This window comes from Trichomycterus rosablanca, chromosome 10, assembly GCF_030014385.1.
Source record: "Trichomycterus rosablanca isolate fTriRos1 chromosome 10, fTriRos1.hap1, whole genome shotgun sequence".
NCBI lineage: Eukaryota > Metazoa > Chordata > Actinopteri > Siluriformes > Trichomycteridae > Trichomycterus > Trichomycterus rosablanca.
In genome coordinates this window covers 22,602,568-22,674,656 of record NC_085997.1, presented here as the reverse complement: position 1 = coordinate 22,674,656, position 72,089 = coordinate 22,602,568, and the positions used below count along the sequence as shown (strand labels likewise).

The following is a 72,089-nucleotide window of genomic DNA, read 5'->3' as shown; positions in this document are numbered from 1 at the left end:
ACGTACACGATTAGGCATAACATTATGACCACCTTCCTAATATTGTGTTGGTCCCCCTTTTGCTGCCAAAACAGCCCTGACACATCGAGGCATGGACTTCACCAGACCCCTAAAGCTGTGCTGTGGTATCTGGCACCAAGATGTTAGCAGCAGATCCTTTAACTCCTGTAAGTTGTGAGGTGGGGCCTCTGCATGGATCAGACTTGGGGGATGTGGGAAAATTGGAGGCCAAGTCAACACCTCAAACTGGTTGTTGTGCTCCTCAAACCATTCCTGAATCATTTTTACTTTGTGGCAGGGTGCATTATCCTGCTGAAAGAGGCCAGTCATCAGGGAATACCGTTTCCATGAAAGGGTGTACATGGTCTGCAACAATGCTTAGGTAGATGGTACGTGTCAAAGTAACATTGCCCAAAGCATCACACAGTCGTCTAGCCATCACAATTTGGCCCTTGTCAAACTCGCTCAAATCCTTACGCTTGCCCATTTTTTCCTGCTTCTAACACATCAACTTTGAAGATAAAAATGTTCACTTGCTACCTAATATATCCCACCCACTAACAGGTGCTGTGATGAAGAGATAATTAGTGTTATTCACTTGTCAGTGGTCATAATGTTATGCGTGGTCGGTGTATATTCTATGGTACTGTAATGAGAGTGTCAGAGAAAGAGAGAGAGAGAGAAGATTTGCTATGTAGGTGGTCTGGCTGCATCGTGGCACTGAGACTTTATGGGGGGATCTAGTCAACCAGCAGGCAGATGTAGAGCAGTTAGCAGAGTTTCCTTTATACAACCCTGACATTAAAATGGGCATTTAAGAGCCTTGCTGCTCCTTCTCATAATGTAGACCACCCCACATAGCTATAGCTGCACACCTACTGTATATGCTTTATGATCTCAAATGCTTATTCCTAGTTCTAGTGAATGTCTGACCAAAAAGGAGATGTTAAAAGATTGCCAAACAATATACTGTATAACTAAGGTCCTGGGTTCGATCCCCAGGTGGGGCGGTCCGGGTTCTTTCTGTGTGGAGTTTGCATGTTCTCCCCGTGTCTGCGTGGATTTCCTCCGGGAGCTCCACAGAAAGGACCCGGACTGCCCCACCCTGGAGATCGAACCTAGGACCCTATTACTGTGGGGTGACAGTGCTACCCACTGAGTCACCATTCCGCCCTCTCTGCACTGGTTTTGTATTAGAGATGTGCCACCAGACTTCACCATCGTTATGTTATATTTTTATGGACTAGGTTACTGACTGCGTTTTGGACAACATATTTAAGACTTGGCCAAAAATACTTTTTGCTGAGCCCTAATTACAGCATATGACATGATATATGAGACTCAGTATAATAAAGGCTACTGCTATCCCAGTTTGAATCAGGTTCTGTCTCTGCAGCAGCTCTGACATTTAAACAAAATTGAATTTTAAAAATGTTCTCCAATCAATGTGGTGGTTTAAATAGATTTTAAATACATGGTTTGTCCTTGTTTTATTACTAATCAGAAGATGAATGCGAAGTTCAGTCTATTTTTCTTCCTTTTTCCTTTGAAAAGAGGTTTTTTCCTGATGTCCTGATGGAGACTCTTGTTCTTGTTTACTTGTCTTGCTTCACTGAAGGATTCTTTAGGCCACAGACCAATATGATGTTGCACTTGGACTCAAAACCCCCTACCTCATTTCTCTGCCCCTCAGGCACACTCGAAACAATATTCCAATAACCCTGCTTGTCTCAGCAGCACTTACATTATTGTGGTTTAAATAGAATGTTTTCTTTAACTCATGTTTACTTTACATGTTTAAAATGAATTCTTTGCTGCCTAAACCAATAGATTAAAATGCTGCTCAAGAATGTTGTCATCTAGTATGACTTAGTATTGTTATAAATTACAGTAGAGTCTACACACATCTATTAGTATAGCTACTTCTTTAGTAGTGAGCTGGAAGCATTGCTTAAAAACTACCATATAAGTATTAAGTATTTAATTAAAAAATAATCTACTTACATTTTAACACTTTCATTTCCAGTGTAGTTTGTTCATTCGTTTATATATTGTCTGATTCACCAGTGCTCTATCCTATTCAGGGTCACAGAGAGTACAGTTCACAGGCAAACGGTAGGAAACACCCCAGACTGTTGGTCGCCAGTCCATCTCACACATTCACCCACACATTCACACCTAGGGCAATTTTAGTAGCTAATTTATATACAAGAGTTCTTCAGAAGGAAACAAATTACATCACTTTTCTACATAGTCACCTTTCGAAGCATTTTGCCCAGCGTCGTACCAATTGGGAAAGCTGTAGCGTGTAGCCACTGATGCATGGCTGCTTTCACATCATCACATGAAAATTTTCTTTTCCTTAAAGCTTCTTTGAGTGCCCAAAAAGATGGAAATCAGGTGGCGCTAAATCAAGACTATAAGCTCTCTCAGTCTCTCACACGACCAATTACTACTCCTCCCACCCTCACCATTACCAATGAAAATATAAAAGTGTGGAAACTTTTTGAAGATCCCTTGTATATGTATAATAGATATATGTATAATAGATATGTACATACATGTACATATCATATTATAATATTATTTGTATTAGTAATATTTTATACTTATTCATCATACTTGTAATTGTATATTCATTATATTTGTAATAGTTGGATGGGAACATGAGCACCTTATATGTTTTTTTGTTTTGTTTACAAGAACTCAAGTTGATTAACTTGTATTTTTATACAAAAACTATATATAATGCATGTCTTTTAAGACTGCATAAAGATTCATAAGTGGGTATTCTTAAAATGAGCTGGAATTAAAAATATAAACATTTACATTATATTTACATTTTCTGCATTTAGCAGATGCTCTTATCCAGAGCGACTTACAGAAGTGCTTCCATAGTGAACATATCATTTCTCAAGTTTAAGTAAACAACAGTCGAAGAACACAAATCTGCTGAAACCTGTTAGAACCAAAGTGTTTTATTATTATTATTATTTTTATAAAGCAATGTAGATAAATAATTATTAGGCTTAATTTCTTCTTTGTCCCTTGTCCGACCTCCCTTTTACACACCCTGCCAACTGCATCTACTGGACACCTGGCCAGGTCGGTGGCACAGCTGATATTCGATCTCTGCACCACCCGAGCACCCCCAATTACTTCCTTTAAGTCCCTGTTAGTGATTGATTTAGTGTAGCTAGTGACTTTGCTCATGTAAATAAGGCTATTATGACTACACTCATTAAAGGATACATTAAACAGTGGTCTCTTGCCAATGCCAAAACAAAATGAAATCTGTCCAGACTGCCCAGATGTAATCCAAGAACTGCCAAAACAGATCACACACTTAAATCAAGCTTTAAGGGGCTGTCTCTTAGTAAATGGCGATTTAAATCTTGCCTGACTGGGCAGTGTCACTTTTTCCGGCAGCTTCTAATTCATGGCAGATTTGGTTTTTTATGGTACTTGGATTACATTTGATCCTTCAAGCATTTTATGTCCAGCTTAATGTGAAAGTTCTGGTTTTCTTTCCAAGCATGACAAAGTGACCAAGGCAAGCGACCACTGTTCTGTGTTATTTGAATAGGTGCATTCAAGCTATCATTATTTATATACATACAGAGATGTCACCAGCTATTAGCAAGAAATTAGGAGAATGTGCCTCAAAGTTAAGTGATGCCAAATTAGTCATCTAAGGTGCTCAGTTAAAATGTTCTTTTTTTCTTTCTTTTTTCCTTCTTTCTTTCTTTTTTCCTTCTTTCTTTCTCTTTTCTTTCTATTTTCTTTCTTTTTTCCTTCCTTCTTTCTTTTTTCTCTTTCTTTCTTTCTTTCTTCTTTTTTTTTCTTTTTTCTTCTTTCTTTCTTTTTTCTCTTTTTTCCTTCTTTCTTTCTTTCTTTCTTCTTTCTTTCTTTTTTCTTTCTTTTTTCTTTTTTTTCTTTTTTTTTTCTTTCTTTCTTTTTTCTTTTTCTTTCTTTTTTTTCTTTCTTTTTTTTCTTTCTTTTTTCTTTCTTTCCTTCTTTTTTCTTTCTTTCTTTCTTTTTCTTTCTTTCTTTCTTTTTTCTTTCTTTCTTTTTTCCTTTCTTCTATCTTTCTTTCTTTCCATCTTTCCTCTTTTCTTTCTTTCTTGTATGGCTTGTGAGTCTTGTCAATTTAATTCTGTCTCGCAAAGAGTAATATAAGTATGAATATTGCTTTAGGTTCAGAGCTTGTATATGCTGCATTACACGTAGATTTGTCAGAGGAACTGTGTTAATCAGTGCACAGCAGCAGTAAGATTTCAGCAGCTCTGACATTTAAACAAGACAGAATTTTAAAAATGTTCTTCAGTCAATGTGGTAGCTTAAAAAGATTGTAAATACATGCGTTGTCCTGTCTTTATTACTAAATAGAGAATGAATGTTCCTTAGAGTCTATTTTTCTCCCTTTTCCTTCCAAACAAAAGCTGTTTTAGAAATATCTGTTCTTACACAATGAGGGTAAAATGTTCTGATGGAGACTCTTGCTCTTGTTTACTTTGTCTTGCTTCACTGAAGGAGTCTTTAGGCCACAGACCAATACGATGTTGCACTTGGACTCAAAACCTCCTACCTCATTGCTTTGTCCTTAGGCACATTCAAAACAATATTCCAATGACCCTACTTGTTTCAGCAGCAGCTACAGTATTGTGATAAAATATTTACTTTTAATTTTGAACGTTTGTGCCCCTGTGCACGAAGCAAGGTCTATAAAGACATTAAGAAAAGCCTGGTTTAAGGAAAATCCCCTGCACAGAGCCCTGACCTCAGCCACACTGAACAGCTTTGGAAGGAACTGGAAAATCAGTTGAGACTTTCTTGACCAACATTAGTGCCCAGTCACACAAATGCAAATGTTCTATTGACTGGGCACAAATTCCCACATACATACACCAATCAGCCATGACATTAAAACCACCTTCTTTTTTCTACACTCACTATCCATTTTATCAGCTCCACTTACCATATAGAAGCACTTTGTAGTTCTACAATTACTGACTGTAGTCCATCTGTTGCTCTGCATGCTTTGTTAGCCCCCTTTCATGCAGTTCTTCAATGGTCAGGACCACCACAGAGCAGGTATTATTTGGGTGGTGGATCATTCTCAGCACTGCAGTGACACTGACATGGTGGTGGTGTTTTAGTGTGTGTTGTGCTGGTATGAGTGGATAAGACACAGCAGCGCTGATGGAGTTTTTAAACACCTCACTGTCACTGCTGGACTGAAAATAGTCCACCAACCAAAAATATATCCAGCCAACAGCGCCCTGTGGGCAGCGTCCTGTGACCACTGATGAAGGTCTAGAAGATGACCCACCTTAAACAACAGCAATAGATGAGCGATCGTCTCTGACTTTACATCTACAAGGTGGACCAACTAGGTAGGAGTGTCTAATAGAGTGGACAGTGAGTGGACATGGTATTTAAAAACTCCATCAGTGCTGCTGTGTCTGATCCACTCAGACTAGCACAACACACACTAACACACCACCACCATGTCAGTGTCACTGCAGTGCTGAGAATGATCCACCACCTAAATAATACCTTGCTCTGTCATGGTCCTGGGGGAGTCCTGACCATTGAAGAACAGGGTGAAAGCAGGCTAAAAAGGTATGTGGAGAAACAGATGGACTACAGTCAGTAATTGTAGAACTACAAAGTACTTCTATATGGTAAGTGGAGCTGATGAAATGGACAGAAGAAGGTGGTTTTAATGTTATGGCTGATCGGTGTACATCAGTGTCTTATGAGAAGCCTTCTCAGAAGAGTTGCTGTTATAGCTAAAAAGATGACAGAGCGGTCACTCTATTTTAATACCATTTGGGTTTTTTAAAATGAAATGTCCAACAAGCTCATGGACAGATGTTCAAATACTGTTGGCCATATACAGGGGTTGGACAATGAAACTGAAACACCTGTCATTTTAGTGTGGGAGGTTTCATGGCTAAATTGGACCAGTCTGGTGGCCAATCTTCATTAATTGCACATTGCACCAGTAAGAGCAGAGTGTGAAGGTTCAATTAGCAGGGTAAGAGCACAGTTTTGCTCAAAATATTGCAATGCACACAACATTATGGGTGACATACCAGAGTTCAAAAGGGGACAAATTGTTGGTGCACGTCTTGCTGGCGCATCTGTGACCAAGACAGCAAGTCTTTGTGATGTATCAAGAGCCACGGTATCCAGGGTAATGTCAGCATACCACCAAGAAGGACAAACCACATCCAACAGGATTAACTGTGGACGCAAGAGGAAGCTGTCTGAAAGGGATGTTCGGGTGCTAACCCGGATTGTATCCAAAAAACATAAAACCACGGCTGCCCAAATCACGGCAGAATTAAATGTGCACCTCAACTCTCCTGTTTCCACCAGAACTGTCTGTCGGGAGCTCCACAGGGTCAATATACACGGCCGGGCTGCTATAGCCAAACCTTTGGTCACTCGTGCCAATGCCAAACGTCGGTTTCAATCAATCTTGGGCTGTGGACAATGTGAAACATGTATTGTTCTCTGATGAGTCCACCTTTACTGTTTTCCCCACATCCGGGAGAGTTACGGTGTGGAGAAGCCCCAAAGAAGCGTACCACCCAGACTGTTGCATGCCCAGAGTGAAGCATGGGGGTGGATCAGTGATGGTTTGGGCTGCCATATCATGGCATTCCCTTGGCCCAATACTTGTGCTAGATGGGCGCGTCACTGCCAAGGACTACCGAACCATTCTGGAGGACCATGTGCATCCAATGGTTCAAACATTGTATCCTGAAGGCGGTGCCGTGTATCAGGATGACAATGCACCAATACACACAGCAAGACTGGTGAAAGATTGGTTTGATGAACATGAAAGTGAAGTTGAACATCTCCCATGGCCTGCACAGTCACCAGATCTAAATATTATTGAGCCACTTTGGGGTGTTTTGGAGAAGCGAGTCAGGAAACGTTTTCCTCCACCAGCATCACGTAGTGACCTGGCCACTATCCTGCAAGAAGAATGGCTTAAAATCCCTCTGACCACTGTGCAGGACTTGTATATGTCATTTCCAAGACGAATTGACGCTGTATTGGCCGCAAAAGGAGGCCCTACACCATACTAATAAATTATTGTGGTCTAAAACCAGGTGTTTCAGTTATTTTGTCCAACCCCTGTAGTTTATATTACAATCACCAGCAAGAGATTAAGAGAACACGCCTTAGATACACCAATTTAATTTCAAATTATCCAAGCTGCTCAATTATGAAAAGCATTTGTTTTAATTATTTAGTCACAGAGAAAAACACTTGCAGACATCATTATCTCTCAAAATGATACACTGTACTTAGCATTCAAGTGTGAACCTGAGTAGGAATTACACTGGTTACACATGAACAGTAATTTTGTAAAATGAAAACAATACTTGCATCAGAGGAAAAAGAAGAAAGCAGCTTATGCTACATCTACAAAAGAGTGTAAAAACCTGAACATCACATCCATATGTTTTACATCTTATTACAAAACTACATCAATTTATGTGGAGATGGTCCTGCTAAAGACCTCCACTCATTAGCAAATACCTATCACTGAAGAAAAATAAACTAGACTTTTGTCTATTTTATCCTGTCTCATAAAGAGTAATATGAGTATGAATATTGCTCTAGGCTCAGAGCTTGTATCTTCAGTACTTAAAGTAGATTTATCAGAGGTACTGTATGGATCACTGCAAAACAGCTGCAAGAGTAAAACACTATTCCAACATGCACCATCAACCCTCCAGATGTTTAGGAATCTGATCCTGGGCTCAGTACACACAGCTGAGCTCGTGCAAATCTTTCCTAATGTTTCTAACTCATTTGCGAGCATTTCTCTGATACTGACTATTGAATTAAATGTCCTGTGGGTGTGTATTGTGCGTGTGGATGGTTTGAAATTCCAGATGGGGATCATTATTTACCCTGTCTTTCAGAATAACTCTATCCAAACTGTCTCCCCTTTCCTTTCATTATCACTCTACTCCATCCATCAAAGCTAGCACAGCTACGGCGAGAAAGAAATAGAAAAGGAGGTGGCAGTGCCTGGTACTGAAGCTGAGTGAAAGTGTCCTCATATGCGTCCAGTGTAAGTAAGCATTTATGGTTGGTAAATATGTTTGGTTGTATACCTGCATAAATACAATTAAATACCATTCCAGTGATGTTATAGTGATGTTATATAGTGATGTTATATAGTTTGTAGAAATTCTTTTTTAATTTAGATATTCCATCTCTTGCATGCTTTCTACAAAATGTACTTACATCATGCCATGCTGTAAATTTTTGTTTCTCTTTGGCAGTATTGTCCCACAAATTTAATATACATTAAAAAAAAAATCAAAATTTTCTATCTATCTGTCTGTCTGTCTGTCTGTCTGTCAGTCAGTCAGTCAGTCAGTCAGTCAGTCAGTCAGTCAGTCAGTCAGTCAGTCAGTCAGTCAGTCAGTCAGTCAGTCAGTCAGTCAATCAATCAATCAATCAATCAATCAATCAATCAATCAATCATGTGCTGGTATGAGTGGATAAGACACAGCAGTGCTGATGGAGTTTTTAGTCCACCAACCAAAAATATCCAGCCAACAGCGCCCCATGGGCAGCGTCCTGTGACCACTGATGAAGGCCTAGAAGGTGAGCAACTCAAACAGCAGCAACAGATGAGCGATCGTCTCTGACTTTACATCTACAAGGTGGACCAACTAGGTCGGAGTGTCTAATAGAGTGGACAGTAAGTGGACACGGTATTTAAAAACTCTAGCAGCGCTGCTGTGTCTGATCCACTCAGACCAGCACAACACACACTAACACACCACCACCATGTCAGTGTCACTGCAGTGCTGAGAATGATCCACCACGTAAATAATACCTGCTCTGTGGTGGTCTTGTGGGGGTCCTGACCATTGAAGAACAGGGTGAAGGCAGGCTCAAAAAGTATTTAGAGAAACAGATGGACTACAGTCAGTAATTATAGAACTACAAAGTGCTTCTATATGGTAAGTGGAGCTGATAAAATGGACAGTGAGTGTAGAAACAATATAACTTTAACTTTGGGGCATGGCCACCTAATTTCTTTTAGTGATAGACTGACACTGTAACTGGGCACTACTCTGTGGAAATGTAAATAGGACTACTTTGACAAAACAAAGTACATTGCGTGTCTTTGGACTGTGGGAGGAAACCGGAGCACCTGGAGGAAACCCACGCAGACACTGGGAGAACATGCAAACTCTACACAGAAAGGACCCAGACCTTGGAATTGAACCCAGGACCTTCTTGCTGCTTCTTGTGACAGTGCTTCCTTCCGAGTCACAGTGCCCACCACTACAAAGTACTGTTTATAAGGATTTATAAGGACTTAGCATTATGAAAAATATAATACAATAAAGTACAAATAAAATAAAAAACAAGGTAGATGGATGGATGGATAGATTGATTTTTAAATCTGATAACAAACATTAAATTATAACACAGATGTATTTGCATACACTTTCTTTAAGTACTATAGAATATTATTTTAAAAATGAGTGCATCTTTTTTGTAAGTGTTCTTCCCTGGCTCCATGTGTGTGTGTTTTACAGCTCAGTGATAGCTGGTGAAAAGACTGAACTGTAAATTTTTACACTCACATGTCAAAACACACAACAAAGCCTTTTCATACAGTTTCCTAATCTTCCACAGAATTAACAAACCCTCAGAGCTTTTGCAAATGCCACGTCCCTACAAATAGCTGCAAATTTCAACAAATTTTGATGCTAAGCAGTGTGATAATAAGGTACTATATGGCTATATATGGCTCTTGTGGTTTGTACTTGCATTGTATGATGTAATAACACATGCCTGTACATACCAGAGATTTCCATGGCAATGTAGTATTGTATTTTTATAAATAAGGGCAGATATCTGCAAAAACAGTTTTTATACTTGGATAGCAAGAGCCAACTTTCCAGTTGCAGTTCATTTTTAGTGTGGTACAAGCCCCTACCCCATGTGTGATTTAGCGCCACAATATCCTCAGGTTGGCTTCATCTCAAACCACATACCATTGTACTATAAAAAGTTCAGTTAGAGTACTTCACTATTAAAATTGTTAGTCTTTTAAACATACTGTTAAGGATGTACTATGTTGTTTTAGATGCACCTTTCCAGTAACATGTTAGTCTGTCAAGAGTTAATGCTGAAGAATAAAATGCTCCTTTGTGGTGCACTCCTGATTTGAATTGTTGATTCACTTATAGACTGTTTGCACTACATTACTTTTAAATTAAAATCTTAAGACATATACAGTGGACCCTTGACTTACGAATTTAATTGGTTCCGAAAGGCTGTTCTTAAGTCAAAATGTTTGTTAGTTAAACCTGTTTTTCCCATAAGAAATAATGTAAATAGAATTAACCTTTCTAATGTCTTAAGTGTCTTTTTTGTTATAAATACAAGTATATTTCCCCTTAATCTTAAATTATAGAATAGATAATACTGTAATAAACAATAATGAACAACAATACACAGTAGTACTGTACTGTACATAGAAAACACACATCACATTTCAGTACAGTACTTGTGCTGTACATTTCCTTCTTTTTTTATGAAATGTATCTACCAGAAACAACAATAACTCTCGTATTTTCTATTGTTTCTTTCGTTTTATTTTGTAGGTGTAATTGCACGAAAGAATAACTTCCTTCTTCTCTCTCACTAACTGTCCCAGTCTGATACACAGTGACAGCTACTGGCAGGAGTAATTATACAACACAACAAATAATAATAGATTTGTTTATTTTCTCACCACTAAGCTTTCTCTGCACCTTCTCTGGGGACATTTTAGTATAGAATTTTACAAAATGTAAAAAACACTGAAAAAACACTGTTCACTGTCCGAATGTTCGCTCACGGTGTATATATATATATAAAATTTGTTCGTACGTTATGCTGAAAAAGATCGTTCGTAACCCAAAATGTTCGTATGGTAAACCGTTCGTAACTCAAGGGTCTACAGTACTATTTTAGAAGCTACATATACAGGTAAAGACAGCAAGACTCACTCAATTTCCTTTACAAGACCACTGATTGCAAGGCAGTTGTGTAGTCATGTAGATAATAGGGATATTTAATAGACCACAATATTTCTTTAATCTATTATATATTACATTCATTAAGAATTAAATTTTTTCTGTAAATTAGATGTCTGAGACCTGTGAGTTTGACTGATAACTGTATTTATGGGGTAAATGTACTAGCTAGAGATTAACCATGGTGTGGTTGGTAAAGAATTTGCCACTAAGCAACATAGGTCATGGGGACCTGGTTTTAATCCTTGTGTGTTGATATGTGTAAGTGGATGTTAGTGTGTTTGTCAAGTGCAAAGGATTGGTGTCTTTTCTAGCTTGCATTCCTGCATTGCATCCCCCATGCAGATAATGCCAGACCCACAATGACCAGTGTAAAAAGACAAATAAAATGAATAAGGTAGAGCAAAACATTAGCTTTACTGCAAAAAAGCTAGAAACAATTAAAATGTTCTTCTACCTATATACACTATATGGACAAAAGTATTAGGACACCTATATATTACACCTACAGGAGCTTGTATGAAATCCCATTCTAAATCCATAGGCACTGACATAGAGTTGGTCCCTTCTTTGCAGCTATAACAGCTTCCATTTTTTTGTAGAAGCCTTCCTACAAGGGTTTGGAGTGAGTGTAGGAATTTTTGCCCACTCATTCAGCAGAGCGTTTGTGAGGTCAGACACTGATATTGGACAAAACAGCCTGGCTTGCATTCTCTGACAGGGCTTTGTACGTTTCTGTCCTGTTTTCCTACACCAAACTCACCCAGCCATGCCTTTATGGACCTTGCTTTGTACACTGGAGCACAGTCGTGCTGGAACAGAAAAGGGCCTTCCCAAACTGTTTCCATAAAGTATGAAGCACAGAGTTGTCCAGAATGTCTTGGTATGCTAAGGCATTAAGTTTTCCCTTCACTAAGTGCCCAGGTGGCACAGCGGGAAATTCTGCTACCGGTCGTCTGGGTGCCCCCTAAGCAGGCACATTTGGCAGTGCCTGCAGCAGACAAAGTTGGCCACTGCTGGGTGGGGTCTTTGATGCTGTGTAAAGACTCTGGTTAGTAGCCCAAGGAGCCTGTACAGAGGTAAAGGAATGCAGGGGTTGGTGCATGAAACTAGCCTCGCATGCAAATCCACTGAAGTATGGGTAAATAAGAAGGGGTTGGTGGACTGTGCACGCATAGGAGAGAGCCTGTGTCAGGAAAATATACCTTCCTTGGATGCGATTGTCTCCAGAGAAGAAGACAAGTTGGCTATGTGGGGAGAAAAGGGGGAGAAAATGCATACATACGATAAGATTTCCTTTACTTTCACTAGAACTAAGGGACCCAGGACAGCCCCTGAAAAACAATCCCATAGCATTATCCTTTCACCTTCAAATGTTACAGTTGGCACAATGCAGCCAGGCAGGTAAAGCTCACCTGATATTCACCAAACCCAGACTCATCATCAACCTGCCAGACAGAGAACTGTGATTGATCACTCCACAAAACACATTTTCACTGCTCCAGAGTCCAGTTGTGTCATGCTTTACACCACTCCATCTGAAGTTTGGCATCAGGCTTGGTGATGTAAGGCATGCAGCTGCTCAGCCATGGATGCCCTTCCCATGAAGCTCTTGGTGCACATTATTTGTGCTGATGTTGATGACTTATGCACTATGTGCCAGTCTGCTCTGTAACTTTACGTGGTCTGCCACTTCATTGGCTGAGTTGCTGTGGTTCCTACATGCTTACATTTTTAATAATACCCCTCACAGTTGATCATGGAATATCTGGGAGGAAAGAATTTTTTAAACCGACTTGTTGCAACGGTGGCATCCTAGTACAGTACCACGCTCCATCAGTGAGCTTATTAGAGCAACCTATTGCAAATGTTTGTAAAGGCAGACTGTGTGGCTAGGTGCTTGATTTTATACACCATTTGATGCTAAAGAGGTGTGTCCCAATAATTTTGTCCATATAGTGTATGTTTTTTTCCTAAAAGAGTTTCTTAGACTGTTGTATAATTATACTAGAGTTCTGTAAGTTGCTTTGGATAAGAGAAACTGCTAAATGCTGTAAATGTAAAGCCCTCTGTCTCTCTTTTTCTTTCTCTCTCTCTCTCTGTGGATTATGAGGGGAATCTCCTTGCTCAGCTGTCTCTCTGTAGTGGGCTGACATCATGGTTGGCAGTGGACAGGCCTGCTTTAAACATGTTAAATTAGCTGTGCTGTCTGGATGGAGCCTTTCTTTTGTCTCAACCAGCCATCGAGAGGTCAGATGCTATGTGCAGGCACAGCAATACTGTTTTAGTTCCAGAATTATGTTAATAATGTGGATAATTTAATTCCACAGGGGAGCAATTGTTTACTTATGTTACTGCTTAAACAAATAATGAAGTGCCTGAATGGACCTTATTAGACATTATTTGATTATGGGCTTCAGTTTTTTGTTTATTATTGCCTAGTGTACAGTATGCCTGATATTTATATAAGTTTAAACTATTAAAATGGTCTTTATATAATTATAATAAATACATTTTTCAACTTTAATGCTAACAGAAAAATGTTTTTAAAGCATGCATTTAATTCACTAGACTCAATAAATCAATAGAAGTGGATTATTTGGAAACACACCATGTTGTCCAATAATCCCACATGAGATTTTAGTGTCTGAGTCTCCATTAGTTATTTTTTTAAAGCCAAACCGAAATGTTACAAGACATGTATAGTGTGTAGCAGACTTTCTCACCTTTAGTGATAGAAGTATATATTGGACTTCACTGTACAGTGCTGATGGGTGTTTCACATCAAAGCAACTCAGCATGAATCATTGTACCAACATTAGACAGCTGCTTAGGAGTCAGGAGTCAGTTCAAAGGTAAGTGAATCACTACATGATCCTCATATGTTAAGCGCAGCCCTCCTGCCCCATCATCCCTACCCCACAGTGCTTTTTCCTTCTTTACTATGGTCAGATTCCACAGATTTTTTTTACACATGTCCACTCTAGATGCCCTAAACCCTCCCCACCCTTCAGCCATGCTTTTCTTCTCCACCCTACCCACATCTGTTCTGGGTTAGAGTGGTTGCCTGCTCAGACAGACCCAGTTGCTTTAAATTAGTTGTGGTTAAGGTAAAGGGGTGGATCGTATGGGGCCCAGTTTGTACTGCTAATATCCAAATATCCACTTTGCATGTCTACTGTTTGGAGGGGGGAGGGGGAGGGGGGGCTTCTGATATTGATATTAAGGTAAATAATTTATTGTGAACGACTGGCTGAAATAAACCAAACCTGAACATTTTGTGTCTTATTTTAATACAAATATTTAATATACACTGATCAGCCATAACATTATAACCACCTCCTTGTTTCTACACTCACTGTCCATTTGATCAGCTCCACTTACCATATAGAAGCACTTTGTAGTTCTACAATGACTGACTGTAGTCCATCTGTTTCTCTTCATGCTTTTTTAGCCTGCTTTCACTCTGTTCTTTAATGGTCAGGACCACCAAAGAGTAGGTATTATTTGGGTGGTGGATCATTCTCAGCACTGCACTGACATGGTGGTGGTGTGTTAGTGTGTGTTGTGCTGGTATGAGTGGATCAGACACAGCAGCGCTGCTGGAGTTTTTAAATACCATGTCCACGCACCGTCCACTCTATTAGACACTCCTACCTAGTTGGTCCACCTTGTAGATGTAAAGTCAGAGACGATCGCTCATCTATTGCTGCTGTTTGAGTTGGTCATCTTCTAGACCTTCATCAGTGGTCACAGGATGCTGCCCACGGGACGCTGTTGGCTGGATGTTTTTAGTTGGTGGACTATTCTCAGTCCAGTAGTGACAGTGAGGTGTTTAAAAACTCCATCAGCGCTGCTGTCTTATACACTCATATTAACACAACACACACTAACACACCAACACCATGTCAGTGTCACTGCAGTGCTGAGAATGACCCACCACCTAAATAATACCTATTCTGTAGTGGTCATAACTGTAGAACTACATATAGAAGTGCTTCTATATGGTAAGTGGAGCTGATAAAATGGACAGTGAGTGAGAAACAAGGAGGTGGTTTTAATCTTATGGCTGATCTGTGTATAAAATAAAATTAAAATAAAAAAAAATCATCGTTGGCCTTTTACTTCGAACAAAGAAGGATTTCTTTAGAAACACAAACTAGAGTTCCCAACAGTATATGTTTTTTAACATTTATTTTAGAACATGAGTTATTCCAGTAACAATAACATCATTCGAATCGTTGAACTATTACATAGCACCACAAAATCCTAAAAATGTTTCCTCTGGCTGCTTTTGATTTCCAAATGGAGTCCCATGTGTCAGTAGCAATCATCGTAGTGGCCATCAGAGGGTTCCAGCCAGATGGACCAGAGGAATGGGCCGCCTCATAGCACAGTTTGGTGGTGGAGACATTTCCTGTTCTGCTGAGCTGGTGTAGACCCAAGTGACCATGGACCAGTGGAGGTTTTCTGAAATAGCTCTGCTAAATTATATGTTCTGACTGAGGCAGGAGAGACAAAAGCCTGGTTTCAGTGTACAGTTACCCCCTCTCTGTAACCACTGGTAGTTATCTGATTTAGTTTCTGCAGTGTCTTGTTTGTAAGAGGTCTGTTGAGCCCGGAAATGTTTTTCTACATTTTTAACTTTTTCTTAAAACCACAAAAGTTTTTCCTTTTCTATTTATGATCTTATTTTGCTACTTTAACCACCACAGTATTGTGGTTCATTTTGAGAAGGGTATGATATTTTTGTCACGTTCATGCAATGCTTGGTCTGTATATAATCTGTAGCCCCTTTCCACACAAAATCAGAGACATTAATGAGTTAGTGGTCTTATACCGACTTTGCTTTGTTCACACTTCAAACAGTTTACACTTTTGCCATAAAAGACCAATGTTTTAAGGCATAAATTTATCTTCATATGTCTATTAATGACACATCTAGAGAAGGAGTTGCAGTTATATAAAAAAAAATTTAAGTACAGAGTCCTATATTTGTGTGTTTAATTCTCTAGACAAAATGTCAGTGCATGCTTGAAAGTCATTTATCAGCTTTTGTTTACACAAGTCCTTTTAGTAATTACCCTGGAGCTGTTCAAGGTCTTGCCCTGGTAAATTGCTGCATCAGTCTGTTCAGGATTTCCACTCTGCATTCATCCTTTACCCGTAAACGTTCATACATAAAACTGCTTGTGTAAAAGGTGCTCAGGTAGTTAAGCCATCATCATACACTGATCAGCCATAACATTAAAACCACCTCCTTGTTTCTACACTCACTGTCCATTTTATCAGCTCCACTTACCATATAGAAGCACTTTGTAGTTCCACAATTACTGACTGTAGTCCATCTGTTTATCTACATGCTTTTTAACCTGCTTTCACCACAGAGCAGGTATTATTTAGGTGGTGGATGATTCTCAGCACTGCAGTGACACTGACATGGTGGTGGTGTGTTAGTGTGTGTTGTGCTGGTATGAGTGGATCAGACACAGCAGCACTGCTGGAGTTTTTAAATACCGTGTCCACTCACTGTCCACTCTATTAAACACTCCTACCTAGTTGGTCCACATTGTAGATGTAAAGTCAGAGATGATCGCTCATCTATTGCTGCTGTTTGATTTGGTCATCTTCTAGACTTTAATCAGTGGTCACAGGATGGGGAGCTGTTGGCTGGATATTTTTGGTTGGTGACCCACCACCCAGCAGGGACAGTGAGGTGTTTAAAAACTCCAGCAGCACTGCTGTGTCTGATCTGCTCATACCAGCACAACACACACTAACAAACCACCATCATGTAAGTGTCACTGCAGTGCTGAGAATGACCCACCACCTAAATAATACCTGCTCTGTTGTGGTCCTGGGAGAGGCCTGACCATTAAAGAACAACATAAAGGCAGGCTAACAAAGCATGCAGAGAAACAGATGGACTACAGTCAGTAATTGTAGAACTACAAAGTGCTTCTATATGGTAAGTGGAGCTGATAAAATGGACAGTGAGTGTATAAACAAGGAGGTGGTTTTAATGTTATGGCTGATCAGTGTATACTGATTGGCTTTTTTATGACCACTGTGTTTCTTCACATTTCTATACATTTTGGTTAGTCACTAGTGGTGTTATAGAGGCTTTTTCTTTTTGTGAATGAAGGAAATGTACAAACAGACCACAGTACTCTAGATTGCATCATATGACTTGCTGTTTTATAAATCTAACTTCTTCTTGGCTGTGAATCCTGGATGTGAAAACCTGAAGAACTGAACCACCTACTACATTTCTGATCACATTATTATAAAAACAGATCAACAACTTTAAAGAATTTTGTATTCGCCCCAATTCAAGTCAAGGTCTAAAGCTCTGCCCCGAGATGCTGTGGTGAGATCTTAAAGAAGCTGAGCATAAACAAATGCCCTACAACATCAAACAGCTAAAGCAATGATGTAAAGCAGAGTAGTCTGAAATTGCTACAAAATAATGTGAAAGACTGATAAACTCAAAATTTTGGAATGTTAAGTTATTGTAGCTAAAGTCTTTTTTTTATGAATTATGGGTATTGGATTACTGGTTTTTTGATTGTTGGTTTACTTTTGTGAATAAAGTACATACTGAATTGTGTTGGGGTTTTTGGAGGTTGTTTGTTTATAGAGGTTGGTGAGAACCACACAATTGTTTCTGAGGCCCAATTTTAAAAAAGCCCCCTTCTTTATTTCTCTATTAAATAAAGTCATTGTGTTTGAAGTGGATATAGTTTATAACTTACTGTTGTGATTTGCCAGCAGTTCTCCCTTAGTAAACATCTTAAACTTAATTTATTCTGAGATGTTTTTACATTTATTCATATTTAAATACCTTTGCATTATTTATATTTCTGTGCTATTTTTAGTACTTTCACGATCCATAGACACAAACAATAATGTATTATTTAGCACAGATTATTTAATGATTTAAAATGAGCTCATGTTCAGAGTACTCTAAATGTCAGGCATTTAGTTTTAACTGTTGTGTTTGCTCAGCATGTTCTGAAGTAAAAATTAATTAATATGTAATTCATTATAATGGAGTAATAACAAAATTTGTAGTTACCTTAACTTTTTTTTTTTTATGAAATATTATACTGATTGCCTAGGATTATTTCTCCCTGTAAAGGACAGCAGGGGTTTGGCAGTAATCGGATAGAAATAATCAGAATACGTAATGAGGGTACAAAAATGTAGTTTTACTATAAAACACTTAATATTTTAAGTGTACAAAATATTTTAAATAGCTTATGCTGTATGTATATACACATACAGTGGTACTTTGTAACTCAACTTCCCCAAAACTCAAAATCTTTTAAACTTAATGCCCTTTGTTGAGAAATTAGAAATTTCCCTTAAACTCAAAGTGTGTGCGACTGCTGCTTTGTTCAGCACTCACCTTGAGCAGTGCGGTAAAATGTCATCGAAGTGTGAATATGAGACGAATCTGCATTTGTGTGCAATAACCGTCAAATCCACTCTGAAAGCTCCACATGTATCTGTGTTTATCTGGATTTTCCTCATTGTTTCACTTTTAAACTTGTGTTACAGCTCGAGGTTCTGAGAAATTGTGAGAATCAGCTTTTCAGAGAGTCTAAAATGCTTATTGTTAAAAAAAAAGCTTAACGTGGTTTAATGTATTAAAAGAACGACATAGAAACACTAAACCTCTCTTAATGATTACTGCTCATAGGTTCTCTCCACGATTAAGAAACATAAGGAAACAATAAAGAAGTAAAGGTAAAGAGCAATACAGTTTTTTAATTGTATTTCAGTGTTTTTTATATTATATTTGTGGTATTTTCAGTGTATAAGTGTCAAAAACAACCCAATTATTTTACATTAGCCTAAAATATATGCAGTTCAACGGGACCATGGACCACATTAACAGGTTTCCCCATACATCCTTATGGGAAAAAATACCAACTCAACGCCTTTTAAACTCAATGCCACTCCCAGAACCAATTGATGTTGAGTTTCAAGGTACCACTGTACTATTTTATTAACATTAATTAATACCATTGAGTTAAATAAGTTGACAAAGGTCCACGTGCACCGTTATTCAACTCCCAGCCTCATTACTTGGTGGAACATCAGTTTGCTTTAATAACCTCTAATAAGTGATTTTTTTAAATGCTAACAAGCTGACACCTCTTTAGTAAAATCTTTGCCCGTTCTTCTTGTGTAAAAGCTTCCAGCTCGTTGAGGTGTTATGACTTTTGTGCTGCAACTGCTTATTTGATAATTGCTTGAAAGTGTAATTATCACTATAGTTCAGTTTTACCACAGAAGGCATAACATTCCTCTTTTTTGTGCCTTGGTATTTCTGTGAATCTATGATTCCAGTCACTTGGTCAAGATTGCTGGTGCCTGCAGCAGAAAAACAACCCCACACATCTGACCCACTTCCATGCTTGACTGTGGGAATTCTTCTGGTCATAAGTCTCACCTTTCTACATCAGATAAACCATATGCATATGTTAATCCATATAGCCAAACTTTTTTTAGTGTGCTGGCATTAAATTAAAGCTAAAGATTAAAAATTAAAAAAACTAAAATTAACAAATCACAATTTTAAAAGAATATTTTAACCTCTTTCTCTCTCTCTCTCTCTCTCTCTCTCTCTCTCTCTCTCTCTCTCTCTCTCTCTCTCTCTCTGTGTATCTAATTTAATATATAAATATATTTTTGTTTGTGTGTGTGTGTGTGTTTGCTGACATAAAGATCTGTGCTAGTTTCATACAGTTACACACCTACCCCCACACACAATGGAGGCTGCTTCCTCAATGCTGTAAAAACGTATGATTTTTAAAAAAGTTTGTTTATCTTAAGTGCCCACAGGAGATGTGGGGGTGTGAAAACAGTTCTAAACATTGCTTTGATTTACAGGACTCAAATAATCATTTAGTGGGTAATTTAAAGTCAACCGGATTTATCCCAAACAATGAAGAGGCCTGAACCCAATAGTCCGCCCAACAGATGTGCAAATATTGTGGAGTCTCTAAAAACAAATATGGTGAACATCAAAACCAATTCATCATAACCCTGAATTAAGGTCTTTTGTGAGTCTCCCTTTGAATAGTCAGGTGGGCTGTGGATGGAGATTTACTTGCCAGATAAAAAGAACACAGTTTCTGATGAAAAGTCTACACAGATTTAGTGATATGTGCAACATCTGTGTCAATATTATGAAACCAGCTTTTTTTTTTCTTTTTAGAACTCTTCTCCATCTGGGATTAGTAAAAACACTCAGGTATGTAAAGGGATTGTTTTCTGTGGGTATTTGTAGACTAATACAGTTGCAGTCTTAATTATTCAACCCCCATTGTAAATTAGGTTTAGTAGAAAAATGTACAAACTTTCAGCTGTTTGCAATAAACCAACTAAACAAGAACAATTTAAACTAATGTAACAAGTGGTTTCTCCAAATCCTACCCACACTATTTTATTTATGCATTTTCTCCCAATTTAGCATAGTCAATTTGTCTTCCGCTGCTGGGGGATCCCTGGTTGCAGTCGAGGTGGGTATATTGCTGCTCACGCCTCCTCCGACCTGCGTGCAGCCCTTAGCAGAACCTTTTTTCACCTATGCACTCTGCACAGGTGCCTCTCTATTTTCCAATCAGGGTCCTTACACAGCTTTGAAGACCCCACGCACATAAGCTGCGTCCGGAATCGCATACTTCCATACTCAATAGTACGCGAAATGAGTACGCGAGAGCGGTTAGTATGTCCGAATATATAGTATAAATAAAGAGGTACGCGAGAAGTACCCAGATGACCTACTTACTGGGCAGCCATGTATGAGTATGCAAGCGATGCACACTTGCGGTCCACTAATGTATCCCATATTGCAACTGGAGCTGCGTAGGCGTTCAAAGCGGAATAAGAAACAAGAAAGATAGCGGAAAACGGAGTCCTCTGTTCACAAGTGTAAGTAAGATAAATAAAACATTTTAAAGACGAATAAATAACAAAAAGACGATAAATATCCAAAATTTTGGCGAGTGGGGTTTGTAATGAGTCTGTAACTATGGTGATATTACGTCATCACGTCCTTACGTCATCACTTGACGTTGGCAAGATGGCGCATGTAGTACGTAGCGGTGTTGTGTGCATACTGCATACTTCTGTACTGAAAGTATGTACTTTTTTACCGGCCGAGTAGTGCATACTTCCTCCAATCTAGTACGTACTCTGTAAGTATGCGATTCCGGACGCAGCTATAGTCTAGTCAATTAAGCCCGCTAGTTGGCACCCAGTCGAGTTTCGAACCGAGGAGTTCAGAATCTCGGTGCTGGTGTGCTAGCGGAATATCCCGTTGTGCCACCTGGGTGCTCACACCACCACTTTTAATGACTACTACAGTCTCATTATTCAACCCCTTCATGACAAGTGTCCTTAGTACCTAGTAAAGCACCCGTTTGCTATTATGACCCATTGCAAACATAATGCATAACCAGACACTAGCTTCTGGCAGCATTCCTGAGGAATCTTAATCCATTTCTCATGGACATTGACATCAGTTCACTAATAATCTAGGGTTTGAGTGCTGCAGTCGTCTTCCTACATTTAAATTTTTGGCATTTAGCAGACGCTCTCATCCAGAGCGACTTACAGAAGTGTATCCACAGTAGACATTTTTCTACTCTAGTTTAAGTAGACAGTCCATGGATACAAATCATAAGTACATTTTAGTTCTCAGCTTAAGTGCTTAGTAAAGAGGTGATGAAGGTTTTTAATTGTCTTTTGAAGACAGCAAGAGACTCAGATGTTCAGACAGACAGAGGAAGTTTGTTCCACTATTTGGGTGCAAGTACAGAGAAGATGCCTTGATGCATGTCCTCCCCGAGTTCTGAGTGGAGGATCAAGGTTAGCAAAACTAGTGGCTTGAAGGTTGCGTGGTACAGAGCGGGGTGTGACGAGTTTTCTAGGGTAGTTTGGAGCTGGTTCAATGAGAGCATCATTGTTTTAAATTGAAAAATCCCACCAAAGATTTTTTATGGGGTTCAAGTCTTGCGACTGTGACTTGAGGTGTGACTTGAGGTGTGAGGTATGCTTGGGATTATTGTCATGTTGCTTCCTCACAGAAGGCATGACATTTTCCTATAGAATCTCCTGATACTTGATTGAGTCAATCTTGCTCTTTACATGCCATGCTGATGCTTCACTGTAAGCACGATGTTATTTTCACTGTATGCTTCATTCCCCCTCCTCCAGACATACCGCTGATCCACAGACCTGAAAAGTTTTGTTTTTGTTTTATCGCACCACAGAACAGAATGCCAAAACCTCCGTGACTTGTTTATCCCTTTTGGAAAGTCTTTCCACATTATTTCTCAGTACAAAGTCAAAAACAGTTTGTGAATTTAAAAGTGGAATTCTACACCAGAAGTATTTTAAATCAAATAAAGCTTAAATAGTCTAATTTTCCCTCTGTGTGGGGGTGTTGAGTGTAGATAAGGAAATGCTATAGTAGCAGTAGTAGTAGTAGGAGTGTGTTTCCTCTCGGTTGAAGTTTCTCAGCTACTTTGGGAGGAACTGATTTCACCACATTTGGGGCACAGAGGGACAAACTGTCTCCTCTACCCAACCCAACCCAACCCAGCCCAATCTCTCTCTCTCTCTCTCTCTCTCTCTCTCTCTCTCTCTCAGTTAGAGGACAGCAGTGGAGGTGAGCGGTCGGAACTAAACAAGGTCTCCCTACAGATCACATCTCCTCAGGTACGTGCAACATCACATTTCGTCTGTAATCGTTCTGTGCTGTTTTGCCCCTAATACAAGGTTAGTGAGATTTATACGCCGTTATTTAGTACCATGCTGACGTAGCTGAGATATTTTAAAGCGGGACGGGTTAATCACCGAGTCGTGATGTTGCCATTAGTGAAGGAAAGAAGCGCAAGGATACAGGCTTTATAAAACTGCTGAATAACGGACGTGAATTAAAAATCATCCGCGGCTGAGGGTCGGATAGCAAAGCTTTGAGGTAGACCCGATTTGAAACGCGTTTAGAAAGGAACGCTCTGGGACCGTTTATTTACCAGAGCTGGGCTGGACTAAACAACTTTCTCTGACAAGTAATAAAACTGAGGCACAGTTATTTTTATTGTGGAGAGACTGTTCTGAGAAAACAGTTTTAGTTAGTTTTTTTGTTTCTGGTTTCACATACACACAGCATTGGGGCTGTAAGATAAAACTGCTGGTTTCCCCATCACTTTAGCTGAGGTCAAAGCCTTATTTATATTACTATAATACCTCAAATCTGAAGCTGTCCCATGTTTTTTTTTTCCAATTATAAATGTTATATTTTCCTGACTTATTCTAGATTTGAATGTGAGATGCTGATAGCATGCAATTTATTATATAATGTAAATAATAGATTTTTAAAAGCATTTTCAGGTTACAGTTCAGGTTAACACTCCAGCAAAACAATAGTGTTGTGTTGATGCTTGGCAGTTGAAGAACTACTTCAAAAGGAAAAGTGTGTCTGTTGGCAGTAAGGGGAACACCATGTGTGTTGGTGTGAAACTCAGAGAGATGAAGCATCATCCAGCTGTAGCTTTGTAGATCTCAATCTTGGTCAAACCTCAGCTCAGAATTTATACTTTGACCAATTTTCAGCAAACTTAAGTCAATAAATGCTAATGATGGTGAAATTAAAATTCCCAGTGAACTCAACTCAACTCAAAAGAAGCTTTATTGGCATGACAAAATAGTACATTCGTATTGCCAAAGCTCAGTTACAGAGAAATAAAAATAACAATAAGAACAGAAATATACAAAACAGTTACAATAGGTGCAAAAATATAAACTAGAATAAAATATTAATATAAACACTGCAAATAATAACAATTAAAAAGGTGACATTTACAATATTGAGGTAGTAAAAAAACGTTTGTTGTGTGTGTGTGTGTGTGTGTGTGTATGAGACATGGTCACCCACTGTCCCTCATCTGTATGCTATTGGTCCATCTCCGGAGGCAGTATTTTCATCGCTCCAGAATAGCTTTTTGATGGTCCAACAGGCCTTTTCTAATTTGGATCTTGTGTTAAATACCACCAAGACTAAGGTTATGTGGTTTGGCAAAAGAGGTTCGGTTCACCAAGCAGTCCATGACATCATCACTGTCAATGGGGCTACTTTAAGTCAGGTCTCTGAGTATAAATATTTGGGCATATGGCTAGATAGCACACTGACATTTTCATATCACATTAGTAAATTACAGTCTAAGGTTAGATCAAAAATAGGCTCTCTGTATAGAATGCGGGCCTCTCTTAGTCGATCTGCTAAACTGAAACTTGTACAAATGACCATCCTCCCCTTGTTAGATTTTGGTTATGTTATATACAGGTCAGCTCGAAAAAGTGATCTTCTGAAACTTGACGTACTTTATCACTCTGCCATTCGGTTTGCGATAAATGCTCCATATAAAACACATCACTGTACCCTTTATTCTACTTTACCACTTTTACTTTGCCATCTTTACACACTCGTCGTGCTATTCATTGGTTTATGCTCATATACAAAACCCTGCTTGGTTTGTCTCCTCCCTATTTGTGTCATTTATTGCAAACCTCATCTTCAGTTTATTATACTCGCGCTGCTCATCGTATTTCACTGAAGGTTCCTAAAACGAACACCATTTTTGGTCAGTCATCATTTCAAGTGGCTGCAGCCATAGACTGGAACAAACTGCAAGAAACTCTAAGGCTGGATACATTTCTTTCTAAGGCAACTTTAAAAAAAACTAATTACACATATCTTAAGAGATACATGCAGCTGTATGACAAATTGATTTTTCTTTTATACTATTGCTGGATGATTCGACTATGTGTTATTGTATTGTGATCATCGTTGTTTGTTTTCAGTGTCTTATGTAAATTTGTTTGTATGATTGTTCCTCAAGAGGCTTTGCCTTTTGCCAGGCCGCCATTGTAAATAAGAAGCAGTTCTTAATGACTTGCCTGGTTAAATAAAGGTTAAATAAAATAAAAATCTGGTGGCAGGTGTGTGTGTAGAGTGCAGCTAGTGTGCAGCTCTCTTTGTGTTCCCCCAGTAGGTGAGGCAGTTTGTCGGGGTCTGGGAGGGAGGTAAAGTTGGGGATGACGGTGTTACATTTGGGGAAGAATTGGACCCGGATGTGGTGGTACTTGGTACACTGGGTGAGGAAGTGCAGCTCCGTCTCTACTGTACTGAGAGTGCAGTGCTGACACAACCTCTCCTCCCGGGAGGAGGACCGGGTGTGTCGCCCCGTCTCTACGGCCAGGTCATGTGCGCTCAGTCTGTACCTCGTCAGGGTGTTTCTTAATTTAGGGTGGGATACTGTGCTCAGATAATCTGCTGTACTGTAACACTGCATTTTACTTTGAACTTTAGTTTCAGTTTCCCAATAATTTAGATATTTTATTAATATTAATATTTTATTAATTTAGAGTTTTTGTGTAATTTGGTTTATTCTAATAGCGTTTGCAGATTTATCTTGTTCCTGAGTCTTGATTGTGTTAGTGTGTGTTATTAGAGTGTCTGTGTGTGTCAGTGGTGTATCGTTGCAGTGACTCAGGACCAGTTGGATGAGGGGACTGGTATGTTTGCTCAGCTCTTGGTGTTTCAGGGCTTTATAATGATACGATTGGGGGGTCACTCTCGTTTAGATGGTTCCAGAAGTTGATTGCAACCATTGTCTATGTTCACAGTGAGCCCATAGTGTTTTGAAAAGAAGAAGAATAGAGAATAGAATAGAGTAAAGTGTGTAATGTGTCTGACCCGCATGGTCTTGGTTAAAAATAAGAAATCATTTCAATGAGTAAACTGAGAACACTGCTTACAGTTTGTCATGTGACCTAACTTGTATGAATTCCACTGAATTTTGTATGAGATTCGTCCGACCTGACAGTGACAGCATGGAAATGCACAGATGCAGAGGTCATATTGATTCAGGGCATAGAAATGGTTAAGTAAACTTAAAGTTAGTCAAGTGAAATGTATATACACCGATTAGGCATAACATTATGACCACCTCCTTGTTTCTACACTCACTGTCCATTTTATCAGCTCCACTTACCATATACAGGGGTTGGACAAAATAACTGAAACACCTGGTTTTAGACCACAATAATTTATTAGTATGGTGTAGGGCCTCCTTTTGCGGCCAATACAGCGTCAATTCGTCTTGGAAATGACATATACAAGTCCTGCACAGTGGTCAGAGGGATTTTAAGCCATTCTTCTTGCAGGATAGTGGCCAGGTCACTACGTGATGCTGGTGGAGGAAAACGTTTCCTGACTCGCTTCTCCAAAACACCCCAAAGTGGCTCAATAATATTTAGATCTGGTGACTGTGCAGGCCATGGGAGATGTTCAACTTCACTTTCATGTTCATCAAACCAATCTTTCACCAGTCTTGCTGTGTGTATTGGTGCATTGTCATCCTGATACACGGCACCGCCATTGGATGCACATGGTCCTCCAGAATGGTTCGGTAGTCCTTGGCAGTGACGCGCCCATCTAGCACAAGTATTGGGCCAAGGGAATGCCATGATATGGCAGCCCAAACCATCACTGATCCACCCCCATGCTTCACTCTGGGCATGCAACAGTCTGGGTGGTACGCTTCTTTGGGGCTTCTCCACACCGTAACTCTCCCGGATGTGGGGAAAACAGTAAAGGTGGACTCATCAGAGAACAATACATGTTTCACATTGTCCACAGCCCAAGAGTTGCGCTCCTTGCACCATTGAAACCGACGTTTGGCATCGGCACGAGTGACCAAAGGTTTGGCTATAGCAGCCCGGCCGTGTATATTGACACTGTGGAGCTCCCGACGGACAGTTCTGGTGGAAACAGGAGAGTTGAGGTGCACATTTAATTCTGCCGTGATTTGGGCAGCCGTGGTTTTATGTTTTTTGGATACAATCCGGGTTAGCACCCGAACATCCCTTTCAGACAGCTTCCTCTTGCGTCCACAGTTAATCCTGTTGGATGTGGTTTGTCCTTCTTGGTGGTATGCTGACATTACCCTGGATACCGTGGCTCTTGATACATCACAAAGACTTGCTGTCTTGGTCACAGATGCGCCAGCAAGACGTGCACCAACAATTTGTCCTTTTTTTAACTCTGGTATGTCACCCATAATGTTGTGTGCATTGCAATATTTTGAGCAAAACTATGCTCTTACCCTGCTAATTGAACCTTCACACTCTGCTCTTACTGGTGCAATGTGCAATTAATGAAGATTGGCCACCAGACTGGTCCAATTTAGCCATGAAACCTCCCACACTAAAATGACAGGTGTTTCAGTTATTTTGTCCAACCCCTGTAGAAGCACTTTGTAGTTCTACAATTGCTGACAGTAGTCCATCTGTTTCTCTGCATGCTTTGTTAGCCTGCTTTCACCCTGTTCTTCAATAATCAGGACCACCACAGAGCAGGTATTATTTGGGTGGTGGATCATTCTTAGCACAGCAGTGACACTGACATGGTGGTGGTTTGTTAGTGTGTGTTGTGCTGGTATGAATGGATCAGACACAGCAGTGCTGATGGAGTTTTTAAACACCTCACTGTCACTGCTGGACTGAGAATAGTCCACCAACCAAAAATATCCAGCCAACAGCGCCTTGTGGGCAGCGTCCTGTGACCACTGTTGAAGGTCTAGAAGATGACCAACTCAAACAGCAGCAATGAATGAGCGATCGTCTCTGACTTTACATCTACAAGTGGGACCAACTAGGTAGGAGTGTCTAATAGAGTGGACAGTGAGTGGACACGGTATTTAAAAACTTCAGCAGCGCTGCTGTGTCTGATCCACTCATACCAGCACAACACACACTAACACACCACCACCATGTCAGTGTCACTGCAGTGCTGAGAATGATCCGCCACCTAAATAATACCTGCTCTGTGGTGGTCCTGTGGGGGTCCTGACCATTAAAGAACAGGGTGAAAGCAGGCTAAAAATATGTAGAGAAACAGATGGACTACAGTCAGTAATTGAAAATGCACACATATCTGGCTGTCTGAATGATCAGGATTCAGAAGTCAACCTTTCATTGCCTCGATGTCACATTCATCTCATTACCAGTATTAACATTATCTGCAGTTTGAACCACAATAGCTTTAATGTTTCCATGAGACACCATAGCATCCATAGCCTCTGTGTTGTATGAGATCAATGTTTCTTGGCTGTCAGCATTTTATGCCGCGCCCCTTGTCTGACCACTGTTGGTGGGTCTTCACTATGGCTGTCTGTGAACCCCCCATGCTGTATTAGAGATTCTTCAACCTAGTCATTCAGCCATAATGATAAGGATTCATTAAAGTTGCTCAGGTCTTCATTCCTGGCCATATATGCTTACTATGAGTTTGACATGCTTTTAATTACACAGTGTCAGAACTTATGCTTTATTTAACTTTTAAGGCTATTCGGGAAATTAAGAAAGACATTTTCTGACTCCCGAACCTTTGTGCTAACACTGAACAACCATGGGCTTCACTTCACAGCAGGAGGATCTGAAAATAACACTAATTGATGCCTACAAAGCAGAAAAGGACAGTAAAATACGTATATAGTGCAATTTCCACCATCTTAAATGTCATCAAAATGGCAAATAGGAAAGATGTGAAAACCTGTAAGATAAAACTGTTCATAAGCTATCCAGAAAGGCAAAGAAAAATTCCGGTATGGTGGCAAATGTCCCACAAAACCTCCAGTCTAAGCAAAACTTCAACAAGCAAACAAAAGCTAACGTCTGGGTCCAACCTCAGCCTGGATTTCCACTGGTAATCGCCCTAGCGTGGCAGTAAAAAAGGAATAAAAAAAAAAGAATGTGAAAATAAAATAAATCAAAGAAGAAAAACATGAATGTGAAAATAAATGTGTGATTACAGCACATTTCCAGTCTGGAGCTCTAAGCTTTCCCTGCCAGGCTATCGCTCTGTACCTGTACTGCTAACTATTATTCCCAACTATTATGGTTAAGTACAAGGTTAACGAGCCGTTATAGTCATTATATCCTTCTGACATAAATATGAGTTTAGTATGGTTTCAGTTATTGACTGTTGACCTTTTATCACACATCCTTTGTAGACAACTGGATTTAATTGTGTGTGCTACTGCTCTCAAAGGCACTACTGGGAAAAAAGGAAACTAACTTTTTAAATTAGACTTTATTGAAAGTTCCAACAGATGTAAATAAACTAATGGAAAAACTCCAGAACTCCACAATAAGGTGGAACATCATTCAATCAGTCAGTACTTATAGCCCTTAGCATCCAGTGAGATTGTAGCATTGAACACTATATGGCCAAAATTCTCTGGACACCTATTCTAAATATTGAGCTGAGATGTTTGAGCCAGATCTATTGCCAACAGGTAAATACAATAAATTATTTTTCATTTCATTTTCATCTTAATCAACGTTCTTATGCTGTTCAGGGTTGCAGCAGGTCCTGTTTCTATTGGAAAACACAAAGCAGGATTTTCCTGGATACAGCGTCAATCCATCCATCCCAGTCCCTTAGACATAGCCATTGGTGGGCTAGTGTAATAGACAGCTTCATCACCGATTAGTTATGTCAAATAAATTATATGCATTCCAGCATAACCCACACAAAGCGAGACCAGGTTTCATAGTGGCAAATTAGCTAATGTTGTTGCCTTACAGCTTCATAGTCCTGGGTTTGATCCAGCACCACCATTACAGTCAGTGGATTATGTTAAAGGTTTTTTTAAACCTGTATTTACATTCACATCCTGGAGGGTGAATTAGATTTTTTTTATTATTATTATTTCTGTGTGTAATTGACCTAGTGTTTGATTCCATTTGATTGACTGGCACTTTGTCCATGATGGATAAAGCTCCAGACCCACTGTGAACTGATCAGCGTACTGAAACTAAACGCACTAAGCAAGCTGTTACTAAAATGAATGAATAAAATCAGACAGTGAGATGCCAGCTTTTTAAAACTGTTTAAGGTATCTTATTAAATGTGCCATTGGAATGTGCTGTGTCTGTTCTTATGGCACTGCAATTTTACATTTATATTTGTTGGATTTAGCAGATGCTTTTATTCAAAGCAACTTACAATTATGACCAAATACAGTTAGAGTAATGGAGGGGCCTTGTTCAGAGACCCAATGGTGGCTGCAATGGAACTTGAACTGGCAACCTTCTTATTACTAGTCCAGTACCACTGAGCCACCACTGCATATCAGCGTACTTAATTCTCATATTTATAATTTTCCTGGACCTATACTGTGTTCTCTAAAGTTGGTTTTAGAAACTGTAAATACGCTAGTTTATTTACTTCACAAAGGGGGGTAAAACTGGCAGACTGAATCTATATTTGTGCTTTTGTGTTTGGTTTTCTTTTGTATGTGTGTGAGTAAGTGCGTGTGTGTGCATAAGTGTGTGTGTGTGAGATGAAAAGCCAGTAATTGACTTGCAGTGTGTCCATGTTTGCACATATGCCCTAAGCAAACTTCGGTCATTGTTATTCTTGCTCTAAGTGAGAGTGCGCAGTGTTCTTTAGGTGAAAGCATCCCCTTAGTCACACAGACTGAATCGGAAATGTCTGGTCAAACACCATCCAGCTACTGAAGATATCGCATGACTCGTTGTTTTTAAACGTCTTCCTGCTAGCTCACCAGATGTGCTCAGATTTGGAAGTGAAAAATTTATTCACAGCTTGATAAAGAATTTATCATCTTTATGGAGAGTAGAGGAAAGACAGCAAGATATTACAGAACTGATGTTTTCTGAGAAAACAAATGTGTTGTACTATTTTTGACTACAGTGTTGGGATCCATAGAGCAGGGCCACAGTGTCATATGGAAATAATGTTATGTAATACACACTGATCAGCCATAACATTAAAACCACCTTTTTGTTTCTATACTCACTGTCCATTTTATCAGCTCCACTTACTATATAGAAGCACTTTGTAGTTCTACAATTACTGACTGTAGTCCATCTGTTTCTCTGCATGCTTTGTTAGCCTGCTTTCATGCTGTTCTTCAATGGTCAGGACTCTCCCAGGACCACCACAGAGTAGGTATTATTTGGGTGGTGGATCATTCTCAGCACTGCAGTGACAATGACATGGTGGTGGTGTGTAAATGTGTGTTGTGCTGGTATGAGTGGATAAGAGACAGCATCGCTGCTGGAGTTTTTAAACACCTCACTGTCACTGCTGAACTGAGAATGGTCCACCAACCAAAAACATCCAGCCAACAGCGCCCTGTGGGCAGCGTCCTGTGACCACTGATGAAGGTTCAGAAGATTATCAACTCAAACAGCAGCAATAGATGAGTGATCGTCTCTGACTTTATATCTACAAGGTGGACCAACTAGGTAGGAGTGTCTAATAGAGTGGACAGTGAGTGGACACCATGTCATTGTTACTGCAATGCTAAGAATGATCCACCACCCAAATAATACCTGCTCAGTGGTGGTCCTGTGGGGGTCCTGACCATTACAGAACAGTGTGAAAGCAGGCTAAAAAGGTATGTAGAGAGAAAGATGGACTACAGTCAGTAATTGTAGAACTACAAAGTGCTTCTATATGGTAAGTGGAGCTGATAAAATGGACAGTGAGTGTAGAAACAAGGAGGTGGTTTTAATATTATGGCTGACCGGTGTATATATGATAATAACTATGATAATTATGACAAAATTATTGTTTTGTTTAATATGTAAATGTGGGCTTCATATTTTCCTTTATGTTTTTTTTACTTTTAGTCATATTAATTTCCATTCACATTCTGGGTCCCAGAAAAGAGCCAACACATGCTTTCTCTGAAACACATGCAGCCAGTCAACCAATTTTTACAAGCTCTGCCTTATGCAGTGTCAACCAGGTAGATGTTTCTGAAAGACAGCGCTTTTTACCCACATTCAAACGCACAAGCTTACAGATGCCCAGTATTGGCTGGCATTGCAGATAATAGGGCCATTCAGCTCCAGGCCAGGAACAGCCAGGGGCACTGTGAAACTGTAGAGGTTTGGAATATGGGGTGAGCTGTTTTTCTACTGCAGCACTTGGAAACCACAAAAATTCATATTTAGGGAGATAGGATATTAAAGTTATCAACACACACACACACGCACACATCTACATTTGTTATTTATTTTAAATTATGTGGAGGAAGGAAATGTCCATTTAGCTGGTATGTTAATAAAATAACTATGCCCATTTGAAGTCTGTTTGAAGTGATGAAGGATAAAAAGGTATGTTTGCAAATCTTGGTTCAGTTTAAACGTGCACCAAGTAGTAAGGCTGTAAGATGGTCCTAAAAACAGCTATTTTTTATTTTTGAGAAATAAATTGTAGTTGACTTCAAAGCATTTTTGATGATTCTGCAAACAAATTGGTTCAGATCAATTTCACACACAGATGATGTTCCCTTAAAAATGAAAGTCTGTTGTTTCTTACTAGCACATGCTCCTCTCCACACTGTAAACACTGGTAATCTGTTGGTATTCTACTTTGGGGAAAGCAGAGAAAACATAGAGGTGTCCTGTGAACATCAATTTTGCAGCTGATTCTGACCTAAATGCTGTACTGGGTTGGTATAATAATACTAATACTTGGTGAGTTTGGATAATAGGATGGAAGAAAACTAGAGGACTTATTCAAGACTCATAGTTTCAGTGGTCAAACCATTCTGTGTGTGTTTGTTGTGCTAAAAAATCAAAACATGACCAAGTTTAGCTTTGTTAATGTTAGTGAAGGCCAGATTTTCTGTATAAATCCTCTTGTTTGTCATGGAGTCTAATCACTGTACTTGGCATCTGAGATTAGGTTCAAATCTGTTAAACCATCCTTCTTTTTTACACCATAGCCACACACACACACACACACACACACACATATATATATATATATATATATATATATATACACTCCTACCTAGTTGTTCCACCTTGTAGATGTAAAGTCAGAGACGATCGCTCATCTATTGCTGCTGTTTGAGTTGGTCATCTTCTAGATCTTCATCAGTGGTCACAGGACGCTGTTGGCTGGAGCTTCGCAACTGACACACACCCCTCCAACACGTGTGCAGTACCGTCTGCATCTTTTCACCTGCATGAGGCGAATTCATATGCGGATCAGCCTTGTGCACGGAGAGCCACACCCTGATCAGCATTATTCCCCAACCCTGCGCAGGCACCATCAATCAACCAGCAAAGGTCATAATTATGATGAACCCTGGTCCAGCTTTTCCCACCCTCTGAACAACAGCCAGTCGTTGTTCATGTAGCCGCCCAGCCCAACCCAGCCGGATGGAGCCACCATGTGTTTGTCTTTCGGGACTCATTTTCAGTTTAAATTTGGTGGTGTCTGTCAAAACCCCAGCACTTCTTTGTAATGTTAGAAAATGATTTTTAAGAGTTTGTTAGTATTGAGGTGGCAAATAGCTCTAGAGATTTGGAAACTTTGTGTCCTAAAAAGCTACCATCTTCTAGAAATCTTAAGGTAATTAAACTTGATTTTTTTTAACCAAAGGTGGCAATAATTCTACAGCTGACTGTAAACCATGTGTAAAGCAAGATTAAGCTTTTGCGGCATTTAGCGGATTCTTTTACTGTTAGGTTCAAATTCTGATTGAATAGTTTTACATGAAGTCATCGATCATGATTTCCTCTGTCTGGTACCAGGAGATCAGGGACAAACATGAACAAACTCCTGGTACCAGAAAGAGGGAGTCATGACAGATGGCATCATTTAGAACTACTTAATCAGGATTTTAACTAACAATCCGGGGGCTCATTCAGTATGGTCCCTTAATATGGGGTAAAGAAGGTCGTCTCAACCCTGGAAAGAGTCTGTGACGAAGTGGATCAGGTATATATCAGGTTTCTAACAGAACTAAGAGGTTTAAAGGAGTGTGGATAGTGTGAAGCTTCAAAGTATTGTAATTAATTAGGGGTTAAGGATCTTGCTCAGGGGTTTAACGGTGGCTACTTGGTAGTGCGACCAAAACCAGCGACCTTCTGATCACCACTCAGCTACCACTGCCGTAACATAAGCACTTAATCAGCAGCTCATAAAGCATGATTTTTATTTCTCTCTCCCTTCTAGCAAACAATGGGAGCAAAAGTAAATGAGCGTATATATATTTTTAACATGTTTAAAGTAAATGAGGCTGCTGCAGTCCTACTGCAATCTTGCAGGATTAAGTTAAGGACCAGCTTTCTTCACTTAGATGCTATTTTTGGTGTGATAAAAAACCTTTAACTTTTAAAACTTTTAAAAGCCTTCTGGTTGCGATAGGCTGCAAAATGCAACCATATGTAGATTAGTATAAAGTGTATTATTAGTTGTAATTAAAAGCGATGAAAGGTGAATGCCTCTGTTTGTAGCATAATGATTTGGCCCTAAAACCATATGGAACGCACATGGACCATAACACTCCCTCCCAACTGTGTAGTTTTCGCTAGTCAGATGAATTGCCATTACGTGATTGGGCTCAATAGAGGGAGGGATATGCATCGATAAGGATCTGCTATTGTAATTGTGCTGTGCTTTTCCTTCCTTTGTTTAAAACTTAAGTCTGGACCAACTAATCTGGCCAATTTGACGAATAGATAGATTTATCTTCTGAATGATGCATCATATCCATTATCATCTGCATTATATTTCAGAAAGGCAAATTAGATGTCAGGGGGGATATTAATAGGGCATTAATTGCAAGTGATCAAGATGATTTATTAAGATCTTTAAAATGTGAAGGTTTTTAAATTGACATTATGCGAGTACCGGCGATGTTCAGTCAAAGTATTAGTCCTGCACGACTCAGCATATTTACATTGTTGTGTTTATTTAAATGTCACCTGTAATTGTTTTCTCCTCATTTAAGATCGTGTTCAAATGAGTAATTAGCATAACACTTGTGTTCGCACATTCTTTGATCCGAGCTCTTTAAGCTGATAAACTTTGTCACTGACATCTCTCGCTAGTTCAAGCCGCTTGATTCTCGCTAATTATGTGCACACATGCTGAGCAGATCAAAAACAATTTTGTGCTCAGAGGCAGTCTGCAGAAAAGACGACGCTATAAGTCAGGTTCAGTGCTTTGTGTTTTATAGGCACTTGTGCTGCTTACATAAAGATAAACCAATTTGCAAGACTCATTTCACATATTTGCCAAAGCTTTTTTGTGTGCCAAGATACACTATATGTCCAAAAGTATTTGGACACCTGACCATGAGCTCGTTTGACATCCCATTTCAAAAAAGTGTATAAAAATAGAGTGACCTCTGTGTGATCTTCTCAGCTATAACACTCTTCTTGATGTTCCAGTTCATTCCAAAGCTTTTCTGGCTGAGGTCAGGGCTCTGTTCAGGCCACTGGGGTTCCTTTAAACTAGGGATGCATCAATACCATTTTTTCCCAACCGAGTACAAGTACAAGTACATGTATTTTTGGATCTATTGGATCAGATATCTGACATGCTAGAAAACTCGATCCGGTCGCCGAGCGCTCGGTGAGCCGGTCGGATCGAGTTGTTGGATAGTTCACACTTAGCGACCGAGAGCCGAGTTTTGATCGCCGAGCGAACGCCGAGTTGCTCCCGAGCCGGCAAATCTAGCGCCGGCCAGTCGCCGAGCGAAAATCAGGACAAAAATCGTGTAGTGTGAACTAGGCATAACGCAGCAACGTGCACTAGGCATACGGCATCGGATGTTTAGTATCGGAGCCTCGTTTGCGAGTACGAGTACAAGTTAATGAGCGCAGTATCGGGCAAATACCCGATACCAGTATCGGTACTCATGCATCTCTACTTTAAACCAAGCTCTTCTTCATGTCATTATAGACCTTGCTTTGTGCACAGGCACACAGTCATGCTGGGACAGGAAAGGGCTAAAATAATTTTCTTTATATAATTAATTTATTACACATTTTAGCAATTGTCATGTTTGAAATGTGTGAATTTAAAAATTACAAGTGGCGTCCAAATACTTTAGCCCATACATTGTAGTTCTTCTCTGTAAATAGTACCTTATGTTTTTGTTGGATCAGATGTGCTATTTTGTTAACCAAGAGACATATCAACGGAAATCTTAGACTATCCATTACTAATAACTAATTGCACATTCTAATACACATTGAGATAAAAATCTTGAGATTAGATCATTTTTGGCCTGATGCTTCTCCATATCTGCGTACTATCAACTGAAATACGTTTTAAATCAACACACTGCTGCTCTAGGGCTAAACATTACGTCCTGCTTTCAATTCTAAAATGTAATACATCTTAAATTCTTAAAATTGTTGAATATGGAGCAGATTTAAACATCAATGTCAAACTAGGATATGCAGCACATGTGTGTGTCTGTGCAGCAGAAACCTGGCACTGTTCTTCATAACGTGTTATTTCCAGCCGGAAAATACATTATTTCCTGCATTTACAATCCTCTGATAGCAGTGCCAGTGTAGACACAGTGCCCGATTTGTCACCTTACTTGTACTGCATTGTTCACATGCTGGCTTTTCAGAAAAGGAAAACATTAGTAACCATGGATGTTTCCTGAATAAAACAGGGGTAGTGGGTAGCTTTGGTTTTTATACAGAAGGCAGATTACTGTGTCTTTGTGTGTATAGAAAGCTTTGGACAATATAAATTGCATAATATTTACAGTTTGGCTAGACGTCTGGCTCTTTTAAGATCTGACATCAGTTCCAAAGCTAGAGAATTCAGATTGGATGGGGACTTATCAATTACACAAGTCTTCTTTAATCCTAGTATTCAGATTAACTATTAGAAATGACTATAAAAAGAACACAGAGTTTTGTGTGTTGTTTTTCTTGAACTCAAAAACCAAACCACAAGGGTTGGTGGTAGAATGGAGTCACACTGTTGATTTTGTTTGGACATCAAAAGGTTCTTCAAGGCTAAGTGACAGCTTAATGCTGGTTGTCTGTTGCATGTTTAAAAATATATACACCGATCACACATAACATTATGACCACCTTTCTAGTATTGTGTTGGTCCCCCTTTTGCTGTCAAAACAGCCTTGACCCGTCGAGGCATGGAGTCTGACACCTTTCTATCAGAACCAGCATTAACTTCTTCTAGCAATTTGACGGGCCAGCCTTTGCTTCCCATGTTCATCAATAAGCCTTGCTCGCCCATGACCCTGTCGCCGGTTTACTACTGTTTCTTCCTTGGACCACTTTTGATAGATACTGACCACTGCAGACCGGTAACACCCCACAAGAGCTACAGTTTTGGAGACAGCTCAGAGAAACACAGATAGCAGTACAATGACACATACGCTGTTCTTTATTATCATCTCTGAATGATAAAGAGTGCCTTTGACCAGCAAGCAGAGGCTTTAATTGCAGCTATAATGAACAATCTTTTTGACCATTTCTCCCCACAGACATAACCAATCATGTCTGTATAGGTGCCCAACAGGTCGATAGCACAGATTTAATCTCGGATCTCCGTGGTGATGGGCTAGTGCGTTAGACTGCTATGTCACCTGAGGACCCTGACCCTTTGTCTCTGAGACATCATTAACAAGTCAAGTTTTAAGCCATAAAATTTCTCACATGCTAATTTACTTTATAGATCACATAGTCTTAGAAAACTTCTTTATTAATAGAATGTTATTTAATAATAATTAGCTGAAGCTCTAATGGAATTTTCTTTTTTATATGCTTTTGTTTTTATATGCAGCATAATAAAAGTCTTGCTGGAATTCAACCCATCCAATGTTTACATTTTACCACTGGTGTGATATTAAGAAGCACAAATAACAAATTGCCATTAATACTGGCTGATTTTATTACTTTTTTCTGTAACTAAGCAACAATAGTTTAGGTACAGAGCTAAACTGGCTATTCTGATGAACAGCAGAAATACAATTTTATCTTAATAAAAATAATAAACACCCTAATAAAAAGAATTGCACATAGAGCTTCACCAAATAAATACATTTCTATTGCAGCAAGGAAAGGTAAATATTTTTTTTGCATGATTAACCAACATTATTATTGCTTTCTAAATTGTATGATTTTGTAACACTTATATTAGCCATTACCTGAAAACGAATATATTGATGACACATGATGACACTGGCGGTGTGTTAGGGCAAATGTGCTTAAACCTAATCAAGAAAGCATTGCTCAAAGACAGTTACAGTGGGGCCAAAAAGTATTTAGTCAGCCACTGATTGTGCAGGTTCTCCTACTTAGAAAGATGAGAGAGGTCTTTCATCATAGGTACACTTCAACTATGAGAGACAAAATGAGAAAAAAAAATCCAGGAAATCACATTGTAGGATTTTTTAAGAATTTATTTGTAAATTATGGTGGAAAATAAGTATTTGGTCAATAACAAACAAGCAAGATTTCTGGCTCTCACAGACCTGTAACCTCTTCTTTAAGAAGCTCTTCTGTCCTCCACTCGTTACCTGTATTAATGGCACCTGTTTGACATTGTTATCTGTATAAAAGACACCTGTCCACAGCCTCAAACAGTCAGACTCCAAACTCAACCATGGCCAAGACCAAAGAGCTGTCGAAGGACACAAGGAAGAAAATTGTAGACCTGCACCAGGCTGGGAAGAGTAAATCTACAATAGGCAAGCAGGTTGGTGTGAATAAATCAACTGTGGGAAGAAAATGGAAGACATACAAGACCATTGATAATCTCCCTTGGGCTCAAGATCTCATCCCGTGGGGTCAAAATGATCATGAGAACGGTGAGCAAAAATCCCAGAACTACACGGAGGGAACTGATGAATGACCTGCAGAGAGCTGGGACCAAAGTAACAAAGGCTACCATCAGTAACACACTACGCCGAGAGGGACTCAAATCCTGCAGTGCCAGGCGTGTCCCCCTGCTTAAGCCAGTACATGTCCAGGCCCGTCTGAAGTTTGCCAGAGAGCAAATGGATGATCCATTAGTGGAAGTGTACCTATGATGTCTCTCATAGTGGAAGTGTACCTATGATGAAAATTACAGACCTCTCTCATCTTTCTAAGTAGGAGAACCTGCACAATCAGTGGCTGACTAAATACTTTTTGACCCCACTGTAAGCAATAACCATAAATCAGAGTGGAAGTCTGATCTCCAGTGCCATAGCAATCTGTGGTCATTAGTCCAAGCAATCAAACCCAGCCCTGTTATCTGGGTGGGAGCAACGGCATTCCTGTCTCATCTATTGATTGGAGTGACATTAACCAAACTCTGGCATCTGTGAGTTCATGGGTACATAGGCAGTGTCTTGAAGTGCCCAATAACTGCTTGAGCAGTAGTTTAAATAATGTTCATGAAGTTAAGAAGATGTCATGTGTCTCAGTAAAAGCATTTTACTCTTTAATTCTGGTGCTGTGTTATTTAAGACCAAGCGTATGTTCACAAGCAAGATGTTTTGCTGTCAGTTGACATCATGTGTGTTTACATTATATATGACAGTGGTTATATCAGAGAGTTTCTGGTTAATATTTAATGCCTGTTATTTATTTATTTTTTTTCATTTCAATAAGATTAACAGATTCTGCTCCAGATTAGCCCATCAGATTTGTCCTAACTTTACCAAGCTCTAGTCTAGTTTCTTTTTTATTCGTACCACTATTGTCCAGTTTCTCATTTTAAAACCACACTCCACAAAGGCTATGAATAAGGTTTTAACACCAAACTATCAGGGTAACAGTTCTAAGGCGCTCTACATGCCTGATAGAACTGCCGGCTCGAGGATGAGACCAGACGCCCTTCAAACATTCAGTCCTAAAAATGTGGAGTTTATTTATGAGTAAGGGCAGGGCCGTGCACCACAGTCATACCTCATAGTCTATAAAGAAAAGTAGCCCATATCTCATCCTCCCTGTAAGAACGTCTCGTCTCGTGAAGTGAACTGTGCTCAGGGATTGAAAATAACGAAATAAGAGAGCGTGATTGATTGATATTGGTTATGTCTAAAAATTAAGTTTAGCCTCTTAGTGTTGTTTGCCAATGTTTCTGTTTTTGCTAAACCTTTTCACTGTAATTTGTCCTAGCACTACGTGCCTAGTCTGACATGTCGAGGAAATGTATTTATTCTTCATTTCGGTGAAGAGTGTTTGCACTGTAGATTCATGGCATCATCAGTCTGCATGTGGTCTGTTTATTTTTAGCAAGCTAGATATGTTTAGTGTAAAAGTAGGTCAAAAAAGGGTTCTGCTCCAAATCTGGATAATGTGCACTTTTTAAGAAGGCACAGTAAGATGCTCTTTGTTTTTGTACAAACTCCGAAGGTGTTTATTTCGAGTCTTGTAAAAAATCACTGTCATCTGCTATGCCTTGTTGTCTAAAACTGTGTAAAACAGTTTGGTTAAGTCGCTTAGCAGCATTGTTTCGTGACAGATTACAGTACTGCTTTAGTTATCTGCTATTCCACAGTATAAGTGACATCCAACTGCGGATAATTTAATAACATGAGACTGTATACAGTATATTGCCATATCACCCAGCTCTAACAGAACTTCTCTGTATTACACAGCAGCACATTGAGGCTTATTTAATCTTAAAGTCTGATGGAGATGTTTTTTTATGTAAAAAATACAGCATATTTATGTTGTATCAGGTTGCAAGGCCATTTCAGTTCTAGTTCATTGGAATTTAAATAGTGTTTGCTTTTAAAGATTAATGTGAGTGTATGTGTGCTAGTATGAATATCAGGAAGGTTATGGAGGAAATGTGTCATATGATGTCTGATGGTTTTGGTTAACTGCACTGCCAGTCTAAGTTCTTTAGATACTTAGTGTTTTAAACCGATGAATAAAATAGTGGTTTCTTTGTTGGGACTGGGGAAGTTAAAAACACTCTTTTTCAAAATGCCTAAACTTACTAACCATCATAGGAAGTAGAAACAAAGTGTACATACAATTGCAATCAGAAATATTTAACCCCCTCATGTTAATAGTTATTATAGTGATGTGTATAGAACTAAATGAAAATACACAACAAGAAGTCACACTAAGCAAGGAAAGAATGTATATTAATATATAACACTAGCAAAGAAAGCATATAGCTGCTGATATGTGTTTAAATAAGAAACATGTAGTTCATCCATGCGCACTAATATACAACCCTCAGCCTCAGAACTTGGTGAAGCATTTTTTTGTGTCAATAGTACCTTCAAACATATGCAAGTTACTAATGCCAAGGGCGCCAATGATGCACCCCCAGATATTGCCTTTTGCGCCTTTCACTGCTAACAGTCTGGATGATCTTTTTCATCCCTAGCATTCAGTAGTGTAGTAACCAGTTGTATTCTTCTGGTTATAAGCTCTGTAGGGCGGCACGGTGGCTCACTGGGTAACACTGTCGCCTCACAGCAAGAAGGTCCTGGGTTCGATCTCCAGGTGGGGTGGTCCGAGTCCTTTCTGTGTGGAATTTGCATGTTCTCCCCGTGTCTGCGTGGGTTTCCTCCTGGAGCTCCGGTTTTCTCCCAGAGTCCAAAAACATGCAGCCAGGTTAACTGGAAATACAAAATTGTCCATGACTGTGTTTGACATTAAACTTGTGAACTGATGAATCTTGTGTAACGAGTAACTATCGCGTCTGTCATGAATGTAACCAGTGTGTGTAAAACATGACGTTAAAATCCTAATAACTAATACCTATCTATAAGCTCTGTCTTTTCTGATAAACCACTGAACCTCATGGCCAAACAGTTCCAGTTTTGATTCGTCACGTAGAACTGTGTCCCAAAACTCTGCAGACCTTTCCAAATTCCATTTGGTGTATTCCAGTTGATTCTTAATGCGCTTCTTGGTCAAGAATGGCATGTGCTGTGTAGTCAGACCATAAAGTTCTTGGTTGTTAGGGGATCTTGTCATGGTTTCCACTGACACATTCGTCCCAGATTTCATCAGGTCATCCTGTAAGTCTTTTACAGTAACACAGGGGTTTTCTTTGTTGTCCTGATAAGAAGCTAAGGCCTCTGGTGCAACGTGTCATGTAGTGACAAGTTCTCAGTGCAGCACTATCCCTGTTCTGTCCACTTTCTTCCTTGCAGGCTGCAGGTGTTTTATATCTTTCATTTGTTAGTTTGTTTATATTAATCTGGCCACCTTTTTAGCCACAGTATTGTTCTACTTTAGATGAAACATTTGCACATGGGTTCTTTTTCATTCTTGCAAGTGTGTGGATGCTCCATGTGCTTCAGTAGCTAAATGTGTCCATCCCTGTTACAGATTCACTGTTTTTGTGTTGTCAGTGGTGAGCATAAGAGTGTCTTTATTTCCCTATAAGCTAATATGCATTTTTTCCAGAGCTTCCTCTATTTGCATATATCTCCATTAGTTATTTGTGTGATTCTCTACAGTAGCTAGGCTAGATAGAGAAGAATTCAGAGTGAAACTTGTGATTGGGATTATTCAAATGTATAAAACCGATTTCATTTCACTTTAACAGCTTAAACGTTGCTTGAAGGGCACAGATGAATGGCACTTTATGTTGTTTAAAATGTATTTAAACAGGAGGTGGTGTCACCAAGCAGAAGTCAAGAGTCAATCCTCCAAAACTAACAGGTTTAAGTCTCTGAAAGAGAAATAATCGCATTAGTGCTCAGAGATATTGTGTTTCGCAGTCAGAGATTTACTGACTCACATCTGTGTATGAAACAAAGAATACACTCAGAGAGAATGAGGTATGAGAAGGTTAAATATTCATTTATGGTGGATTTCTGTTACAGAAGAAGATTACCTGGGTGTTATCTTTTAGTGTAGACATTTGTAGGTTACATCAGGCAGCTTCAATCCTTTTCCTATACTGGTGTCTAGTCCACAATACCACAGGTGAATTTAAAATCCCCTCTGACCTATTATACCTTTCTGTCCACACAAGCATATCTTTTTTCCAGTCTGATCTCTGATGTCATAGTGTGGTACCGCCTGGATGCACTGCTTTGTCGCTCTGTTTTAAGGGCTAGTCACTTGACTCAGTTTAACAGTGAACTTTAACAGCACAGCCAGTGAGACAAACCAATTGTATGATGTTAGTACAATGACTCACTTTTTCAGTATGTCAATTGGCTCAGCTAGCAGCCGACTCTATTAGTTTTTATGACCAGCCATTTTTACATTTAGAATAATGACCATCAGGCATTTAGAAATGCTTTGTTGTCTTTTTTAAAGTATGCAGTGTCTTCCATGGTCATTTCAGTTTTATAATGGGGACATAAAAAAGACTTTGTAGTAACTTTTTTTTTTTTTGTATTTTCTCCCTTTTAGCGCGTGCAATTGCCCGATTGTGTCTTGCTTCCTCTCCACCAATGCCGATCCCTGCTCTGATTGAGAAGAATGACGCTAACCCACACCCCCTCTGACACGTGGGCAGCATGCCGTATGCATTTTATCACCTGCACTTTGACAAGTGCAGTGCAGCTCAGCGTTGTGTACGGAGAGACACACCCTGAGAACACTCTTTTCTCATCTCTGTGCAGGCGCCATCAATCAGCCAGCAGCGGTCGTAATTGCACCAGTCATGGGAGAGAGACCCCATCCGGCTTAGTCCTTGCCCATATCTGAACAATAGGCCAATCGTTGTTCATGTGGCCGCTCAGCCTTAGCCAGCAGGCAGAACTGAGATTCGATACGATGGATTCGAGATCCCAGCTCTGGTTCCAGTGTGTGTTTTTACCGCTGCGCCACCTACCTATGCCTACTTTGTAGTCATTTTTATTAAAATACATTTTCTGAACACGGTCAAATCTTGGCTCCGCCACCGGTCGGCTGGGCGCCATCTAGCGGGCACAATTGACAGTGCCTGCAGCAGACAATAATTGGCCACTATGTCTGCTGGGTGGGATGACCGGACTAAGTGGGTGGGGTCTTTAAACGCTATGTAGGGACCCTGATTAGCAGATGGAGGTGCATGTGCAGAAAGCATGGGTGAAAAGAAGGGGCTGTGCACGGGTGCACGGGTCGGAGGAGGCGTGAGCAGCAATATACCCTCCTTGAATGCAATCAGGGATCCCCAGCAGCGGAAGACAGATTGACTATGCTAAATCAGGAGAAAACAAAGAAAAAATGCATAAATAAACAAATAAGTAGATAAATAAATAAATTTTGATACGGGCAGCACGGTGACTCGGTGGGTAGCACTGTCACCTTACAGCATATAGGTCTTGGGTTTGATTCCCAGGTGGAGTGGTCCGTGTCCTTTCTGTGATTTCTGGGTTTCCTCCGGGTGCTCCGGTTTCCTCCCACAGTCCAAAGACATGCAGTCAGGTTAAAAGTTACTAAATATATTAAAGGTTCCCCTAGGTATGAGTGTGTGAATGTGTGTATGTGTATTTGCTCTGTGATAGACTGGCAACCTGTCTGGACCTTTACGTACCCACAGTGACCCTGAATAGGATTAAGGGGTGGTAAAACAGACAATTAATGAATAAATTTTAATGCTTTTTTTAGTCAGTGAACATAAATAGAGTTCTTAAATACAATGACCGTCTCATTCAGTAATGTTTTATTTACTACTTGCCATTATACTTTTATTGCTTTGATTCCTTTTGATCATCTGAACAGTCTGAAATTGTGTAATGTCATGGCAATTGTGCTCCTAATTGGGTCAGCGTTCATTGTGCAGGTTGTGTTCTACTTCACTGGGCTGGATTGAGTATCATTGCTGTACTGAAAGAAAATGGGAGGGTGAGGAGGAAATAGATAATTGAACAGACAGGCGGTCAGACAGCCATTGAAAATTGCTTCTCTTTTAAGGTAGAACCTTCTTGGTGTGACTGTCGCCCTTTTGGGTAAGGGGGTGCAGTCCACATCAATGGGATTTAAATCAGTAATTATATTAATAAATCTCTCACTCACACTGTTTCTCATCCATTTCTTTCCCTCACAGTGATGGCCTCAATAGTGCAGCTGTTCCCCGGCACGCCTCATCTGGAACACGTTTAAACCCTGACGATAGTCAAGCGCATACTTGGGAAACCTTTCTATTTAGACATGTACAGCGTAGAGGACCTCCTCATCTCTCATGGATATAAAGTAAGCAGCAACAATAACGTCCCTCCGTCACGTTCACCCTCAGCCCAAGAACAGCGCCCGCCAACGCGCAGCAACAGTCGGTGTGAAATCACAGACAGGAGGACGGTACACGGCGTGGTGAATGGCTACAAAACGGACTCTGTTTATGGTGGTGGTGTCAGACAAGCTTTGTCTGGGGGTGGCTCCGGTGACACAGACAGAAGAGATGGGATGCAGAGGACAGTGGAACAGGATAGGGGAAATCTAGGAGATGGACATTCACCAGGAGACACACAGACAAGAGACAGTGGGTGAGTAGAAGTGTTTTTGGTGTGTCTTACGCTCCTCTACCCTCTTCATATCTTTACCTACCTTCTTCTACCTTGTTTATTTTTCTTATTTTTATTTCACAGCAGCTCAGATTTAAGTTGTCTGGGGTAATGAGGCTTGTTATGTAATGGTGGGTAGCTGTCAAGGACGTTTTCACGACTATAGGGCAAGATCCTGTCACTCTCTTTCATACCTCCCTTCTCAATCTCTTACTCTCTCCTAAATCACACCATATTTTGTTAATATCAGTATATAACTTGATAAAACCCTATTGTTTTAGCTTTTTGGCTTTCTACCTCCCCTCATCCATTATGGTGCTTGTGCATTAGTTTGATTAATTTCCTTCACTTATCATGCCCATGTTTTAAACACCACTACATTAAACACAGTGGTAAATCATCCCTGTTGTATAACAAACAGTATGTGGACACCTCTATCAATTATGTAAATCAGGTGTTTTAGTCATAACCACTGCTATTAGTATTATAACATCAGTTATGTATTTTTGTGCACTAAGCAAGGTTAAGTCAAGTCAAAATTATTTGTGTAGCAGTTTTTAAAACAGACTTTATCTCAAAGCAACTTTACAGAATCCAGGACCTGAAAACCAAAAACCCCCTGTTAAGCAAGCCAAAGGCAACAGTGACAAGGAAGAACTCCCTTAAAATTACGAGGAAGAACCCTTGAGAGGAGCCAGACTCAACAGGGATCCATTCTCCATAAGTGGCCTGGAAAAATTAAAATTTAAATTAATTAGAATTAAACAAACCATGCACTTAGAATAAAATTATAAATTATTTATAACGAAAGTTATAACAGGTGAAAAACATAAAGAATCTTTCAGTCCAGTAGTGAGTTCTGGACATTGTCAGAGCAAACATGACAGATTCCCGTCATATCCAGCAGGAACTGCATTGGTCCTTTGGGATTCACTGAATTGTAGATTGTGATGTTTGTGTGTGTGTGTGTGTTTTAAGAACAGGCAAAAATTCCCACAGAAACACTCCATAATCTTGTGAAAATACTTCTCAAAAGTAGGCGGTTATAGCCAACTCCATATTACCGCCTATTGTTTTGGAATATGTTTAACAAGTGCAGCTCATTGTTAGGTGTTCACATACTTTTGGTCATATAGTGTATTTAATGCACATCCATTGGTAATCTTTGACTTCTCCAAGACATCTGTAAACTTTGCTTCACTATGTTTCACTCAGGCAGTCAGTGCAGCAAGTAACTGTGACCAAGGATTGTCCTGTCATTGCAGTATGTATTTGAAATAATAATCATATCCACTATATGACCAAAAGAATGTGGATACCTGACCATAAGCAGTAACAGCTTTCACACCTTTGGGAAGGCTTTTACAAAATTTTAGGAGTGTCTGTGGGAGTTTGTGCCAATTCATTGGGCGCTGATGTTGGGCGAGAAGGCATCTGCATCTGCATCCCGAAGGCATTTAGTGGGGACAGACAACTTTAGTTAAGCCAAGCCTGAGACCACTCAAAGTCTTAAAAAGTGTTTTATATTCTTGCCCTGAAACATGCCTTGCCACAGTTTGATTGCATTCACAGCGTGGTTTTTGTTTACTATACAGTGTAAATTGTGTGCTGTTTTAGAGATAGGTGTGTTCCCTTACAAACCAAAAAGAGAAGTTCTCAAGGATAGTTATAGCAAACAGGATGCACCTGACTACAGGAGATAATAATAGATCATGACAGGGTGGATGTTTCTGAGCACAGGAAACAAGAGATAAACATTTTTCAGATTTTTTATCTTAATTCTTTCTGAATCCACTATATACAGTGTATCACAAAAGTGAGTACACCCCTCACATTTCTGCAAATATTTCATTATATCTTTTCATGGGACAACACTATAGACATGAAACTTGGATATAACTTAGAGTAGTCAGTGTACAGCTTGTATAGCAGTGTAGATTTACTGTCTTCTGAAAATAACTCAACACACAGCCATTAATGTCTAAATAGCTGGCAACATAAGTGAGTACACCCCACAGTGAACATGTCCAAATTGTGCCCAAATGTGTCGTTGTCCCTCCCTGGTGTCATGTGTCAAGGTCTCAGGTGTGAATGGGGAGCAGGGCTGTTAAATTTGGTGTTTTGGGTACAATTCTCTCATACTGGCCACTGGATATTCAACATGGCACCTCATGGCAAAGAACTCTCTGAGGATGTGAGAAATAGAATTGTTGCTCTCCACAAAGATGGCCTGGGCAATAAGAAGATTGCTAACACCCTGAAACTGAGCTACAGCATGGTGGCCAAGGTCATACAGCGGTTTTCCAGGACAGGTTCCACTCGGAACAGGCTTCGCCAGGGTCCACCAAAGAAGTTGAGTCCACGTGTTCGGCGTCATATCCAGAGGTTGGCTTTAAAAAATAGACACATGAGTGCTGCCAGCATTGCTGCAGAGGTTGAAGACATGGGAGGTCAGCCTGTCAGTGCTCAGACCATACGCCGCACACTGCATCAACTCGGTCTGCATGGTCGTCATCCCAGAAGGAAGCTGACGCACAAGAAAGCCAGCAAACAGTTTGCTGAAAACAAGCAGTCCAAGAACATGGATTACTGCAATGCCCTGTGGTCTGACGAGACCAAGATAAACTTGTTTGGCTCAGATGGTGTCCAGCATGTGTGGCGGCACCCTGGTGAGAAGTACCAAGACAACTGTATCTTGCCTACAGTCAAGCATGGTGGTGGTAGCATCATGGTCTTGGGCTGCATGAGTGTTGCTGGCACTGGGGAGCTGCAGTTCATTGAGGGAAACATGAATTCCAACATGTACTGTGACATTCTGAAGCAGAGCATGATCCCCTCCCTTCGAAAACTGGGCCTCATGGCAGTTTTCCAACAGGATAATGACCCCAAACACAACCTCCAAGATGACAACTGCCTTGCTGAGGAAGCTGAAGGTAAAGGTGATGGACTAAACCCAATTGAGCACCTGTGGCGCATCCTCAAGTGGAAGGTGGAGGAGTTCAAGGTGTCTAACATCCACCAGCTCCGTGATGTCATCATGGAGGAGTGGAAGAGGATTCCAGTAGCAACCTGTGCAGCTCTGGTGAATTCCATGCCCAGGAGGGTTAAGGCAGTGCTGGATAATAATGGTGGTCACACAAAATATTGACACATTTGGGCACAATTTGGACATGTTCACTGTGGGGTGTACTCACTTATGTTGCCAGCTATTTAGACATTAATGGCTGTGTGTTGAGTTATTTTCAGAAGACAGTAAATCTACACTGCTATACAAGTTGTACACTGACTACTCTAAGTTATATCCAAGTTTCATGTCTATAGTGTTGTCCCATGAAAAGATATAATAAAATATTTGCAGAAATGTGAGGGGTGTACTCACTTTTGTGATACACTGTATATATACAGTGGGGCCAAAAAGTATTTAGTCAGCCACTGATTGTGCAAGTTCTCCTACTTAGAAAGATGAGAGAGGTCTGTAATTTTCATCATAGGTACACTTTACTTATGAGAGACAAAATGAGAAAAAAAAAATCCAGGAAATCACATTGTAGGATCTTTAAAGAATTTATTTGTAAATTATGGTGGAAAATAAGTATTTGGTCACCCACAAACAAGCAAGATTTCTGGCTCTCACAGACCTGTAACTTCTTCTTTAAGAAGCTCTTCTGTCCTCCACTCGTTACCTGTATTAATGGCACCTGTTTGACCTCGTTATCTGTATAAAAGACACCAACTCGTCGTGTTTGGAGGAAGAAGAATGCTGAGTTGCATCCCAAGAACACTATACCTACTGTAAAGCATGGGGGTGGAAACATCATGCTTTGGGGCTGTTTTTCTGCAAAGGGGACAGGACGACTGATCCGTGTTAAGGGAAGAATGAACGGGGCCATGTATCGTGAGATTTTAAGCCAAAACCTCCTTCCATCAGTGAGAGCATTGAAGATGGAACGTGGCTGGGTCTTCCAGCATGACAATGATCCCAAACACACCGCTCGGGCAACGACGGAGTGGCTCCGTAAAAAGCATTTCAAGGTCCTGGAGTGGCCTAGCCAGTCTCCAGACCTCAACCCCATAGAAAATTTGTGGAGGGAGCTGAAAGTCCGTGTTGCCCAGCGACAGCCCCAAAACATCACTGCTCTAGAGGAGATCTGCATGGAGGAATGGGCCAAAATACCAGCTACAGTGTGTGCAAACCTGGTGAAGACTTACAGGAAACGTTTGACCTCTGTCATTGCCAACAAAGGTTATGTTACAAAGTATTGAGTTGAACTTTTGTTATTGACCAAATACTTATTTTCCACCATAATTTACAAATAAATTCTTTAAAAATCCTACAGTGTGATTTCCTGGATTTTTTATTTTGTCTCTCATAGTTGAAGTGTACCTATGATGAAAATTACAGACCTCTCTCATCTTTCTAAGTAGGAGAACTCGCACAATCAGCGGCTGACTAAATACTTTTTGGCCCCACTGTGTATACAGTATATATATATCAGCCATAACATTAAAACCACCTCCTTGTTTCTACACTCACTGTCCATTTTATCAGCTCCACTTACCATATAGAAGCACTTTGAAGTTCTACAATTACTGAGTGTAGTCCATCTGTTTCTCTACATACCCCACAGAGCAGGTATTATTTGGGTGGTGGATCATTCTCAGCGCTGCAGTGACGCTGAGTTTTTAAATACCGTGTCCACTGACTGTCCACTCTATTAGACACTCCTACCTAGTTGGTCCACCTTGTAGATGTGAAATCAGAGACGATCGCTCATCTATTGCTGCTGTTTGAGTTGGTCATCTTCTAGACCTTCATCAGTGGTCACAGGGCAGCATGCCCACGGGGAGCTGTTGGCTGGATATATTTTTGGTTGGTGGATTATTCTCAGTCCAGCAGTGACAGTGAGGTGTTTAAACCTTCATTATCCACTCATACCAGCACAACACACACTAACACACCACCACCATGTAATTGTCACTGCAGTGCTGAGAATGACCCATCACCCAAATAATACCTACTCTGTGGTGGACCTGGGAGAGTCCTGACCATTGAAGAACAGCATGAAAGGGGGCTAACAAAGCATGCAGAGAAACAGATGGACTACAGTTAGTAATTGTAGAACTACAAAGTGCTTCTATATGGTAAGTGGAGCTGATAAAATGGACAGTGTGTGTAGAAACAAGGAGGTGATTATAATGGTATATATACCGTATATATGTGTGTGTGTGTGTGTGTGTCTGTGTGTGTAAATAAATGTAATTTAATTAGCAATGTAACTTTACTTTGCTTAAGAACAAATACTGGTCTGTCTTAATAACTAATTAATTTATTTATTCGTTATTTTTTACTTTTTATTCAGATTCCATGATGGCAAGGAAATGTACTCTCAGTCCAGGCCAGAGCGGGATGTGTCACACTGGCGGAGACAGGGTCAGGACTTCAATGCTCTCGTGGACTATGCAGATTTTAGGGACCCCCAGGGAAGGACATTAGGGGTACCTTTTAAAGCAGGGGGTATGCAGCGAAGGCCAGAGTCAGCCTTAAGTGCCGAGGAACATCGTCGTGACAGGCAGCGAAGGGCTGACAGCGCACGTGCCAAAGAGCGTGAACTGGCCTTGTACCAGTGGAGAATGGCAGCAGAAAGGAAATACCAGAGTCTAGGAGCAGAAGAGTGGCGTCCCGCTGTGGGAATGACCCGACATGTGTCTGAAGGTGAAGGTGAAAGATGGGCACAGGAGCAGCGTCAACCTCGTACAGCAGAGGGTGCTGTTCCCCCTAGAACCAAAGCTAAATCCCAGTCATTACCCAGAATGGCCGTGCCCCCAGACAATGTACAGTACTTAGGCATGTCATCCCCTGGTCCAGATATGTATGGAAACCATCGGATAAATGGGCACCAACTGCGGGTACCTCAAGGACTTAATCCTAGTGAGGAGGAAAGCAGAGAGCGGTGGATGGATAATAAACGGTCAGGTGTGCAGTCTGCGCCCCCTTCAAAGCCCAGATTTAGCAGACCTCTCAGACCCCCATCTTATGAAGTTCACCAGCAGATGCGTGGAAGCTCAGAGATGCTTTCTGGGGAATTCCTTTCTCATCCTAGAGACAGGACTCCACTGCCTTTTACTAGGCAGGATTACTTTTTACAGGATCCTGCAGGGTATGGTGCTGACCCTCCAGGTTACAATCCTCCACCTTCATACAGAAGGCAACCTCCAGTCAGAGGAGGACAAAGGACTTACGCTAATTCTATGGGAAATTATCAGTACAGGGGGGATCCATACATGCAGGGCCCTGCCATGGCAGAGGTCCAGGAGTGGTTCATGAGACAGACAGGAATGGCTTGGCCAGATCATTACAGAGATGGGAGGAGAAGTATGCCCTGCAGAAGACAGGCCTACCCAGAGTACAGTGACCAACGAATGGGGAATGTTCAGTACATACCCTTCGATGATCCACGTGTCAGGCATATCTCAGGAGAAGGGATGGACGGAAGCTCATTGACAGATGCGGACAAAATCAGGAATATCAGAAATGAGATTCCCAATACGACCTCTTCTGAGAAATCTCCTGATGACAGTGCCTTTCTGCTCTCAGGAAAATTTTGCAGCACAGAACCAAGCAAAAGCAATACTAGTGATTCTGTTCATGAAGCAGTCATATCTAAAGAAGTTTCAGGACAGGTGATTAATACCAAATCAGTATCTGATGAAAACACCAACAGATACCCAGACTACTCAAATACCGTTCAAATGAAATCACTGCAGCAGAAACCCAGCTCAGACAAGAGTGTCTGTGAGACAGTAACACAGGTTAAGACATTTGAGGCACAAACAACTGCTGAGAATAAGAAAAACAAGAAGAAAATCAAAGAGACCATGTTTTGCCTTGTGTCTGTACCAATAAACATGATAAACAAGAAAGCTGCTGACCCAAACAACAATGAAAAATCATCAGAGTTAGTGGTTGCACCCGCTGAAACTTCAGTCACCAAGCAATGTAGCAAAGACCTCTCAAGGACAACCAATAGCAATGAGTATCTAATACCATCTAGCAATTTGTCAGCCACAAAAATCTCCAAAAGAGCTCCAATTCGGAAGGAGATCATAGATGTTTGGTCTCTTCAAGCAAGTTCTGACAAAGAATTGTGTTATGCAGGATCCTGGCCTGGGGAGCAATATAAAAACCAAGAGACCCAAACAAGTTCTCCAGAAGTTACTAAAAATAAAAATTTACATACAAGTCCCCACACCCACATCGTATATGACCCTCTATCCTCTGGCACCACAGACAGTGGAATTGGCACAGAATGCAGCAGCACCTACAGATATCCCATAAAAGTCCAAAAATATTTAAACCTTTCCAGCAATAGTGCGTTTTCCAGAACAAGGACAAAGAGTAGCTCCAGTGTAAAGAGCCCAACTCCAATCCTAACAGTACACACACCATTAAGTCCTGACCATCAGAACCCACTAAAAAAGGGTTCACCCAAATCTCAAGCACCAGATCAAGAAGTCTTTGGGCAATTCTTATTAAAGCCTGTAAACAGACGCCCATGGGATGCCATCGGCGAACTTGAGTCTTTCAACAAGGAGCTTCAGGATCAGAACAGCAAACAGCAAAGCATTGAACAGGCTGTTGAAGATCTGGATGAGGCACTAAAAAACATTTTAGAAGTTAGCACAGAGTTCGCCAAGCTTGGGTCAGCCACACATAACTCGCAGAGGGACTTGCAAATGATAGAAAGGAACCCTGAGCTAGTGTTAAACAGTAACAATTTAAATTTAGAGCACAAATATATAACCCAAACAGATAATGAATTCAGGGAATTGAAAAGTGCCTTCTCAAAGCTGAAGGGAAGGTCGAAAGGTCCCGAGACACAACAGAGACAAGAAATGTCTGTCTTCGAGGATGTTGATTTTGCTAATTATGACACGTTGCATACAACGCAGGATGATCCAAGGGTGAACAGGCTAGATATACCAGTGGCAAAGGAATCTTTACTGAGGGATGTGGGACTCACTGTGTACACAGCAATACCAAGCAATGTGACCACCGGTTCACCTGTAGGTTTAAGCCCAGAGTCTCCGATGCTTACAAGTCCCTCCGACAACTCAGAAACATGTGACATCCTACATATCACATCGTCAGACAGTGAAGGAGATCAAAGTATAAACAGCCCTGACTTTAACATGGATTTTCAGAGCACGAATAGTCCCACATCCTCCTCCGCTAAACATGACCCTAAGAAAGAGCCAGAGAGCAAAAACAACGATGACTCTAGCTCTCAAAGGTCACCTCCCATCCATGGAGTCACAAGTCAGCGTTTCAGGTTTAAAATAAACCAGGATGATGATGCTTATGACAATGATTTGTATTCTGATTATATGAGCTGGAGTAAGGAAAAGACAATAGCAGATGAACATCTGGAGGCTTTACTTAGTCAAGAAAAAGCAAACAGCATGCCAACAGAAGATCTGAGCAACCTTTATCAGATTCAGTGTGCCAAGGGAATTCCTGAGCATGAGTCCATCGAGCAGAGGGCTGCCAGGATCCTTGGTATTGACGTCTCAGCTGCAGCCTTGGTTGTCAGTCAAGATGGTAGCAAGCAGGGTAAGGAAAGTGCAGATGGAGATGAGCAGGATGAAGAAGAAGTGACATTTGTTGAGCAAATGGTAACACTTATTGATAATGAAGAAGACAAGCATGTGAGCAGAGAGTTTAAGAAAGTAATAGAGACATCAGTGGACAACTATGAAGATTCTGAAGAATTCACAGGTTTTAATAAAAATAAGCCTAGTAAGAAGAGCAATACAGCTTCTTTGGCATTAGATGTTTCTGAGTTTCCGCCAAGTAACCTACGTCTGTCTTTGCCAGTCACTGAAGATGAGGATTTAGCTTTAAGTGTTTCCAGAGGTGAGAAAAAGGTTAAGCTTGCTGCACACATGTCTGAAGACCTGCAAGACAAGTCGATTGTATATTACCCATATTCAGAGTGCAGGAATGAAGAAATGTCTGCAGAACACATTAATCCTGTAGTGAAGGATGAGGCAATGTCATGCGTCAGCAGTTTCGAAAAAGAGGTCCATAAAGAGTGGGAAGCAGAGGAAATAGAAAAGGACAGAACTGAAAATAGAGTTCAAGAGGAGAAACTACCAATAGAAGAGGAACAATTTGTAGAAAATGAAATAGTAGCCAGTGTATGGAAAGCTGCTGCTGAACAAAAGATGGATGAGGAGGATGATGGAACAAGGGGAAAAGAGGAAAAAGAGACAACAAAAGAGGAAACAGAGGAACCAAGTCATATTACTTGCTTAGTCCCAGTTCCTCAGCCTCGTAATGGAACAGTGACGAAGAGAGAGATAACCCTGCCAGATACCTTTAGTATGACCACTGCCTTGGATTTAGTCATTGAAGAAGACATTCAGTCTTTTTCAGGTGAGTGTAAGCTCCTAGCTACCAAAGCTTCATTAAATCAATAATGAAATGAAACTAATGAACTTTATATTTCAGGTAATGACCAGGAAAATTAGTTTTGAATTACAAGTTAAGCTTATATTAACATGTTTTATAACTATGCAACTGTGTGATTTATCTACGTCATTTTCTTTCACAAATAGATCTATACCAAAACTACCAAAATGATTTTAAACCTTTGGCTTTTGTGTTAATGTAATCTATGCTGACTGGTCAAAGGTATGTGAACACCTCTCCTAAATTTTAGAGTTTATGTATTTCAGCTCCACACATTGGTTTTTGCTGTTCACAATTATTTATATAAAAGTTAATTATTACAGTAATATGCTTTTAACTGTGTGGCAACAGTTAAAGAAAAATTTTGTCCTTTCTCGCTGTGACTGTGCCACTGTGCTCAAGGTGATGTCCATAAAGACATGGTTTGCGTGGTTCTAGTGGCCTGCACTGAGCCCCGACCTCAACCTCAATGAGCACATTTGTAATGAACCGGAACATTAATTGTGAGCCAGGCCTTCTCCTCCAACATCAGTGCCTGACCTTACAAGCGCTCTTTTGTAACGCTGAAACAGCACAAATTTTTATAAACACACTGTAAAGTCCTCTAAGGGGAGTAAATTGGAGGGAGGCATATCATTTTGCCCATTGCTTTGATTCAGGATGTACAACAAGCTCAGGTGTCCACACACTTTTGGTCATTACAGTGTAGCTAATACATGCTTAATGATTGTAACTATTGTTACTTAAATCATTCAAATACAGTGTATCACAAAAGTGAGTACACCCCTCACATTTCTGCAAATATTTCATTATATCTTTTCATGGGACAACACTATAGACATGAAACTTGGATATAACTTAGAGTAGTCAGTGTACAGCTTGTATAGCAGTGTAGATTTACTGTCTTCTGAAAATAACTCAACACACAGCCATTAATGTCTAAATAGCTGGCAACATAAGTGAGTACACCCCACAGTGAACATGTCCAAATTGTTCCCAAATGTGTCGTTGTCCCTCCCTGGTGTCATGTGTCAAGGTCCCAGGTGTAAATGGGGAGCAGGGCTGTTAAATTTGGTGTTTTGGGTACAATTCTCTCATACTGGCCACTGGATATTCAACATGGCACCTCATGGCAAAGAACTCTCTGAGGATGTGAGAAATAGAATTGTTGCTCTCCACAAAGATGGTAGCTGACGCACAAGAAAGCCCGCAAACAGTTTGCTGAAGACAAGCAGTCCAAGAACATGGATTACTGGAATGCCCTGTTGTCTGACGAGACCAAGATAAACTTGTTTGGCTCAGATGGTGTCCAGCATGTGTGGCGGCGCCCTGGTGAGAAGTACCAAGACAACTGTATCTTGCCTACAGTCAAGCATGGTGGTGGTAGCATCATGGTCTTGGGCTGCATGAGTGTTGCTGGCACTGGGGAGCTGCAGTTCATTGAGGGAAACATGAATTCCAACATGTACTGTGACATTCTGAAATAGAGCATGATCCCCTCCCTTCGAAAACTGGGCCTCATGGCAGTTTTCCAACAGGATAACGACCCCAAACACAACCTCCAAGATGACAACTGCCTTGCTGAGGAAGCTGAAGGTAAAGGTGATGGACTAAACCCAATTGAGCACCTGTGGCGCATCCTCAAGTGGAAGGTGGAGGAGTTCAAGGTGTCTAACATCCACCAGCTCCGTGATGTCATCATGGAGGAGTGGAAGAGGATTCCAGTAGCAACCAGTGCAGCTCTGGTGAATTCCATGCCCAGGAGGGTTAAGGCAGTGCTGGATAATAATGGTGGTCACACAAAATATTGACACTTTGGGCACAATTTGGACATGTTCACTGTGGGGTGTACTCACTTATGTTGCCAGCCATTTAGACATTAATGGCTGTGTGTTGAGTTATTTTCAGAAGACAGTAAATCTACACTGCTATACAAGCTGTACACTGACTACTCTAAGTTATATCCAAGTTTCATGTCTATAGTGTTGTCCCATGAAAAGATATAATGAAATATTTGCAGAAATGTGAGGGGTGTACTCACTTTTGTGATACACTGTAGGTTAATAGCCATGTAATATATTGAACCTGTCAAAGACAAGCAGTTAACTTAAAGTTTCTACAGGAACACTATGCCACAATTTAAGAAAACAATGACATTCTAAGCTTTACTAAACTTCCATGAGACCTGTTATCTTCAAATAGGAGGAACAGGAAACTGATAAATCTATTCCAATGTGTCTGGTCAGCTGAAGTTTTTCAGAACTATCAGTGACAACTTGTCCAGAAAGTCAGGGAATTTCCAGAAAAATATCTTTTGCAAAAGCTAATGACGGTGTTGAACATACACTGCCTCACCAAATACTTAATAGCCTTTGATTGGATAACCACTGCTGTGATTAATATGTTTTAGCTGACAACAACTTTTAACCCTAACTGATGTAGAGAGTTGTTTCTTTTTTAAACAAGCACATCAGAAGACGTATCTTGTGCTCGTAAAAGGGATGTTACAGTGTTTTAGAAAGGTCAAATTATTTGCCTATATAAAGGAGTTTGCTGAAATGACTAGAATTGGGTTAAGAACTGTTCAATGCATTATTAAAACATGGAACCATGCTAAATTAATGTGGTCGGAAAAAAATCTTGGATGACCATGATTGGAGATCATTTAAATGCTTAAAATTAAATTATAAAAAAATCACAGTAGAACTTTAATGGTGGAAGTAAGAGCTTTTCCAAATGCAAAAATGTGATGAGAACCTGAAGGATTGGGACTAATCAGCTGTGTGGCCACTTGAAAACCACTTGTTATTAAGGCTTATCAGGAAAAGGCTATTTGCTAGGGAGTATAAAGATTGGTCTGATGAGATTTAAACTTTTCCAGAGAGATAGGGCACCCATCATGAATAGTACCCACTGTACAAACCTCTAGAGGTGTTATGATCTGTGATCACTTCAATTGGTCATGTCTAGACACAGTAACAAGGTCAGCTGACAATATGAATGTACCATATGACCTGATGGTGAGCGCAGGATGAGAGTGCTATATTGATTGGGCTCAGATTGTGAAAGACTGTTTCAGGGTGCATGAGGAATCATTTCCACACATGTATTCGCCTCCTAACCTAACTCTACTATTGTCAATACAAGGGCAGAAACAATTGAGAGAAAATACCTGTTAACCAGAAGATGCATCACTGCTGATCTGATATTGGTTAATGGGTACCTAAAAGATCCCCAAACCATTTGCAATGGTTTTTCTGCAAATAAATTAATTATAAAAACTTGACTGAGTGGATTATACTTCAACACAAAATACGACTAATAAAGCAATCAAGATGCTGTGGCAGAATCCAAAACGAGCACTTCGTGTCCAAAAACACTGATTTAATGCAGTTTTGCATAGAGAAGTTGGTTACAACTCCATGGACAGTTAGCTTTGTGTAATAGGTTTTGTTTAATAATCTGAAAGCATAAATTGTGCATAAATATCCAATGACAGAAGCAATAAAAATGGGGGTGAAGACCAGTACACCAATTATAAACAGTGACTTAAATATTTGGACTTTAGGCTGACGCTAATTGCTATTTAGGGCGGCACGGTGGCTCAGTGGGTAGCACTGTCGCCTCACAGCAAGAAGGACCTGTGATCGATCCCCAGGTGGGGCAGTCTGGGTCTTTTCTGTGTGGAGTTTGCATGTTCTCCCCATGTCTACGTGGGTTTCCTGCGGGAGCTCCTCCCACAGTTCAAAAACATGCAAGTGAGGTGAATTGGAGATACAAAATTTTCCATGACTGTGTTTGACATTAAACTTGTGAACTGATGAATCTTGTGTAACGAATAACTACCGTTTCTGTCATGAATGTAAAAGTGACGTAAAACATGACGTTAAAATCCTAATAATAAATTATAAATTGCTATTTAATAGTAAAATTACTATGCAGTGTGTGACTTATACCACAAGAGGGAGGCATAGTTCAGTTCATGTCATATTGAAGTGTTTTCAGTTATGCTAATACGCAACTGTTTCCTCAACACAGGACTTTTCAGCTAATTAGCAAGCTATTTAACTGCTACAGTCCTTATTTCAATAGAAATCATTTTATAAAACAACTTTTGTTTTACTTTTATCTATGATGATAGCCCAAAAATTCGTTTTTCATCTCAAATCCCAAAGTTGAAAAACAAGAAAACGGGGCGTTATTCGTTTTTTGTTTTAAGATCAAAAATCAAATAACAAATAAGCAGAAATTGAAAAACGGGTCGTATTTTAATTTTCCAAAATCAACATTTTTCATCAGTTCAACCAGAAATAAAAGAGCGAGCGCGTGCACGTGCTGAGGTGCGTGTACACGCTTCATATAAAGTGTAACTCAGGTACAAGTGTTGAGAAGACGGAGCACAAAGTCATAATAACATTACACCGCGTCCCCTGTTCTGTTAGCGTGGCAGAACTAATCGTACATGTCAGGGTGAAACTATTACAACATCTAATGCTTTTTTTTAATCAGCGTTCTGCTTATTATTTACCAAATAACTTTTTGAAATATATTTGATTGTTGTTGCTCCTTGTTTACTGCAGAGTTAGTTCGTGCAATTTTATTAATTTTTGGATGTTTATTGGCCGAGAACAAGAAATATTGAATCGCCTCGGTTAAGGATTCGAATCTTCGTACTGAATCAGGAATCACGAGTCTGAGATCTCAATTAACCCGGATCCTATGAGTCCTCTGATTGGCCCTGGCTGTGAGTGCACGGAAGACAAGTGAGATCTGGATGCATTTTCATGCAGTAAATCAATCTCAATCAAGATGTCAGTACAAGTGACTCAAGTGAACCGAATCACATTACTGAGTGACTCAGACTAACCCGAGTCCATAAAATGAACCGAATTTACCACCACATGTACGATTAGTTATGCCTGTATTACATAACTGAGTCCTATACGGTAATAATAATAATAATAATAACGTAAAAAATAATGCAGCATTCTTTTTCTTAGAATAGCCCCCTATTTTTTTTTAGGATAAATAGTTCTTGTGTGAATTACAAGGGCAGGAAAAAGTACAGCAGACACAAAAGTCGGAACAGGGGACGCGGTGTAACGTTATTATGACTTTGTGCTCCGTCTTCTCAACACTTGTACCTGATTTACACTTTATATGAAGCATGTATACGCACCTCAGCGCGTGCACGCGCTCGCTCTTTTATTTCTGGTTGAACTGATAAAAAATGTTGATTTTGGAAAATTAAAATACGACCCGTTTTTCAATTTCTGCTTATTTATTTGATTTTTGATCTTAAAACGAAACACGAATAACGCCCCGTTTTCCCGTTTTTCAATATTGGTTTTTGAAACGAAAAACAAAAAACGACCCGTTTTTTTGTTTTTCAACTTTGGGATTTAAAGTGAAAAACGAATTACCAAAGGTACACGGACCGTACACGGACCTACAACTTACCTCCTAGGGAATTTAGAATACCTGATATCATCTTTGACGGTCCGTGTACCTTTGGTAAATCGTTTTTCATCTCAAATCCCAAAGTTGAAAAACCAGAAAACGGGGCGTTATTCGTGTTTCGTTTTAAGATCAAAAATCAAATAACAAATAAGCAGAAATTGAAAAACGGGTCGTATTTTAATTTTCCAAAATCAACATTTTTCATCAGTTCAACCAGAAATAAAAGTGCGAGCGCGTGCACGTGCTGAGGTGCGTGTACACGCTTCATATAAAGTGTAAATCAGGTACAAGTGTTGAGAAGACGGAGCAAAAACTCATAATAACGTTACACCGCGTCCTCTGTTATATTACCGTATAGAACTCAATTCTGTAATAAGAACTAATCGTACATGTCACGGTGAAACTATTACAACATCTAATGCTTTTTTTAATCAGCGTTCTGCTTATTATTTACCAAATTACTTTTTGCTGCAGAGTTAGTTCGTGCAATTTTATTAATTTTTGGATGTTTATTGGCCGAGAACAAGAATAATTGAATCGCCTCGGTTAAGGATTCGAATCTTCGTACTGAATCAGGAATCACGAGTCTGAGATCTCAATTAACCCGGATCCTATGAGTCCTCTGATTGGCCCTGGCTGTGAGTGCACGGAAGACAAGTGATATTTGGATGCATTTTCATGCAGTAAATCAATTGCAATCAAGATGTCAGTACAAGTGACTCAAGTGAACCGAATCACATAACTGAGTGACTCAGACTAACCCGAGTCCATAAAATGAACCGAATTTACCACCACTATGTGACATGTACGATTAGTTATGCCTGTATTACAGAACTGAGTCCTATACGGTAATAATAATGTAAAAAATAATGCAGCATTCTTTTTCTTAGAATAGCCCCCTATTTTTTTTTAGGATAAATAGTTCTTGTGTGAATTACAAGGGCAGGAAAAAGTACAGCAGACACAAAAGTCAGAACAGGGGACGCGGTGTAACGTTATTATGACTATTTGCTCCGTCTTCTCAACACTTGTACCTGATTTACACTTTATATGAAGCATGTACACGCACCTCAGCACGTGCACGCGCTCGCTCTTTTATTTCTGGTTGAACTGATGAAAAATGTTGATTTTGGAAAATTAAAATACGACCCGTTTTTCAATTTCTGCTTATTTGTTATTTGATTTTTGATCTTAAAACGAAACACGAATAACGCCCCGTTTTCCCATTTTTCAATATTGGTTTTTGAAACGAAAAACAAAAAACGACCCGTTTTCTTGTTTTTCAACTTTGGGATTTAAAGTGAAAAACGAATTACCAAAGGTACACGGACCTTTGACCTTGCAGATGGAAAGAAAAATAATACACACCCAAATGTATACATCGACAAATTCTTGAAAATCAGAGAAAAATATCCACTCTATTTATTCATTTATACTGATGGATCAAAACCCCCAGAGCAAGTAACAGCAGCAGTAACCACAAACCAATATTCAAGAACAGAAAATTACCTCAACCAAGCTCCATATTCACTGCAGAAGCCCACGCCATAATAATGGCATTACAGTTTTCAAGGGAGACCCATAAGAGAAAAATAATAATACGTACTGACTCAAAATCGTGCCTTAAAGCAATTGAATTATGCAAAGCAGACCATCTAATTATCAACAGTATACAAAGATCCATCCATAGACTAACCAAAATGAATTACAACATAAAACTGTGCTGGGTTCTGGGACACAGTGGAATAAGTGGAAATGAAAAGACGGATAAATTAGCCAGAAAGATAATGCAAAATACAACGAACACAAAAATCCCTGCAACAGATATCAAGCCATCAGTAAATAAATACATCAAGGAAAAATGGCAAACTGAGTGGGACACACAGACAACAAACAAACTACACGAGATACATCCAAATATAAGCAATAAGCCAAGAATACACCAAGGAAGACGAGTGGACCAAGTTTTATACACACAATGTAGAGTACAACTACACACCTGGAACTGTTAAAGAAACCCTCAACCAAGAAAACACAGGAACAATCCTAAACTTCCTAACAGAAACAAAAATGAAAACAAAAATATAAGTGGACAAATACAATGACTTAAACATAACACCGATCATGCCATAAGTGACACAATCAAGTGGCGTAAAAAAAAAAAAAAAAAAAAAAAAAAAGCTATGGTCATTGTTTAATTTTTTTTCCTCTAAAGTAAAGTTCTAAAAAATGTTGTAGAACTAATTTGTGTTTCTTTTTATTTCACAGACACCTATGATCCCAGTCGAGTTGAAAGGGTGTAAACCTGGATGTGTAAACACAGCAATCTGAACTGTTCTACACTATCACTGTGACCTGGCTAGAAAATCTGCTCCTATACAGGCCTCTCCATTACTTTTCACATTTTGCTTTTAATAAAAAACTGACAGCACACTATTCTGTACATATTTTACATTCACTCATTTTTCAGCTAACCAATGAATGTCATTTTTAAAAGTATTTTTCTTACTAAAATAAGAGTCATTAAATGTGTTTAATATACTCTATATCTGATAAAATAAGAACAAACACAAGCAAGCAAGTTTTATATCTGTTAGTTGTAAAGGATTCAGTCTACACCAGCAAATCTTGTTTCTTAGTTTTCTTTTCGCCAGAATTCTTGTTTTTTGCCAAATTGCAATTAATCTAAAATATACACCATGCCAGCTTCCACTCCTCGTCTTCTAAAGAGTGAAAGAAGTCTATCTTTAGATCTGAATGTTAACAAGCAAACTCAACACGACACAAGGTTTTTTGCTTAGTCTTCCAAGTAAATAATGCAAGTTCTCTCTCTCTATCTATCGATCTCTCTCTTTAGCTCTATCTATCTATCTATCTATCTATCTATCTATCTATCTATCTATCTATCTATCTATCTATCTCTTTCTATATTACCTCTTTCTATGTTTCTATATTATATATATAAGCGCAGCCTGGTGGCTCGGTGGGTAGCACTGTCACCTCACAGCAAGAAGGTCCTGGGTTCAATCCCCAGGTGGGGCGGTCCGGGTCCTTTCTGTGTGGAGTTTGCATGTTCTCCCCGTGTCTGTGTGGGTTCCTCCGGGAGCTCTGGTCTTTCTCCCACAGTCCAAAGACATGAAAGTGAGATTAATTGTCCAGGACTGTGTTTGATATAACTTTGTGAACTGATGAACCTTGTGTATTGAGTGACTACCTTTCCTGTCATGAATGTAACCAAAGTGTAACATCTGACCGTAACATATGATATATATGAACCGATGAGCATTTTGATTTAGGAATGCATCTGTAATATTGCATTCAGTCAGAAAGCAAGCACAACTTTGTGTAAAGTGTTTTGGGTTGGACCTTTATTAAATTTAGTATTCCTGGCTAATGCAGCTGATATTGGATAACCAGGCTGATTACAAACATCTCTGCAGTGCATTATTATTATTACCACAATTCTGAAACTCAGCCTTTTGTTCTTAGACATGAAGATGTAAAAGCTTTCGCTATGCTCTGAAACTCAGTATTCTATTTGCAATATAAGCTTGTAATATACTTATGGGTAGCCAGTGAAAAGAGATTTATATCTGTTCATACATACAATAATCTAATAAATATATTTATTTTTTAACAAAAGCAAATGCATTATGAACATTATTAAATACATATTATATTTATATGTGCAATTTTATTTGCTTAATTACAATCACTTTGCATATATTATATGTAAATATGTAGAATTTGAACAAGGTTTTTGATGGTGTTTGGTGCGCCTTTTGACACAAAAATGTCAATATGTTGTACATTGTCTATATCAGCTATAATATGTCATTGTATCTTGTTTGACAGATCATTTTATTATCATTAATATCTTGTATAATCTGAGTAGGATGTAACTGAATTTCTTTTCAGGTATTTGTATACATTATTGAAACTTTCTAGTAGTGTTATAAACACTGTGCAATGTGTGAAAAGATATGTAAACAAAAGGAACATAACCACATTTTTATAAACATACAATCACAAACATTATTTCAGGGTGCATAGGGTGCACCGTTCTGGTCCCATGTTTATTAATTTGGTTATACATCCCTGATTCAACATCAGTGTTCTTGTTTGATTCATTGTTCACTAACCTACAGCACCTGTACTCATGTGCACCTCTGCATTAAGATGACTCTCAGACCACAATATATAGTATACACTATCTATAAACATGATTGGGTTAGGAAAAATAAATCAGCCTTCATGAGCCAACCATAACACAAACCACAACTGACTTTGAAGTGTTGCAATAACTATATACATTTCCTTTTTCTATTTTCATACAGAATCTGTGTATATGTATATATCCATGAGATAAGCAGTGTATCATGGGTAGAATTAGACTGTTTTACATATTACTTCATTTGGCATTATATAATAAAATGACTATATTTCATTATGCATATTTGTAGCCTCCAAAGAAAGCTATGACAGTTATTTAAACGTTATTTTTAAAGTATTTTAAAAATGCAAGGTGTTTACTATATAGGCACATATTTAAAGCAAGTAATTTAAAACGCAATGCTACTAAAGTGCTTCTTTTGTAAATTACGACAAAATAATAACAAATAATAAATTATCTCTCTGCATGGACTGCCGTTGTGTGTATTTTGGTTGCCACACAGCAATATTATTTTGAGGTTGATTTTATATATTCAAACTAGTGAATGTCATTGAAATTATAAGTTTTTTAACATCATCTGGATTTTTTACTTTGTATATAAAAAACTAAATGCATGAGAAATGTGTTTGTGTGACATTTAAATAAAGCATTTTCATAAATAGCCACTTGACAAGCTGATATATTGACTAATTGCAATAGTGCTTTTGATTATTACTTGATTGTTTTATTTGGCATTTTGGGTGTGGGTTTAAATCCTGCCTGGTTAGGCTTAATACTAATCCAGTTTAAGGACCTTGCATTTAAGTCTGGACTGTGGTGATTGGGAGAATTTATAGTATAGGCTTAAGTAAAAATGGGTAAAGAATTGCTATGATATCATACAAATCTAAAATCATGCAGTATTTGTACTACTGAAACACAGATGTCATAAATACATTTTCAAAATGTCGAAATAATAGAGTATAAAAATCTAATTCCCACTAAGTCAGGTATGTAGCATATATTCATATTTTATTTATTTTGCAAGAATGGGGGTCACTTCTTCATTACAATTTCCACCTTAGTGACAAGTACAGACATGGCCAAAATCATTGGCACCCTTCCAGTTTATTTAAATAAACCACCATTTGCTCCCAAACACAGTGTTTTTAAATGTTCAAATGAAAACACTGTGTTTGATTTGCACTGGAACATAGGAAATTGGTTGAATTATTGCCTATTCGAGAAAGAAATTCTAAATTTATTTGCTCCCTTTAAATGATGTAAAAAAGATCATAACTGTAATGAGGGGATGGAGCAAGCAGACTGTTCTGATTAAATATTACAGTTGACAAACAAAAAAAGAAATACAGAAAATGGTCTAAAGACATAAGAAAACTGTAAATTGATAAGCATAGTCAATATGAAGGTATTAAGCAGAAGTTTTTCCACATCACACTTGACAAACCATGTCTTAAATAAATCTGTGTTCCAATTCATTCCCAAGTCATGCAATAGGGTCGATGCCAGGGCTCTATAGGCCAGAAACTGGCCTTCCCTACACGATTGCCCAAAGTTTAAAGCTTATTATTTATTTTTTATAGTAGATTTTTACTCATCAGTCAAATGTGTGGCTAAAACACTTAATTACTTTTTGGTACTCAGCATTGGGTTGATACACTTTTATGCTTCATGTTTGTAAATTGGTATTGCACTTACAACAATAAAAGCAACATATATTTGTGGAAGGTCAGGTGCTTAAGTGGAAGCATATTCTATTATGCTAGTCCTCCAGCGAAGGCTTAAATTACATTTCGCAGACATTTTTTATCCAAAGCAACCTACAGTTGACAGTATACAATCTAAGAGATTGAGGGTTACGGGTCTTGCTTAGGGAACCAACAGTGGCAACCTGGCAGTGTTGGGGCTCGAACCGGCAACCTTCTGATTATTAGTCCGGTAACTTAACCACTAAGCTAGAACTGTCCAACTATTCACTGGCTATGTTGTCATAAGGGGAAAGGGGGAGAGGGAAGTGCCAGGGAAATACTTGTAGTATAGCATGGGTGTTCCTCTGTTTAGGAGTCCACGTTATGGCCTTACACGTTCTAATGGCTTTGCAAGAGCCACGTCTAGGAGAGGGCTTGTGCTAGTCTGTAGTCCTCTGCTAGCATGAATCTCAGCAGATGATTATCACTCACCATTCTTCAAGAGTATTTTAACACATGTATTTACATATTTCATTTAGTTCAAACTGAAAGCGTTGTCATTCAAAAAGGTCGGCAAAATATATTACAAGCTAGGACTAATCAGAACAGCTAGCCATAATTGAATCTGGTTTATGTGTCTGTGTTTGTGTCATGTTACACTAGAGAAAAGGTTAAGATGAAGAATTACTCCAGCACTTATAACGCCATACTCAGTGGCCTTTCTGAAGCAAGTAGCCAGGCAATGGGGCTACAGTGCACAGTCATGTGCTCTTTCCAATTAGCATGCTAGTAAAAATGCTCTTTTAATGCCTGTGAGCTCTTAGGCCAAGACTGACTAATGCCTTTTCTCTGGCAACCCATCCTTCCTTTCCAAGAAATCTGTTACTCAGATTCTGGCAAATAAGAGAGAGAGAGAGAGAGAGAGAGAGAGAGAGCAAACTGAATCTGTACAGATCAGGGAAACTGCTGTTACACAGGTCATCAGCGTTTAAGCTATTAATCACAAAGCCAAACTGTGTTTAGTATTGACTGCAATCAAATTAAGCAGATGAAAACAAAATTACTATCTCTAGGATCTTGAGGAAAAAAACATGCCTAAAGTTGTAAAAAATCTTTTTGCTATGTCTGTATGACTGCATGACTGATTACAACAAAAACAATTTCATACATTTTTGTACTGAGAAGTGAATAGAAAACATTATATTAGAATCTTACTTAAGCTGTATGGCCAAAAGTATGTAAAAGGCTGACCATGATTTTGATGGACATCCCATTTCAAATACTTTCAGCCATATAATGTAATTTCATTGCATGGAAGTTGATCAGCAACTTTAAATACTGTACTTATCATAATTGTTTTTATAGAAGTACCAATAGTTATAAAGTCAGTTTATTCATTTTACTGCAGTGAATTCAGCATCACCTGGAAAAACACAAACCAATCCATCAAAAGGTATGTCAAATTATAATGTTACATTTTGTGTGATAATTACTTACTTTCTGTAAATGTGGCAGATAAAAATAAAGTTAAATATACAACCCCAAATCAGAAAAAGTTGGGACAGTATGGAAAATGCAAATAAAATAAAAATGCAGTGTTCCATACATTTACTTTGACTTTTGTTTGATTGCAGACAGGATGAACCTGAGATATTTCATGTTTTATCTGCTCAACTTAAGTTCATTTGTTAATATACCTCCATTCCTGCATTTCAGGCCTGCAACACATTTAAAAAAAATGTAGGGCTAGTAATGAGGTGAAAAAAACTAAATGATGTGGTTGCCGATCAGCTGGCGCAGCGGTAAAGTACGCTAGCGCACCAGAGTTTCGAATACATCGTATCGAATCTCAGCTCTGCCTTCCGACTGGGTTGGGCAGCTGCATGAACAATGGTTGGCTGTTGTTCAGGGTTAGGGGTAAAAAGTTGGATCATAGGTCCTCATAACTGGTGTGACTGCGGCCCCTGCTGGCTGACTGATGGCGCCTGCACAGGACTGAGGAATAATGCTGATGGGGGTGTGGCCCTCCATACACAGTGCCCGTCAAGTATATGAACTCGACTCGTGCAAGTGAAAATGCACTATCTGTACTGACTGTGCGTACCGGATATACTGTGCGTATACTGTGCGTATGTCAGTTGAGAGGCGTCCTTAGTCAGCAGTGAAGGGTCAAATCAGTATAGAGGACGCATTCAGGGTAACTGGACATGACTAGATTAGGGGAGAAAATTGGGGGGGGGAAGTGGAAAAAATTATAAAATAAAATAAAATAATGATGTGATTCCAAACAGGTGATGTCAACATGTCATTGTAATCATGGTTTAGTACAAAAGCAGCATCCAGGAAAGGCTGAGTCTTTGGTGAGCAAAGATGATCAGAGGATCTCCAGTTTGTCAACAAATGTGTGAGAAAATTATTAAAATGATTAAAAACAATGAACCTCAAAGAAAGATTGGAAGGGATTTGTATATTTCTCCCTCTACAGTGCATAATATCATTAAACGATTCAAGGAATCAGGAGGAATTTCAGTACGTAAAGGCCAAGGATGCAAGCTTAAGCTGAATGCCCGTGATCTTCGATCCCTCAGACGGCACTGCATCAAGAACCACCACTCAACAATAGCTGATATAATCACATGAGCGAGGGATTACTTTGCCAAACCTTTGTCAAGCACTACAATACGTATACAATAGTTACATGTACAAATGCCACTTAAAACTTTACTGTGCAAAAAAGAAGCCTTATGTTAACAATGTCCAGAAGTGGCGTCAACTTCCCTGGGCTTGGAGGCATCTAGGATGGACCATGTCATGAACATGTATTGTGGTCAGATGAATCAGCATTTCAGGTCTTTTTTAGAAAAAATGGACGCTGTGTGCTCCGACCAAAGACGGGAAGGAACATCCAGACAGCAACAAGTCCAAAAGCCAGGGTCTGTCATGGTATAGGACTGTGTCAGTGCCCTTGGCAAAGGTCATTTACAGTAAATACAATAATACAATAAATGAAATTAAGTTGACTAGACAAAACATGAAATATCTCAGGTTCATCCTGTCTGCAATAAAATAAATGTCAAAGTAAATGTAAGAATCTTTTTTTTTTTTTTTTGCATTTTCCATACTGTCCCAACTATTTCTGATTTGGGGTTGTACATAAGTATTCTTTTAACTGTTTGTTTTGAACAACCGGATGATGAACACAATCTCTAAAATATCTGTATGAAAATGAGAAAAATCTGCAGCTGTGGACATTTCCTGCTCTGGAAACAGATGTAATGGTGTTCCACCCAGCAGTTATCTATTTATCCCTGCATACACAACCTTCTTAGTTCAGTATTTATGTAATGTGATGTTCTTGAAGAAATCATTGTGTCCTGGAGACCACGGAGTAGTGTGTGTATGTGCCAAACACCTGGAAAGGCTCTTTCTCTGCTCATTTAAAAGAGTTTATACCACATATGAACTCGCCTCATGCTGGTGAAACGATGCAGTTGGCTACTGCACATGTGTCGGAGGGGGCGTGTGTCAGTCTCGCTCTCCTCGGTCAGAAGTGGAGATCAGTAGAGAGGAAGCATAATGCAATCGGGTCATTGGATACGACTAGATTGGGAGGAAAATTGGGAAAAAATGCAAAAGAAAAAATTATAACTGCAATCCATTTCTAACTGGAGTATAAAATCAATAATCTGACATATGTGTAACCATTTGTGGAAGGTCCTTTTCTAGTCTATTATAACTCTAGAGCCCTTCAACTTCAGCGAACACCAAGACCAGCACCAGTGTAGGCAGTTCCTGGATGACAAACAAATCTTTCTGTGTGGAATTTTGTACACCTAAGGCAGGTTCTTCTTTTGTGACCTCCTAGATGAGTCTATGCGTTTCTTTTGGTAGGCAAGCTCCATTTGTGAATAGCTGGCTCTCAGTGTGGTTTGCTGTAGTCCCAGAGTCGTAGATTGTAACTACTTTGTTTTGTATATGTATTTTAATTGCTTTTGAACGTGGCATCATGTGCTGTTTTTTGAGACCCTCTAGCCTGCTTCACATTGGCAGACAGATTCTATTTAAGTTTAGATTCAACAGGTCTTTCAGTAGTCGTATCTGGGTGTGGCTATGAAACTGAACCCAAATGTCAATTGAATTTGGTTAACTGGTTGACAGTAGTTAAGGAAGCCATTTCCTTTTCACACAGGATCAGGTAGGGCTGAACAGCATTTTTCTTCAATAAGTGAAATCATAATTTAATGAGCATTTTGTGTTTACTTGTGTTATCTTTGTCTGATAGTGAAATCAGTTTGATGATCTTAAACATGTAAGTCTGATAAATATGCAAAAATAAAGAAATTGGTAAATACTTTTACACAGCACTGTATAATTATTTGGATGTTATTAGAGAAAGAGAGAGTAAATTCTCATTCATTATTTACTGAGAGTAACTGGAGGCCACATGCTGACCAAGGCCTTTGTGCATCTAGTTTCTGAGTTGTCTAGTCTAAATAATACATGCAAAAGCAGAGGACATATAGACTGTTTAAAAATGAAACCAATGGGTCAGTATGGTCAGTCTATCCAAATGCAGGGGAATTTTTTATTCTACATCTTCTGTTGTAGCTTAGAATTAAGAGAAGTACAGCTATAGCTCACTGTGAAGCTGGTAAAAAGCCATTTAAACACTAAATCAGTTAGTGGGCATTACTAAAGTGATCAACCAATCCACACTACAATAAAGTGGGCATAATTCTGCCATGGATAAAAAATAGAGAACAAATAATCACAAAATATTTTGTATAATTTACGTTATAATTTCCCCCCCCCTTTTTCTCCCCCTTTAGCGCATCCAATTGTTCAATTTGCATCGTGCTTCCTCTCTGTCTATGCCGAACCCTGCCCTGACTGAGAAGATCGAAGCTAACCCATATCCCCTCTGAAACACGAGCAGCAGCCGGATGCATTTTTGCCACCCACACATTGATGAGTTTGGCGCCACCTAGCGTTGCATGCGGAGAGACACACCTCATCTCTTCCTCATCTCTTGTGCAGGCGCCTCTAATCAGCCGGCAGAGGTCGTAATCGCATTCTGACAGAGAGAGACCCACATCCGGTTCTTTGTCCCACCCCCCAACTGAGCAACCGGCCAATCGTTGCCCATACAGCCACTCAGCTTCGAACCGGTGAAGCAGAGCTGAATTCGATACTATGTACTCCAGCCCTGGTTGCAGCGTGTCTTTTTACCGCTGCGCCCCCTGAGCGGCATTAATTTACATTAATTTTGACTTTGACATACACATGGGGTACACCATGATTTTAGTTAGGTGCAAAAGCATTTTACTGGGGCACATGCAGCAGTAAACTGAGTCTATTGACACCCATGATAAAATGTATATAAAGGTGTCACAAAGTGGAAGAATAATAACTAATCAAAAGCCTAAATGAATATTAAGTGAGGCTGAGATGAGTGTACAGTATTGCTCTGTGGTAATTCCCACTTCATCCACAGCCAAAACCATTTTGACGACATTGAATTATTTATTTATTTATTAGAATTTTAACGTCATGTTTTACACACTTTGGTTGCATTCATGACAAAAACGGTTTAATGTCAAACACAGTCATGGACAATTTTGTATCTTCAATTAACCTGACTGCATGTCTTTGGACTGTGAGAGGAAACCGGAGCTCCAGGAGGAAACCCACACAGACATGGGAAGAACATGCAAACTCCACACAGAAAGGACCCGGACAGGCAACAGTGCCGCCCACCATATTAATAAGTCAATAAGTGAATATAATATTAATAAGTGAATTAATGATATGCAAGACTTTCATTCAGGAGAGATTAATCATACAACTTTTTATATAAACTGACTAATGGAAATTTTCTCTGCTGAATACAGTTTTTTACCG

General features: G+C 39.5%; 1 protein-coding gene across 1 annotated transcript; it reads left to right on the top strand.

Moving 5' to 3' along the window:
* The first annotated feature begins 22,752 nt into the window (after positions 1 to 22,752).
* On the top strand, positions 22,753 to 62,796 carry jcada (junctional cadherin 5 associated a). The gene is made up of 4 exons (XM_063003688.1): positions 22,753 to 22,817; positions 44,941 to 45,376; positions 50,755 to 54,830; positions 62,595 to 62,796. The coding sequence occupies exons 2-4, from the start codon at positions 45,045 to 45,047 to the stop codon at positions 62,627 to 62,629; spliced, it is 4,443 nt and encodes a 1,480-aa protein (XP_062859758.1). The 5' UTR covers positions 22,753 to 22,817; positions 44,941 to 45,044; the 3' UTR covers positions 62,630 to 62,796.
* Positions 62,797 to 72,089: the final 9,293 nt, after the last annotated feature.

Excerpts from the sequence above, each read along its gene's own strand:
- jcada (XM_063003688.1), top strand. The coding sequence starts at position 45,045 with ATGTACAGCGTAGAGGACCTCCTCATCTCTCATGGATATAAAGTAAGC. Across the intron at positions 45,377-50,754 it reads ACACAGACAAGAGACAGTGG|ATTCCATGATGGCAAGGAAA; the intron begins GTGAGTAGAAGT and ends CTTTTTATTCAG. Across the intron at positions 54,831-62,594 it reads AGACATTCAGTCTTTTTCAG|ACACCTATGATCCCAGTCGA; the intron begins GTGAGTGTAAGC and ends TTTATTTCACAG.